The 72,089-nt window shown below is 44.2% G+C and overlaps 1 protein-coding gene and 1 non-coding gene across 2 annotated transcripts; one reads left to right on the forward strand and one right to left on the reverse strand.

The window, feature by feature from the left end:
* Positions 1-6,273: 6,273 nt before the first annotated feature.
* Positions 6,274-39,004, forward strand: ONECUT1 (one cut homeobox 1). The gene is made up of 2 exons (NM_001191161.3): positions 6,274-7,648; positions 38,602-39,004. Exons 1-2 carry the CDS (start codon positions 6,544-6,546, stop codon positions 38,892-38,894), a joined length of 1,398 nt encoding a protein of 465 aa, NP_001178090.1. The 5' UTR covers positions 6,274-6,543; the 3' UTR covers positions 38,895-39,004.
* Positions 39,005-47,922: 8,918 nt separating this feature from the next.
* Positions 47,923-47,994, reverse strand: TRNAC-GCA (transfer RNA cysteine (anticodon GCA)). The gene has a single exon. It is a non-coding gene; the product is annotated as a tRNA-Cys (tRNA).
* Positions 47,995-72,089: the final 24,095 nt, after the last annotated feature.

The raw sequence follows: 72,089 nt of genomic DNA on the forward strand, positions 1-72,089 counted from the left end.
GCTCTTCCTCCCGCTCCTTTAGAATTACAGGCTTATTTAACCAATCTACTACCCAGGTATGTCAGGTTCAATCTCTAGCTGCGTAGGTGACTACAGAAATGTACAAGCTAAGTCACTTCAGTTGCGTCTGACTCTTTGCAACCTCATGAACTGCCAGGTTCCTCTGTCCATGGGATTTTCCAGGCAAGAGTATTAGAGTGGGTTATCTGGAGAAGTGGAGGCATTCTTGACACCAAAAATTTTTCACCGGCCCCAGGCATTTTCCCACACCCTCCTAGCCCGGCTTCCAGGTCTATTGGCCCTGGTGACCATCCCTACAACCCGCTTGGGACCTAAGGCTGGGAACTCCCACATCCCAGTCGGTGGTCTGAGGCCTGGCAGGGAGCACATTGGTGTGCCTACACAAGTACATCCACATGCATCCACACCAGTTAGACCTGAAAAAAAAGAGACGAACTGGGGAGAGAGACACCTGGAGACCCTCCCAGTCCTGGCTCAGCCTGGGTGCTGGCCCAGCCCTGGGAAGTGTGCCTCTGAGACAACAGACATCCCCCACATAACGGTCCCCAGTCATCCCCTCACCCCAACCCAACCACAGGCCCACTCCCCACAGGCCCTGGCGCCTTGCCCCCCCCTCCCCCACAGTTGAGGGGGAGGGGTTCTAAGACCACACACTCTGCTTTTTTTTTCTCATCCCCTCTCCTGCACCCTGGGTCACTGCATTTATGGAGCAAGACCCTGCGACATGAAGTTCCCAGCAAGTGAAGGTGAAGGTCTTTTACAAGCTCCACTCATGTTAAAGGGCTTGCACAGGACCCCTTGGGCCTTGGATGGTTCAGAAGGGGGCAAAAGGGTTAGAGGGTAAGGATTGTAGGGGAAAAGACTTCTGGGCACCATTGCCCAGATGGTGCTGGGGCAGAAGCTTGCCCAGAGCCCAAGAGTCACGCAGCCAAGGCTGGTTCTCTTGTCAGCCGCAGGGACGAAGGAATGAGAAGGCCAAGACTTGCAAGATGAACAGGGCCGGATGGGCAAAGAAAGAAGGGAATGTGTAGAAACTGTGAAGGGGAAAGGAAAGATGAAGGTTGGGAGGGGAAAAGGCGGCCCAGCCTCAAGAAAACACATGGCCAGGCGCAACCCCGGGCGGGAGGCACAGGCAAGGAATGGGGAGCCCAGAACACCAACACCGGCGTTTCATTTTTAAATCTTCTAGGTGTCTGCAGGTCAAATAAAGACAAGGGCAGTAACGATTATTCTGTTAAATCTATGGTACTTGACTTCGCAAACACTAATTGATTAGACACCAAAATGATTTGTTTAAAGAGTTTTCCTTCCCAAGTGCAGCTGCTCTCCAGTGGGTCGGTGTGATACTGCAAGGCTGCGGAGGAGCTCACCAAATGGGCCATGCTCCTGGCTGCAGAGACTGCAATCAGCCCAGGGCTCTGGGGGCTAGTCCACACCCATCCACCTCAGATTCCGGGCTGGACTGCCACCCTTGACTTCCATCCTTCCTGTCCACCAGGTCTGAAGCTTGGTGTACCTGGAGATCATTGTGAGCCAACTTTGCCCTCTCTCCAACCCTTTTGCTCGGAGTTGTCCTCACTTTGGGTCGCTTTGATCTGCTCCAGTGAAAGGACCCCTTCTCCCTGTCCTCCCCAGTCTCCAGCCCTGTAGTTCTCTACATCAGGGGCTCACCGGCTAACCTGGAATAGAGCCCCACAAAGGAAGCACTGCAAGAGCATTTACCACTGCCCCAAATCTGGTAAATTCATTGCTCCACTGCACCTGCAGCCCAGATAGGTCTCCTTTGTAATATACTTCAACAATACAAAGACTAGGAAAGAAAATCCACTGAAGGATTGGCCAGAGAAGGTCACCTGCCCCGGAATCTAGCTGGCTGCATCCATAGCGGGGTCTTGAAAACAGTATGTTCCACCTGGGAGCCTTGGACCCCATCCAAAGCCCCAGGGTATCAGGAAGCCCCTCTCCCTTTAGGGCTCTTAGCCAGAGATCTTGAAAAGCCCTAGCCAAAATTGGCAGCCATTGGGATGAATTTAAGTCCAGGAAAAGCCGCCTCTAGCTTATTTTCGGTGGCCCAATTGCCCAAGAATGGGGAAAGGAATGTTGGACCACCTGGGCATCTCCTATAACCCAGAGTCTGCTGAACTAACAGGAACTGTCAAAGAGCTCTGCACCAGAGCATCTTCTCTTTCGGATTTGGAAAGTGTAGGTAGGAAATGTCACAAAGGAGAGAGTGAACTCACACTATATATAGTGTGCAAAACATAATTTACATTAAAAAGGAAAAAACTAACAACAGATGAATAAGAAGTATATGAAGGTCAAAGATTGATGCAGAGGGCTAGAATAATAGATTAGCACTTCCTTGGCCCTCATAAAATGGAGAGAAGCCACTGACTAATTTTTTTTAATGGTTGTCAGTAGGGAATTACAGGCCACCCTCTTCTGAATTTTTCCTATTCTAAGCCAATAGCAGTTTTCTGGATTAAAAAAAAAAAAAAATCTGCAGAGGTGGGAGGAAGACAGGAGAACCTGGCTAGAAGCACCCAGGATCAAATCCTTCACCCACAGTTATCAAGTGCCTAACTCTACCCGACACCAAAGAAATGGTTCCTCACCAAGAGTTTAATTCTAGACTTGCTACAGGCATCAGAAAGGCTGGTGAGTTACCAGCCTTGCCATGAAGCCCTGGATGAGGGAATCCACCCTGACACTCAGCTTTGCTGTTTGTGCTGTCTACAAACAGGAAGTAAACATTTAATGACTCAGAGGGGCTGGAAACAGTTCTTTGGAAAGGTACTGAAAACTGGGACTGAGTCATATGCCACATCTCTGTTACTTACAAAGCACACTAAAGTAGCAACTCTGAAACTGATAGAAGGTTCTCAAAGAACCTTGTGTGGCCAGCATTTGGAGGAAAGACTTTATTCTCATTCTCTCTTCTAAGCCTTCTGGGGTCATCGGGCAAGCTCGAGCCCACCTAGCATAGGAAGGATTGGACCTGCCTGACCACCACCAAGCAGCACTCCAACTACAAAATAAGTAGTCTGAAATCCTTGTTTCCACACTGAAAATATTGCCAGCAACAAGCATCCAGTCCATAGTCTTGTTTCCTTTTTTCTTAAATATATAAGTGTATGAAACAGAGTAGTGACTGACTTTTTTTTTTAAAGTTCCCTGCAGCTACTCAAAATCTAACCAGCTAACAATGAGCCCTCCCCTCAAGCTTCTTGGCTATTATATAGAACTGTACACATCCTGTAATCACATACATTAAACCCATCAGGTAATTTCAAGAGACCCATCCTTGGGCTCTTTAATCGTCCATAGTGCACCGGATGGGTGCCAGGCTAGGCAATGGCAGGTGGAAGGGCAGAGAGAGACAAAATGACAAGAATCTATCCCAGTCCTCTGGTTCCCCCCATACACACGAATGCACACTCACTCACATAGATATGCATTCACCCTAATTAGGCCTAAGAGCGCCCATCCCACCCAACATACATTCTTAGTAACAGGAAAGTTTTCCAAGACATTGAGTAAGAATAAAAATGTTTCTGAGAAATCACTGTAATTCAGTCAACTCCAGGAAAATGAAGGTTAAATAAAAGGCATAAATGACCAAGAAAAATTAAGATTTCCTCCCCAAGCAAGTCCTGTACACACTTTAGTCCACCATATAAATACTTACCCAGATTTTTACTTTGGCTCCTCCTTTAGGGACCAGCACTGAACCAGGCCCCCTTTCATAAGGTGGGGGGAGGGAGAGTTAAGCTCACCTGATCCCAGCCCTCTTCAGGTAGACTCCAGAGGTTCAACCAGGAGCCTCAAAGGAGGAAAGGTTTCTAGGATCAAGTCCCTAATTAGTTACACAAAGAGAAAACCATGAACAATTTGTGCATTTGGTGGTATTTACTTCTTTCTTTTAACAAACTGCCTTTTGGGAACAGAGTTGTCATAAGGGCAAATCAATCACTTCAAGAGGATTAGAATGAAGGGGGAGAGGCAAAGGGGAGGCAAACGGTTTAGCTCAAAGTCTGCCTTCTATGTTAACCCATTGTTTGGTCTCATACGAGAGCTACATGCTCTGTGTTGTAAGAAACGAGATCAGAAACATTAAGGAACCAATAATTCAGCTTGCCACCAACATATTGTGATCCACTAGGCAGAAAATATGTTTTATGCTTGTATGTATGTATGTATAAATAGATGTAGATACATGTAGATACAAGTAATTTTAAAATTAATTTTTGTTTTCTGAGTTCCTTTTTGTCAGTCTATGTTTCCCAAAGACCTTTTACCCTCAGGAGGTTTTAAATCCTAAATATTCATTGTTCAAGTTGATGCTAAGTCCACGGAGATAGACCCCCCATAGGCATTGTTTGGACAAAATAGGAGTGTCTGTGGTGATGAAACCAACCAGGTTAACCCATGTCTGAACAGGATAGCTTTCAAAGAAGTCAGCTAGAGTGAACCCACAGGTCTTGACCTACCTTGATCTTCATGTTTCCTGGGCTGTGGTAGAGACCTGGGCAAAGAGGTTGGCCTGCTTATGCCTTCGCTGGTGGGAAGTCTCCCCACCTCCTCCCCCTCCCCAAGGATAGGCCAGCCCAAGCTTTTGCCTAAGGGACTCAGCTACCACCATTACTAGCACCGAACCAACCTGAGCTTTCCTAGGGTCTGGGAACAGTCCCAGGAGAGACACCAGTGGTGGGCTCTGATCGGAAAATACAGTTGGAGTTCGGCTCTGCTCAGGTCACAAACACTTTATTTCATATCCCAGCCCGGATAGACACCCAGGCTCTGGAGGAGTTGTTCCCCCATTGTGACCACCACTCGCCCGGGGCTGAGGCTCGGCACTGACCGGGTCGTAACTGCCAAGGGCCTGACAATGGACACATCTGTCCTTTCTCTGAGGGATGAAAGCACCTAAGCGGACACGCTCTGCCTTTTGTTACGGACTTTTTTTTCTTTCTTTTGTAAATGAAAGAAAGCCGGCATGTGGCAGCCGGGAATACGTCCCATACTGGGGGCTTCCCCACGCGTCCCCAGCCAGGCCCAAGGACCAGGTTCGATTCCGGATTGGAGCGTGATTGTGGAAAGCGAACAATTACTCCCGAAGCTGAATTGATTTTCAAATCTGGAGGCCTCTCGCAGGGACGCCGGGAAGAGGGCGTCCCTACGGGCCAAACAGAGACCGGCGCGCCTGGTCCACCCTGCGGGCGTCAGTCCTTCCGCAAGCAGCGGCCTCTGGGTGCTTTACCAGGAGGGCCATGAAGAAGCCGCAGGAACAGCACGAACCTCTGCGGCCCCATACGAGTTAACATAGGAACCCACCCACACACCCACACACCCACACACCCACACACACACACACGCCGAGTCATTCACGAAGCGGCGCACCGCTTAATTATCAGCTGAACCGGAGAAGGACCCAGGCGGCTGAGGATAGAGAGGTATGGCCCGGCCGGGACTCTTGGCACTAAGCGCGCCTCTTCGCAGAGCATGGAAGAGGAAGGGTGGGCAAAGTATTAGGGAGCACAGAGATTGTCGGCTGAACAGCCACTGGGTTGACCAAGGCCTTTAAAATATTTGTTCCCCTCCCCGGCAAAAGGTCAAACACCTGAAGCTTGGGAGAGTGTGGACTCTCAAAGGCCCTCCCGGGAAACAGGCCAGGGTGGAAGAAGTGATGACACCAGCTGAGGCTCCTGGGTAACCTTCACCGGGAGGCAGCAACTGGAGAGAGGGGCGATGGCTCTCTAGGCATCGTGCGCCACTCGGGATGCGAGCCCAGCAAGTGCGGCCGGGGGCTAGGAGAAGAGCCCACCCAAGCCAGGGAGCCAAGGGGGACGCAAGTTTCCCGGCGCGGGTTAGCAACCCTAGGTCGCGCTCTACGTTAGACACTCGCACGCGCCCGCCGCTTCCCCGCCACCCGGCGCTGCTGGTAAGGCGTGGAGGCCCCCCACCTTCATTTGTACGGGGACGTCACCGACCGAGAGCGCGGGGACGAGGGGGCGGGGCCGATTGGCGCGCCTGCGCGCTGCGCCCGGCTAGCGGGAGGGTGGGCCGCGGCGGCGGCGGCGGCGGAACAGCGGCCACAGAGTCTGCAACAGTAACCGAGCCATGGCTGGAGCTGGCCAGCGGCACGGACAGGCAGCAGCCGCGGAAGGCGCGCGGGCTGCGTCAGGGGAGCCGGGGGCCTCACAATTCTAAGAAGGAGAGGGGCGACAGGGGGCCAGGGGCGGGAGGGCTGGGGGAACCGCGCTCGCCCAACGGCGCGAATCCTTTTTGGAAATTAATATTAAAAAAAAAAAAAGAGAGAGAGAGAGAGAGGACGCAGAGGGGAAGGTGGGGGCAAGAGGGAAGGCGAGACACACTGAGAGGGAGACAGAGCCCCACAGTGAGAGGAAGGAAGGAAGGCAACAGTCGCCAGCAGCCGATGTGAAAACCGGACTGCGTGCGCCCTTCGCCGCCTCTGCCCGGCCTCATCGATGTTGTGTCCGCCGCCCGCTCGCCCAGATCACGATGAACGCGCAGCTGACCATGGAGGCAATCGGGGAACTGCACGGGGTGAGCCATGAGCCGGTGCCGGCCCCTGCCGACTTGCTGGGCGGCAGCCCCCACGCGCGAAGCTCGGTGGCGCACCGCGGCAGCCACCTGCCCCCGGCGCACCCGCGCTCCATGGGCATGGCGTCCTTGCTGGACGGCGGCGGCGGGAGCGGCGATTACCACCACCACCACCGGGCCCCCGAGCACAGCCTGGCCGGCCCCCTGCACCCCACCATGACCATGGCCTGCGAGACTCCCCCAGGTATGAGCATGCCCACCACCTACACCACCTTAACCCCTCTGCAGCCGCTGCCGCCCATCTCCACCGTCTCGGACAAGTTCCCCCACCATCACCATCACCACCACCACCACCACCACCCGCACCACCACCAGCGCCTGGCAGGCAACGTGAGCGGTAGCTTCACGCTCATGCGGGACGAGCGCGGGCTGGCCTCGATGAATAACCTCTATACCCCCTACCACAAGGACGTGGCCGGCATGGGCCAGAGCCTCTCGCCCCTTTCCGGCTCCGGTCTGGGCGGCATCCACAACTCCCAGCAAGGGCTCCCACACTATGCCCACCCGGGTGCCGCCATGCCCACCGACAAAATGCTCACCCCCAACGGCTTCGAAGCCCACCACCCGGCCATGCTCGGTCGTCACGGGGAGCAGCACCTCACGCCCACTTCGGCAGGCATGGTTCCCATCAATGGCCTTCCTCCACACCACCCCCACGCCCACCTGAACGCCCAGGGCCACGGGCAACTCCTGGGCACGGCCCGGGAGCCCAACCCTTCGGTAACCGGTGCGCAGGTCAGCAATGGAAGTAATTCAGGGCAGATGGAAGAGATCAATACCAAAGAGGTGGCGCAGCGTATCACCACCGAGCTCAAGCGCTACAGCATCCCACAGGCCATCTTCGCGCAGAGGGTGCTCTGCCGTTCCCAAGGGACCCTCTCGGACCTGCTACGCAACCCCAAACCCTGGAGCAAACTCAAGTCCGGCCGGGAGACCTTCAGGAGAATGTGGAAGTGGCTGCAGGAGCCGGAATTCCAGCGTATGTCTGCGCTCCGCTTAGCAGGTGAGCCGCCAATTTGTTGGGCGCGAGAGCAGATAAGGTATTGGGGAAGCTAAAGGGACCCAAGGAGGCAGGGAAGGATAGCCTTCTGTGCACGCTTCATCCCGTCCTTCTTTCACCTAGAGGGGGGTTCCTAGGCCTGGAAGAGCCAGAGCGTGGCTCTCGGGAGCAGGCAGCCTCTTCCAGGACTTAGTGCATTGGTCTGTGGAAGGTTCCGGGAGCTGAGCGGCGCGGCCTGGGTGATCGCGGGGGCGCATTTGTGCTGGGAGACAGCGCAGGAAGCTCGCACAACCATAGGAGGAGAGAAATCCCCACACCTGGATGGATACGATTTGTGCGTCGCTTCTGGGTTTCGCACTCGGGTTTGGGGAAAGAGAGGCGAAGCATACGTGAAACTGCGCGCAGATGCTGCCAACCAGTATCCCTGGCACATACCTGGGCGCTGCGCTGGAGCGTGCAGGAGCTGCCTGCCAATGTTTATCTGAACTCGCTGCGTTGACTCCCCCCTCCGGCGCTCACTCTAGTGGCACGGAGAAGGGCAGGGGTCTGAGGAGTGGGGAGCGCACTCTGGGAGTTTCAGCAAAAGGTTATGGAACCGCGGCGGTGGGTGTGTGGCGCAGATGCTTCCTAAGATTTAGCACGCACTTTGCGCGGGTGACCGACTGTTGAGACGGAGGCAGACCGTGCCAAGGTCCAGGTGAGGGCGGCCAAGGAACAAGGGAGCTTCTAGCTGAGCCCAGAGACCGCTGTCGTTGCCGATTCGCTTAGTACTTCTCATTTTGTTTTATTCTTCCGCATGAATTTTCGTCTGAATCCCCATGCAGGGGGTGGGAGTGTGAGAGGAAAAAAAAACAAGTCTTCGAGAAGAGGTCTCCTGGCCCCAAACCCCGAGGCACTAGTGTTTCTGAGTTGGGCGGGAAGGTCTCGGTGATACTGCATACACACAGCGCCCAGGTCCCCCAGCCTCTCTAGGCCAAGGATACCGGGAAGGCTCTGGCCGGCCGACTGGCGGAGGGAACAAGTGACGCCAGCCTGAATCACACGGGGGACTTCAAGCAGATTCAGCCACCCCCTAGGGCGAAGGACAAGCGGAGAGGTAGAGCCAAGGGGAGCCGAGGGTGGACTCGGTTTGATGAGACCGGGGCTGAGTTGATTGACTCTTGGGTACATGCTGCCGCTCCCCACCCCATCTTAGCCTGGCGCCCTCGCCTGAGTCCTGGCGAAGAAAAAGGTAAAAGCCGGAATGAGGGTTTGTTAATTAACTGATCGTTCTCCATTAATTTGTCCCTGGAGTACGAGAGACAGTCAATCCGCTCAGAGCCGGGGGCACTGAGCCGTTTCACAGTCTAAAATCAAAGCCAGAGGCCAGGGCCCCCTCCCCCACATCGTGCGGGCCAATGAGAAGCTAGAGGGGAGCAGGTGCCGGTGTCCCCGCGAGCCTGCGACTGGAGCCGGAGAGGACTCAAAGCACTCCTGGCGTGTGAGCTCTTGTGGCCTGGCTAAAGCGCCTCGCCGCCTGAGCCTCTGCCCCCGCCAGGTTTTCCAGCCCAACCCCGCGCTCGTAGGCTCCAAGCAAAGTCCCCAGGAGGACTCGTGCAGCCTTCGCCCAGAAGTTTGGAGAGGCTGGGGTAAGGGGACGGGAGGGGCAAAAAAAAAAGGTTGACCGGGTACCCTCTGGGGCTCCCGCAATTCCATTCTGTAGTTGTGTGTGCAGCCACCAGATCGCCCCCCTATCTTATGGGTTGACCGAGACCCCAGGACAGTTGAAGTCCTAGAAGGAACGGCCGAAAAGGCTATTCCTCTCCCTGACTGCTTCGCCTCTATGGGCGCCCAAGTAGTGCCTTTTCACACGCGCGCACGCCAGGCCACCCTCGAGTCGGGCTTCAGGACCTTTTACCCAGGCAGTGTACACACAAGCCTCAGTTAGTGGGGTTAGGAGAATTCAAGGAGGGGGTGCAGCTGGAAAGCAAGTCCCCTCAGGAAAACTCGCTCCACACCCCCTACCTCGTGAAGGCGCTTCTTCAGGACTTCAAGGACTCTCTTTCCCCAGGGCCTCCTATCTCCCCCTCGAAAGACTGACTGAGAAGTTAGGTTCAGAGACGACCCTGGAGCCCTGGCAACCCGCCCTGGCGCTCTGTCCTGCAGGAGCGTCCTCTGACCTCCTTGCGTGGGCAGGCCTGGGGAGGTGCGGGCGGCGTACCCACCAGGGCTCTCGGGGACCCGAGTTATCAAAGGGGCCGCTGCCTGGCACCCAGCAGCCAGTAGAGAGTCGTGCTCAGCCCTTGCGCCGGGGCGCGTGGCCTTTTCCTCCGTGAGGTGGGGGTGGTGAAGGCAAGTCGGAGACTTCGGCGGAACAGGCGTTTGGCGCCAAACCCCCAGCGAACTCTGCATCCTAAGACCCGGATGGAGAGTCGTCTCTTCCATTTTCCTTTCTTTAACTTCATTAAAGGGGTGGGGCAGGCTGGGATGAGCGTGCTTGCGGAGCCAGCCGGGATCAATCCCATTATGCAGGAAGAACCAGGACTTGTTTTTAAGACACCAACTAACAGCGAGCCGTCCTGTTAACATTTCTTTTACGGAAAATAAAAGGGGGGGGGGGGCAGATTCCTGGGCCGTTCAAATGATCTCTTGTCGGTTCTGACTGCAGGTGACTTAAAACAGATTGCAGGGCATGTTGGCCCCAGCTATGGGACATCGCCGACCCCCACCCCCCAGCTCCGTCCGATGCACAGAGGAAGGTGCCACTTGCAGTTCTGCTCCCCTTTACATTCATTCAAAGACAACCCCACCCCCACCCCCCGCCACCTCACACTCGTTTCTGCCCCATTCCAGGCAAGGCCCATCGAGGTCGGTTCCTTGGCTGGGTGGCGGGAGAGTCGCTTCTTCGTGCCCTTCCTGGTACCCCAGGTTCCGGGCAGGTGGCAGCCTGTTTGGAGAGAAGCTTTCTCTTCACGAAATTACATCGGCTGGTGGAAGACAAGAGACAGGAGGAAATTTTCACCAAATTAACTACCTTTAAAAAATCAATATATGTTCCCTCAATGTAGTACTTGCTGCTACCCCATTTAAGTGCAGTGCAACTAGGCTCACGTTGCGTCTTCTCCCAGGTGGGGAGAGTGGGCTGGGCTGTGCGGGTGGGTGGTCGCCCGCCTCTGACGTGGTCGCCTATTAAGACGCAAGGAGATTAGTTTCCAATTAAAGATTCCAGAAGACTCTGGCCACATTAGGGGAGCTGCCAGTGCAATAAGTGGCTGCAAGTGCACACCCACCAGCGGGCAAGGCCGGGAGTCTGGTGCCTGACTCCTGCCTTGAGGAACCTGTGAAGGTGGAGGTGAAGAAACCTCCAAACTGCAGCGCCGGGGAGCCACACGGGTTTGCAGCACCCAGGACTGCTCCTATTTCCAGGCTGGCACTTGCCTCAGGGCCACCTGGACAAGGGCAGGGGTGGGGGTGAGGGGGTGGCAGTCTGGCCAGAAGGTGGCCATGAGAAAAGTCTCCCATAGGCCAACCTGGGCCATGTTTGCCATAAGTGGCCTTGCGGTCTGGTTGATTGATAACTGGCCCCCGCACAAGTCCATTTGCTTTTTGTTAATATTTATCCCAGCGGGTGACACTTCAACTGTCCCCTCATTTCCCTGGACCAAGGGAGCCAAGCAGAAGGAGTGCGATGCTGGGCCCGGGGAACCCCACTTCCCGAATCCTCGAAGGCCGGGAGAAAAGCCAGGACTGGGGCTGCGGAATGCAGGAACAGAAGGGTTCCTGGGCCCAAGAGTAGGAGGAGAAGGTGCCAAATGGACTAGTTCCCCCCACGCCCGGGCCGGCGTCTCTGCGCCGCGGGTCTCCGGCAGTGCAGCTGCTCCCAGCCGGCTGTGGCGCGAACAAAGGGCCCGTGGGGCGCGGCGGACCGAATCAGCCTCGCAGCCTGGGGGCGAGGGGGGCTGGCTGCCGGGGAGGAGGGCCTCTTCCGAAGCTTTCTTATAGCCTCCTCCCAGCGTGGCCTGGGGGCAGCCAGTTGTCAGGCAGAGGCAGAGTCCCCTCACCAACTCAGGCCCAGTGGTCACCTTGCTCCCGGGGAGTTGGTTTGGGACCCCGGACACACCAGCCGAACAGGTCTGGCTCTGGAGTCCGATCACCAGACGGCTTTTCGTGCACCTTTCTCCCAGCCCATGTCTGAGTCCTAGAGGCCTTGTGATAATAGTTCTCCCTTGCAGTCCCCACTAGGGAGCACAAACTCCAGGGAGGAGAAGAGGGAATGTATGGAGTTAAGGGTGCATGTGGTGAAGATCACAGCAGATAGTTTGACTAGAGTAGAGGAGACCTGCTGGTCGTTGTGTGGTGACCTGGTGTCGGGGCATTGAGCACGGCCGCCAGAGACAATAAACCCTGCGGCTTGTTCCTAGGGCGGTTGGCTCTCCCACCAGCGGGCGCAGCCCCAAGTCAGAGGGCAATCAGGGTCAATAGAAACCCAATCCTGCCATAGCTGTTTTGTACTTGACACTTGGGACAGTCTGTGCCAACAACAGCAAGGTTGTGTTGTAGCAGCAGAGCGACTCAAATCCCAGGCTGCATCTTTATCTTCAAGCTTCCAGCGCTCAGTGCCAGGTGGGGAGCTAAACTCCTGCCCTTGCTGATGCCCTCGATCTGGACTCACCTTCCCCCGGTAGCTTAGGGGATCGTACTGTGCTCCAGACTGTGCTCCAGTAACTGCGCGCGCCCCCTGCGGGCCGCAGGGCCAGGCACCCAGTAAACCTCCGTGCCTCAATCCAATGCGAAGAGAAGAGGCTTTGTTTTAGAACACTGATGTCCTAGTGATTTTCAACGGATAACTGTTTTGATTGGTAGAGTGTAGTGGAGGGAGGAAAGGATACTTAGTGGATCTGTCTTGGTCCTACCCACTTCCTGGGTATGACCCCACTGGTGAGACAAAATCACCATTCCCCCAAATTATACCCCAACTCTAACCTCTCCAAACAAGATAGCATGTTTGGAATTTATATCCAAATTCTACTTTTGCTGGAATGTTGAGAATATCAGGGTCACAGTAGAGAAGGTGACCCTGGCAGTCTGAAATCGGAGATTGCGGCTCAGGGTGTAGGGAGGGTGGATTAGCGGTCCCTTTGTTTTCTTGTTTCGCCTTCCAGCTAACTGACCAGAGTTGGAAGGCTGCCCTGAGGCTTTGAGCTTGAAGCTCTTTGTTTGCTGTCTGGTGGGGTGTGTGAAGGAACGCTTGGAGGCCTGGCAGCCTTGAAGCCCCAGTGTGGCGTCAGGACCCTGGACAGGGCCCAGTCAGTCCTGTCTTCTGGGTTTCTCTTGCCCTTGAAAAGTGGCTAAGATGGCTTTGAAGAGTTGTGGTGAGGAAACAAAAATTAACAGCTAATATTTCAAAGTTTATGAGAAGTCATGAGGCCCTGACAGTAGTATCCACGAGCACAATCAAGTAATAATGGAAAAGATCAAACCTATCCTCGTCAATCAGGTGGTTGATCTTTTCTTCCCTCCCCAGCAGCTTTCTGCGTGCATCTGAGTGCACATGCACACCTGCTTATACAATCGGAATTTGAGTCCCTATGGGTGTGACAGGGGTTGGATCATTAAGCTAAAACGTTCAATTCAGTCCCTTTGATCCGTGCTGGGGAAAATCTATAGTCATCTCTAATCTATGAGGTCTTTAAGGAGGTTGTTACATGAGCTGTTTTGATGTCATCATTTCCACATTCATGGCAAATTCAGCTAATCAAACAGATGCTGCTACCCAAAGTTCTCAGAAGAAAGAGTTCTTGCAGAGTATATCGGTAAAATTTATTCTTTATTTCCTTTTAAGAAAGAAAATCCTCAAGTCTAGTGAAAGTGGGTAATTAAAAAGGAGGTTCTCATGTGTCTTGCTCCTCAAAATACATAGTTAGAAGCCTTTCCCTTCAAGTAACAGTGCTCAGTGCTCTTTGTAAACTTCATATATTGGAATAGTTGAACACCAGTTTAATATTTTAAGTCAGCCAAGGAGCTTAGATGGACAGGATGAGAAATTTCTAATTTCATTTCAGCCCCCATAAAAACAGAAGTTTCCACACTCTTGGCAAATTTGAATGGTCCCCAATCTAAGATACCAACAGAAGGAGGGTCTTATTGAAGTCATAATAGTTAAAGTATAGATTTCCTATAACTTGGGATAAAGGATTCAACAAGTATTAATTAAATACCGTTTTCATTTTGTTTGTATTTAAATAAGATGGCTAAGCACCTTTGAGAGAAGTCATTTCCTGAAAAGTGTCAGCCTTATAGAGTTTAGTAAAAAGGAAAAACCTGATTTCTAATGTGAATTAATTTAATGCATAATCATACATTCCTGTCTTCTATCAATAGATTTGCATAGATTTTTATTTTAACACAAGTATGCTAATATGAATGAAGCTTAATTTTATTCTGAAATTGTAGAATTGGCTTAGATGACCAGGACAATCTGATTATTTTGATACAATCGTATAAATTTGTTTTACCACAGGGTCTGGCTGTAGAAACATCCACATTGTATTCCTCCCCAAAGATGTAACATGATCATAAAGGTGAAACAAATTAACTTCCAGAAATTTTCCTCTCCTTTAGGTGAGATAGTTTGATAACAGCTGAACAGAACAAGACCCTGAAGTTCAACCCACAGATTTGTCTTAGCAAGTGATAAGGAAGTCAGTTGATAAGGAAGGAGCTTCTGTCCATTGTGTACCTATTATTGGTCAGGAACTCTACGGGGCACATATGTGTTGTGCTTAGTTGCTCAGTTGTGTCCGACTCTTTGTGACCCCCATGGACTATAGCCCGCCAGGCTCTTCTGTCCATGGGGATTCTCCAGGCAAGAATACTGGAGGGGGTTGCCATGGGGATCTCCAGGGGATCTTCCCAGCCCAGGGATCAAACCCAGTTCTCCTGCATTATAGACAGATTCTTTACCGTCTGAGCCACCATTTAATTCTCCCTGTACCAGTGCTCCCAAATCTTGCTATACTTTGAACTTATTTAGGGATCTTTTTAAAAATTATTCCTGGCTAAAATCTCAGATATTCTGGGCATTAGTAGTATTAAGGCATGACCTGGGCACTGTGATTTTTAAGAGCTCCGATGTGATTTTAATGTGCGGCAAAGTTTAGAAGCCACTAGTTTATGGGGTAGTTACCATTATTTTCCGGCTTCTCTGTTCAATGAGGTTGAATTACTTAACTGTGGTAACAGAGCTGGAAATCACTTGAGACCCTGTGCTCAACTTTCTCAGCTCAAAGCCCAGAACCCCCTTACCCTTCACCCTGTGCCTCAGTTACGGGCTCAAGTTCACCAGGTCAGTGGACCAAGAATGTGGAAATGTCTGATCCCCTGTCATAAACACCAACCTGGAAAGTCTCTGCATAATAAAGGTCTTGAAAGTAGAGAATGTGTGTCTTCCCTCTGGGATGCTCAAAGAGAAATACTTGTGGAAACTTCTTTCTTTTTTTTATTAAGACTTATAAGAGAGATCTTTTATTGCTCCTTTGAAGAAAGAGGGAATGTGAGGCAGTAACAGAGCTAGCCATGGAACTCAAGTCTCCCATCCATTTGTTCACTTAAACAATTATTGATGGGCAAGACCCATCTCATTAGATGTGTTCTGTGGGTAGGACTGGTCCACTGGGACCCAGCCTGGAGGAGGGCCCAAAGGCCCAAACCTCCCATACTTTCTGGCATTGGTGTTCTAATCCGCACTTGCACAACAATTATTTTTCTTGGCTTCACATCAGTTCCTGTCTTGCTATTCCAAAGCTTGCCTGTTACTCATGTTTTAGGACTCTGCACTAAAAAATAATAAATTGACTTAAACTCTGTATATATGTTGGCAGTCGTCCAGAGGGTAACTTACAGTTTCCCTCAACCACTGCAAGCTTCCAGTTATCCGTGTGTTTCTTATCTCCCTTTGCATTCGCCAGAGTCCTCAGAATCGACAGTTTCTGAAATCGCTACTTTTGTTTTTGCATCTGGTGATGACCTCATAGTCCCAAAGAGAGGTTATCAAAGGAACATAATAAACTCTGTTCTTTTCACTTTCTTTCCTGTTGTCTTCTAAAACAGATCAATGGGGAAATTAAATAAATAAATGAGCGAAACGCGCCACCTAGTGACTCCTGTGCTCACTGCAGGTGAAGTGCGTGAGAGGAGTGGCTAGCGCGATTCAAGTATTGATGGAGTCACAAAAATCGTTCATTAAGGCAATTTAATCTTTGCTATTAAATGTCCTTTCAATTCATTTGGGGTAATTAAGATGCAGTTAAAGTGATTAAATTCTAATTACTTATGCTAGACAAAGACATATTTGTCACACTAATGCGGTTAACTAAGGACTCAGAAAGAAAGTTAACATTTACTTCAAATGATGCAACTGGAAAAATCAGTTCCTCTTTTCATCATTAATCCAGTGAGCTGGGTGATTATGTAATGGCACTACAAGCTCATTAAACAGGGGAAGTGCTGATTAAAATGATTGCTGGGAGGAAAACCTGATCCAGGAGTACCAAAGTACCCTTTGGTCAGCATTCTTAGCAAAATTACTTGAAGGCCTCTCCCTTCAAGCCTCCCCCCCCCCACCCCACCTCCAAAGTAATAAGCAGCTCCTGAGTTTTATCCTGACATTAAAAGAGGGATGCTTCTTGGAAAGCTTTTATTGCCAGCCTGCAGACACTGTTAAACCAAAAGATATTTTCAAATGGTAAATGGATTCTTGGGGTAGAGAAGATCAAGGCAGGGGAGGTGGGGGAGGGGGGATCTCTGAAGTAAACAACTCCAGAATGAAAATTTCCACTTCAGGTTTTCGAAGCCACTACACAAACACCTTTCCTACCAAGTAGTCCTTCTCCCTCCCCAGTTGCTTTTGACTACCTCTTATGTGAGGACAGATTCCTTTACACACACCATGCTTGTTATGCACACTCTGAAGAGCGTAACAGCTGCATAACAGCTTCAGCTGCAAATTAATCTCTTTTCAGTTTTTCTACATTCGCATGTAAAGGCATCTAAGATTATACACCATCAGCTTACTGGGACTACATTGTATGGATATGTGTAATATCCATAAATAGGTCCTAGCCTCCTACAACAGCTTAATTCTGAGTACTCAGAAGAGGAGGATGAATTGAAATTTCACAGCATTTGAAGTTTGGGGCTTCCCTGGTGGCTCAGATGATAAACAATCTGCCTACAATTCAGGAGACCTGGGTTCTATCCTTGGGTCAGGAAGATTGCCTGGAGAAGGGAATGGCTACCCACTCCAGTATTCTTGCCTGGAGACTTCCATCAACAGAGGATCCTGGTGGACTACAGTCCATGAGGTCATGAAGAGTCAGACATGACTGAGCAACTAACACTTTTTCACTCTTTTTCACTTCCTCACAAAATGGCTTCTTAAGCCCAAACCTATATTTTGCCTGGGGGGATGATCCAAGGATGAGAGTGACAAGTCAAAAAATTGGAGATTAATTTCCCTGGGAGATTGGTGTCTTTATGCTATGCTAAGTCACTTCAATCATGTCTGACTCTGTGCGACCCCATAGATGGCAGCCCATCAGGCTCCCCCATCCCTGGGATTCTCCAGGCAAGAACACTGGAGTGGGTTGCCATTTCCTTCTCCAAAGCATGAAAGTGAAAAGTGAAAGTGAAGCCTCTCAGTCGTGTCTGACTCTTTGCGACCCCATGGACTGCAGCCTACCAGGCTCCTCTATCCATGGGATTTTCCAGGCAAGAGTACTGGAGTGGGGTGCCATTGCCTTCTCCGATTGGTGTCTTTAAAAACTGTTAAATTTGTCTATTGAAAACCATTATTATGGAGATTGCATCTTTCCTCTATTTATCCCATTGAAATTCAGTATTATTTCTGTTTAGTTCACAAGGAAAGGACCTGAAGATATCAAATTCATCAGTCACTTACATCAAAAAACTACCTTTAAAAGTAAATTGGCAGTTATTTAAGTATTTACAGTCATTTTTAATTTAATAGATTTCTACACCATTTTAAATTACTAAACCAAACACATTTAAAAACCAAAAAAAAAATAGGCCTAAATTAAGAATTGAGAGCCCCAGAGACAGGTTCTTATACTAATTAGCTCTGAGAGCTTGTCAAGTCATTTAACCTTTCTGGGCCTCAGTCTCCTTAAATATAGAATGAAGTATTTGGCCTTAGGGTCCTTCAAGATCCATGTTCTATGATTCATTGACTTCTGTGATGACTGTGTCTCTTATCTCAATTTAGTGCTGTGTCCCAAAGTCAGGATTCAACAAGGTGTAAGTCCCTGGCACTCATCTCTTGGGCAGAGTCTCAGATCAGGCCCTTCTATTAGATGGCCAAGAGGAAACACCTGTCCAGTCAGGACACTGCATTCTGGTGCAAAAATGCTGCCACTTAAGGATACAATTCCTGGGTCCTAACAATACAAGTGGTTGGTGAGGATACAGATCACCAGGAATTCATGCCCTGCTGGTGGGGATGTAAACTGGCACCGTTGCTTCAAAACATCATTTGGATTATAAACCTGAACCCATGCCTGGATCAAGTCTACTCCTTGGTGTATACCCTAGATAAGCTGACAGATGCTCTTGAAGACGAGTACAAGGATGGTTTGTAACAGCACTGTCTCTAAGAGCAAACAACCAGAAACATCCCAAAAGTCCACTGATGAGGAACACAGGAATAAACTGTGATATATTCATATTAATGCAGGAGTATTTTGTGATGAAAATGAATGAGCCACAGGTATACACCACAGCATAGTTGAGTCTTAGGAACAATGTAAATTAAAAAAAAAAGAAAAAGCTACAAAAGGTCACACCAGAACAATACTGTTTTTACAAGGCTCAAAAGCAAGCAATGCTAAACAACTTACGGTTTAGAGATATATAAGTATGTGGTGAAAACTAATAATAAATTCAAGTTCCTGAGTGGTTACCTCCAATAGGAGAAGGTCAAAGATGGAAGGAGAGGACACCGTTGTAGCTTCCCAAACACCAGTTGTTCTGGTTCTTTCGTCATGTCTGCCTTCACCTGTGTTCATTTTGTTCCTGGGCTTCCTATCTTAAATATATATGATTTGTAAGAGGTAAATATTATGTAATTTTAACTTTTAGGAGGAAAAATATTGTTTCTGTCTGGTTCCCCAACCCAAACAACTTGAACCAAACCAACCCCAGGACATTTGAGTTTTTATTTACACAGTTCTTAGCCCTGTACTAAATGTCAGCCCTCTTAAGAATTAGGTTTGGCCGGTTATGGACAGGGCATAAGATGTGGAAGAGGAAACTTCACTAGGTCTGGGGAGAGTGGTTCTTTCTTTATTCGTTTGAGCACCAGCATAACAACACTGTGCTCAATACTGGGGATGGTGTGCACAGCAGACGTTTTTGGAACTCATAGTCGAGTGGGGAAGAGAGACAAATGGCTGTTTCCTGGTTGCATTTTTGTGCCAAAACAAAAGGTTTGGAATGTGATGAAAGGATAGTTTTGAAGATCTAGGGAAAAAAATTGGACTTGGTCAGAAATAGAGAAAGAGGTTTTCAGGCAGAGGGAACAACAGCATCTGTGCACAGCCTGGCTGCAACCCTTTTGCAGAAGATTTAGCGGATGTGAGTTATTATATAACTGGAAGCTTGTTTCTCCCCCAGCACAACTGAGAGACACAGTACCTTTCTATCAATAACAAAAGTGTTCTCCAAGGCTGTAGTTTTTTGTAGTGGGGAGGGGTGGATGGAGGGTTTCATATTCCTCAAATCAGGTTGGCGGCTGGCAGAGAAGTGGGAAGAAAATACATGCCGATTAAAAAGTTTTTCAGGTGATTCTAATATAACTCCAAGTTGAGCATTAGAACATTGATATTGAGCATTGCTATATATAAAATAAACAAGGATCTAACGTATATAGCACAGGGAACTATATTCAATATCTTCTAATAACCTATAGTGGAAAAGAATCTGAAAAAGAATATATATATATGTGTATGTATGTGTGTGTATATATATATTTAACTGATTCACTTTGGTGTACATTAGAAACTAACACAACATTGTAAATCAACTATAGTTTAAAAAAAGAGTATTGATATTGAGACTTTAAGAGTAAATGACTTTATTTTTGCCCCTTTTATTATTTATTTTACCCTTTTTCTGGAATGACCTATATAATTCTATAGTTATATATATTTTAATGACACATAATATTATTACATAATGTATTATATTAGTATCATTTTATGATATTTTATCTCTTTTGAGATCAAAAGTTCACTCAAAAATTCAATATTCCTATTGGAATGTTGTGTCCATACTTTCCTCTATCTGAAAAACTCTTACTGTTCACTGGGTCCTTACTACTCAGTGTGGTTCTTAGCACAACAGCAGAACTTGTAAGAAATGCAGACTCTCAGGTTCCCCCCCCGGACCTACTGAATCTGAACCTGCATCTTGACAAGATCCCCAGAAGATTCATGTGCACATTCAAGTCACCAAGGGTCACATCACATCATTCAGAAGGTCCATTCTCCTTCATTAGCCCTCATGCTATTGGAGCGCCTCCTATGTGCAAGTTCAGTTCAGTTGCTCAGTCATGTCCGACTCTTTGCAACCCCGTGGATTGCAGCAGTCTTTCCTGTCCATCACCAACTCCCCGGAGGTTGCTCAAACTCACATCCGTTGAGTTGGTGATGCCATCCAGCTATCTCATCATCTGTCGTCCCCTTCTCCCCCTGCCTTCAATCTTTCCCAGCATCAGGGTCTTTTCCTATGTGCAAGATGCTGGGCTAAGCGCTGGGGCCCAAAAGTCATATCCTGTAGGAGCTCACAGGAGGATGAGTATGGGTAAAGAATTACTTACAGTGTCCCTGATGATTGCTGGGATAGGTAGGAATACAGTTATGTGGGAGCAGGGAGGACACTGGAAAGAAGACTGGAAAGGGAGTACATAGTGGTATGTCTGTCCAGTCCAAGGGACTGGACTTTGTGACAGCAGGAGCTGAAGGAAGTTGTGGCCTCTATTGGCGTGAAGTTGTCAGGCTTGTGCTTTTGAAAGTCATCCCAGTGTGAACCAATAGGAGAAGCAGCAGCAGCAAGGGACTAACTAGGAGGGGTGGCAATAGATGATGAGGGTCAGATTGTATGCCACTGTCAGCAGAGGTAGAGAAAATATGTGTTTCTTTTCAGGTTTTTTTTCCATTATAGGTTACTATAAGACATTGACTATAGATCCCCATGTTATACAGCATGTCTTTACTGTTTATCTATTTTATATATAGTATTGTGTATCTATTAACCCCAAACTCCTAATTCCCCCCCCCATACTGTTATTCCCTTTGGTAACCATAAATTTGTTTGCCATGTCTGTGAGTCGATTTCTGTTTTGTAAACAAGTTCATTGGTATCATTTTTTTTAGATTCTACATATAAGCAATATTATATATTTGTCTTTCTCTGACTTATTTCACTTACTATGATATCTCTAGGTCCATCCAAATGGCATTATCTCCTTCTTTATGGCTGAGTAATGTTCCATTGTATATATGTACTACATGTTTTTAGACACTTAGGCAGCTTCTGTGTCTTAGCTCTTGTGAATAGTACTGCAGTGAACATAGGGGTGCATGTATCTTTTCAAAACAGAGTTTCCTCTGCATATATGCCTAGGAGTGGGACTGCAGGATTACATGGTAACTGTATTTTTAGTTTTTTAAGGAACTCCCATACTGTTCTCTATAGTGGCTGCACCCACCTTCCAACCGACGGTATAGGAGGATTCCTTTTCCTGCACACCCTCTCCAGCAATAGTATTTATAGGCTTCTTAATGATCATCTAATGCTTTTAAAACATAACTTCTTTGTACAAGTATTACTACTAGTCAAGAAAAAAGGTGACAAGAATCACCCATAAGCATAGGTAATCCTCATTTTTGTGAATATCCTTCCAATCTTTTCTCAATGGGATGATCCATACATACTATGTTACAATTTTTTAAATTAAAATCCCTTGTTACCAAATTTATGATAGAACATTTGAAAATACATGGAAGAATAATGGGTTGCAAAGAGTTGGACACGACTGAGCAACTGAACTGAACTGAACTGAGCACTTACTCATTTAGCAGATTTGTATAGCTAGGATGTTTGCAAGACGGCAAAGAGTCAAAGCCCTCCCCCTACTCCTGGAGCAGTTTGGGTCAGAAAACATTCTGCACATTGTGTTTTACAGCTATGCTATAATTTAACCAACCCCCTATTTGTGGATACTTAGGTGGTTCCATAAATTGATTGGGCAAACATAAATTTTATGACTAATATTTTAGAAGTATCATAATTTATACAACCTCTCCAACAACCTTTCCTGTCATTGGACATTTCAGTGATTTCAGGTTTTTTATTTTATTTTGTGTGTGCTATTAGAAATCAATGACATAACAGTCAGCAATATTATATATAATATTTTGTGAATATTTTCCTTTTTCAAAAATAAGTTTTCTCTAATAGCTTTGAAAAATATGAAACACTATAAACAATACAACAGAATCAAGTCATCCATAATTCTGTAACCCAGAAATGATACCCGTCTATGTCTTGGTTTGTTTTCTTCTAGGTTTTAAAAGTACATAAATTAAATACACTTTTAACTTTAATTTTTCACAAAATTAAGCTCATAAAGAGTTAACAATAGAACTTATCTCAGTGTAAATATTAATCAAAAGCATGATTTAAGATTTTATTTGAAAATTTCCAATTTTTCAAATGATACAAAAATAGAATAGTGCAAAGAGCATATACCATTTACCCACCAGTTGACTAATTGTTAACATTTTATCCCATTTGTGTTATCATTTGTGCACCTATGCTCTCTCTCTGCCAATTTCTCTCAGTCTGTCTTTCTCTCACTCTCTTATATGCACAGAAATGTTTTCATGAGCCATTTCAGAGTATATTACATACATCATGGCCCCTCACTCCTATGTACTTAGGAATGTATTTCCAAGAGTACAGATCTTTCCTCTGTAGCCACAGTTCACTTTTTTGTCCATTGATAAGATTATGCAAATATCCTACTACTTATCAAAATTCCCCCCAGATTTAGCAACTGTTGATTCTTGCCTGACCTACTCTTCATCGCTACGGCTTCAAAATGATTTTCCATCTCTGGTTTCCTGCCTTGTTTGACAGTCAGCTCTCGGCTTTCTTCTGTGAGCAAGAGCCCCTTCTCTCTCATCTACTTACCCATTTGTTATTGGTGTGGATTCACACATTCCTTCTTTCCCAGTGGCTTCTAATTCAGTTCTGTACATACCTGTTTTGGTACTCTCAAGCTTTCTCAGATTTGACAGTGCTGCTGCTGCTGCTAAGTCACTTCAGTCGTGTCCGACTCTGTGCGACCCCATAGACGGCAGCCCACCAGGCCCCATCGTCCCTGGGATTCTCCAGGCAAGAACACTAGAGTGAGAACCCCTTTAATTTGGCTCATGTGTTCTTGTGACATGCTTCTGTCTTTTCCTTCTCCTTCTCGTCCTCCTTCTCCCTATCTTTTTTTTTTTTTTTCCCCCTTTAAACTTTATGGCATTCCTTATAAGATGTTCCAAGTCCTGGAGTCTACCTCTTCTTTGGTGAGCCATGGTTTATTGTGGTGAGGAATGGTGTTAGAGACCAAGAAGGCCTGGGTACTAAGTGTGCTCATGGCTACCAGGGTGATTTTGTTTTCCAGCCCTCACAGAAAAATCCAGGGAAAAAAATGTATGGATATTTATGCACACACACCACACAAACATACATATGCACTCATACATAAATAATATACATGTGCACCTGAACTCAAATGGCACAGTGGTAAAGAATCCACCTGCTAGTACAGGAGATGCAAGAGTCGTGGGTTCGATCCCTGGGTCAGGAAGATCCCTTGGATGAGGAAATGGCAACCAACTCCAGTATTCTTGCCTGGGAAATCCCATGGTCAGAGGAGCCTGGCAGGCTACAGTCCTTGGGTCGCACAGAGTCGGACACAACTGAGTGAGCATGAACGCATACACATAAACATGCTTACATACATATTTTTAAAATCATGAATTTGCACAAGTACCTCCCCATCTAACTGTAACATATCCCCATAGGATTTTTTCTTGCCTACCCACATTCCATAATTGTATGTCCCTTCCTCTACAGTGAGAACCCTATTACCCAATAATTTATCCACCACACCAACCCACATGCACAGTTACTCATTTGCTCAATTCTGTAATACATCCGAAATCATTTCAAACTTGCTTCACCCATACCCATAAAATAAATAAACCCGCTAAAATTTTTTTCTGTAGTATTCATTTGCAGTTCTTCTCCCATACATATGCCCCAACATCACTGGGAACTTGTTAGAAATCCTACTGGGAAAGAGCTCAGTAATCTGAGTTCTTACAAGCTCTCCAAGTGATTCTAAAACATGTTAAAGTCTGAGAAGCCCTGCCTGAAATATGTGGAACAGGTTTATAATATGTTTATGTGTATGTACCTTTGTACCAACATGTTATTGTGTGCAATAATACTTTAAAAATACCCTAAATGTAAAAAACATAAAACAGGTCCAGTGAAAATTCATCAGGGTCCTTTTGTCAGCGTGGGTGTGGAAGTGTGATATAAAAGAAGATAAGCCCCCAGTTCTTTGTTTCTGCTCCTTTGCCAGCCTGGTGTATAATCAGGAGGAAGAGGAAGGGATGGGTGTGAAGTACCCTCATTTTCCAGAGGGGGTGCTCTTCAGCTCCACAGTTGCCACCCTGCTGCCCTTCAGCATTAGGAAGTTCTATCAGTTAATGACAGAATCTCCTCCAACTTTATTCCAAATTCCCTGGGAAACCTGGGAAGATGTATGTTTGTGAATCAGTTCTCTCAGAGAATCTAATTCAGTAGGGTTAGGATAGGGTTCTGGAATGTGCACTTTGAACAAGCCTCCCCTTCATGCTCCCAGGTGATGTTGATATATTTGACCCACACCTTACAGTTTCTGCTCTGGACTCTAGACCCTGGTCACTCAGAGGACCATCCTGGACCAGTGACTGAGTAGTGAGCAACTGGGAACGTGTTAAATGTGCAGAATCTCAGACTCTGCCCTGACCAGCCAGATCAGAATTTTCTTTTTTGTTTGTTTGTTTTGTTTTTAAACAAATATTTATTTATTTACTTGGCTGTGCTGGGTCTTAGTTTCATCACACAGGGGTCGTTTTTTGTTTTTTTTTAAACAGTGAGCATCTCACTTTATTTTTTTTTTCTGATCTCAATTTTATTTTTATTTTTTTTAATTTAATTTAATTTTTTAACTTTACAATAATGTATTGGTTTTGCCATATATCGAAATGAATCTGCCACAGGTATACATGTGTTCCCCATCCTGAACCCTCCTCCCTCCTCCCCCCTCCATACCATCCCTCTGGGTCATCCCAGTACACCAGCCCCAAGCATCCAGTATCCTGCAGAACCTGGACTGGCGACTCGTTTCCTATATGATATTATACATATTTCAATGCCATTCTCCCAAATCACCTTAATAAGATGTCCAAATGACTCAAGTTTATGCACTCAAGTTTGAGAAGCACTGATTTAGAGTAGTGGTTCTCAGCCTTGGCTACGTGTTAGAATCACCTGGGAATTTAAAAGGATTGTGTCTTGGATGGCTCCCCATTTTCTATGGAGCCACATCCAACTTATTTATCCAACAAGGATGCTGAGTATGCCAAATTAATAATCTGAAGTCTACTTGGCCCGAACTCATTGTTTCCTAGTGAGAGAGATGGGTAGGTAAAGTAATTTTCTGGGGAGCTCTGTGGGCACAGGAGACCACAGTTCTCCCTATATGAGACAGGGGATGGAGAAGTCTTGATAGAAAGTGAGATGCTTGAGCTAAGCCTTGAGTTAGGGAAAAGAAAGAGAAGGACATTCTGAGTGAGGAAACAGCTTGAGCAAAGGAATAGAAGTGTGAACATTCATAGTAGATTTAGGACTGACTTCTGAGTAATGTGATTTAGTATGGATGGTGGGTGGGCAGCTGTGGGAAGTGAGGTGGGAACAGTGGTCGGGATCAGAATGTCAAGGTCCTTGAATCTCATGATGAAGCAGCCACCAAGGGCTTTCTCTCAGGCTTTCTGGAGACCCTTGTGAGGCCAATTGTATGATACATCTGTCATTGGAAGAATAGCATTTTCAACTGACTCTGCAGATGACTTTCCAGTAATGAAAACAAGGAAAACCACTAATTTAAAATTAAGAAATGTCTGATGACCAAGTGAAAAGTCAAAATTGTAGGCTATTTTTGAAGGAGTTCCATTTTATAATTTTCAATTGCTGTGAATATTGTGAAGTGTTATATATGGCTATTAATTAAAGAAATGGGATCAATAAGCTAAGACTTACAATTCACAATGGGCCTGCATGAGATAATAATGCATAATAAGCATGTAATTCATCAGGTCTGCCATTTGTTGTGACTGTTTTGCAGAATCAACATCATAACTAGGGCATCGATATCACATATTTCCAATTATCAGGGCCCAAACTATTGAGGAGCTCCACCAGTTACTGTCAGCAGCTGTACATTTCAGTCAATTCTGTTCCATCCCTCCCAGGTTCAGCCAGCCTCTGCCCTCCTTTGGTCACAAAGTCCAACCTCTTGGGCTACAGCTCTGGAGCCTTCTTTAGAGAAGAGAAATTGATGGAAGTATTTTGGAGCACTCCAGGCAGCAGATGGGTGGGAAGGCAGGTCTGTGTCCTGAAAAGCTCAGTTATAGAAGCAAACAGGGTGGAGAGGTGAGGGGGTTGAGCAACTTTTCCAACCTGAGTTTGGTGCAGCAGACCTCTCCTGACTTTAGCTGCTACCCATCTTTCCTTTGCTTTGGATCAGCTCAGGTTTCTTGTGCTTCCTCTCAGAGCCAATATCCACACAGAGACAGCCTCTAGTGTTCTTCTGTGCCCTTACTGAGACTACACTCACTCTGGCCCCTCTCCCAGGCCAGCGTGGGTCTTGCATCCCCTTCATTGCCTGGGCTTCCTCCATCTCAATTTGTATGCAACCCACTTTCTTGGGTGGGCCAATGCAGTCCTTTCCGCCAGACCAGTCTGGCTGATAATAGGCCTACTGCCTGGCTAGCCACCTGCTTCTGCTCCACTCACCATGGCTCTGGGTTCCCTAGGCTCCCCTCACCAGCTGCTCCTTCCCTATTTAACCATCCTGGGGAAAGATTTCATGATGTGTCCCCTGTGTTGCATCTGCTTCTGGGGCACAGTGGAGTTGGAGGTCCCCAGCTTAACCAGCTGTGTGCCCATAGGTAAGTTACCTCACCTCTTTAACAGCGTTTCTTCACTTACAGAAAAAGACATACTATCCATTTCTACCTCCCCTGAGTTTTGTGGGATCACATGGGAAGGTTTAATGGAGGTGTTTTAAGCACTGTAAAGCATGGTACAGGGGTAAGATACAGCAATCATCCTTGACCAGGAACATCTGCTCTTTCCATGTCTGTATTAGGTGTTTCATAAGCATGCCCAGAAGAGCTTCCATAGGTACTTAAGCTACCCACAAAGTCATAGACACCAGCAAAGCTCACCTGTGTCCAGCAGGTTGTACTGGCCCCACCTCCCTCTCCTGGGCATCATCGTTACCAAATAGTCCATGCAGGTGTTCCCTTCCCGTGTAAAGGCTGTCTTTGGCTGTATCAGTTAGAACTCACTGGAGTTGCTTTTCAAATTGTACTTTATACTGTGGGAAGGGTAAATTTGCTGCTTAAGAGCTGTCCCATCCCCAGAACAGCGAGGGGCCTGGCTTATAAAAAATATGCGCCGGACAGTAACATAACACAAAGCAAAGCAGATAACATGATGACCCAGCACTCCTGCAGTCTGAGCTCTAATCCTAAAGTTGTGTGGCCCACCCACTGACTCTCTGATCTCCACAAGGTGGATGCCATCCTGTTAAATGGGCTCAAGAACCTCCCATATTCACCTCCATAGTTCCCCCATTCTTGTCTTTTTGAAGAATGTTTATTGGAATATAGTTGATTTACCATGTGTGTTACCCATTCTTGTCTTACTGAAATTTGTTCTATTTGCATGCTTCCTCCTCGAACATGTATTGTCTTATAGAGTTTACTTTGAAAAGCAGCTTCAGCTGTCAAGAGACAGTGTTTGGGGGCTCAGTAGACATGAACAGCAATGCCACCATCCCTGTTAGTCCAGGAGAGGTTTCCTGGGCAGTGAGAGCAGAGGGCTCACTCTGTATGTGTGCCCAGCTACTTCTTTCTTAAATAGTTTTACTAAGAAATAAGGGCTTCCCAGGTGGCGCTAGTGGTAAAGAACCCACCTGCCAATGCAGGAGACATAAAAGACGTGGGTTCGATCCCTGGGTCAGGAAGATCCCCTGGAGGAGGATATGGAAACCCACTCCAGTATTCTTGCCTGGAGAATCCCATGGACAGAGGAGCCTGGAGGACTGCAGTCCACAGGGCTGCAAAGAATCAGGCACGACTGAAGTGACTGAGCATGCACGCACTAAAAAATAATTTACATGCTCTACAATTTACCCATTTAAAGGGTGTAAGTCAGTGGTTTTTAGTATATTCACAGAGCTGTGCAACCTTCACCACAATTTTAGAACCTTTTTATCTCCTCTCCAAAAAGAAAGCCTGTACCCATTAGCAGACCCTTGCATTCCACACCCCTCACTACCTACTCAGCCACAGGCAACCACCTACTACTTCAGTCCCTATGGATTTGCCTATTCTGGTCCCACTGCTTTTTTATCCCTTTTCCTACCCATGAAGTCTCAAGCCCCCCTGAGCAGGATGTGCAAGGAAATCCCTGCTGACTCCATCAGGAATCTGGGTGGAATTTCAGTGTGTGTTTTTGCCCTCCCCATATACCCTACTGGTCCTGGAGACCCTGGAGCAGGAGAGGAGCAGCTGCCCGGACCCTCCTCCAGCTCCAGGCCAGGCCTTCCCTGAGTGATGTGGGACATGGCAGGCTCACCTGTTCAAGAGCACTTGGCTCTGCAGGTTGCAGTTTTCAGTTCTGTCAGCAGCCTTCAGGCGAAAGACATTGTGTTTCTAACAGGCCCCTGATAAAGTGCACCACACTGTCTTGAGATGACAGTGCATTTTCATGGTGCCCTGGAATCCCAGGCCTTCCCCTTTCTGCTCCCTGGCCCACCTCTCCTCAATCACAATAGGACAGCAGACTCTTGAGCAGTTGTATGGAGGCGGAAAGTACATGGCTATAGTATAAGGACGCTCAGGGTAAAACCCAGGTGTGATTGGGGAAGCTGTAGGCATACAGTCTCCTTCCTCAGTCCCATGGAGTCAGATCACCAAATAAGTCTGATTTGAATCAGCCAAGCCTGGTTCTGTCTTGGCACCCCTCAAGTCCTTTCATCCTGTCTGTCTAGAGGTCTCTATCCAAACATTGAGGCCAAAACTGTTCTCTCCTCAAGTTGAGTCCCAAATTTCCTATTAAATGTCATACCTCACCGAGCTATTGCTAAAATTAAATAACGTCTCTAAAGTGAGAGACACACAGCTTATCCTTCATCTGACTCCATTCTCATCTTATTCTAGCAGATACTGTGGCTTCTTGGTCACTTGTCCGTTTGTACATCTACAACCCCCACCAAACACACACAGTTCTCCATATTCCTCCTTAGGGTAGCTAAGATAAGTGAAAATTTTCCAGAAGACCTTTTCAAATTGTCATTACAACTTATGAAGTTCAGCTTTCTGGTCCCACCTAGTGATACTGTTCACTGGGCACACACGTCTCAGTCCCTTTTCTACTCCATCTGCAGGTGCTCTGCCCAGAGGTCTTCCCTCCCCACCGCCTGCCAGGAGGGAGAAGATGGTGCTGGCATGGGGATATTCTGAGAATAGAGGGGAGGAGGGCAGGGAGGGGGGCAGCTAGAGTGAACAGTTCAACCCTCTCACTTCTCCAAGTGCCCACTTAGGACATAGAAATCTGAACTGTATGTCTTTTCCCTGGAGTGATATTGAAAGCTCTTTACACACGTCAAGTCATAGGGCTGCACCCAGGAGGAACTGTAAAGTTTTTAGTCAAATTCTTTCATTATTATACAGTTAAGGAACGTGGACTAGCCTCGTTAAGGGATTTAACCCAGCCATTCAACTAATTAATGACAGAGCCAGAACCTAAAACTTTCAACAACTAGAGCGGTGCTCCTTTCAGAACCTTCCTCCCTTATAGACTGAGAATATAATGGACACCCTCAGTCTACTTGGATCCTTGGTGTACTTTCCATAAGTTCACACTGAAACACCCACTAGTGCCCCCAAGAAGACAGCCTCTTCTATCTATTGATAAATAAATGAATTTATTAAATAAATAAATATGTATTTGGCTGCACCGGGTCTTAGTCGCAGCGTATGAACTCTTAGTTGTGGCATGCAGGATCTAGTTCCCTGACCACAATCGAACCTGGGCCACTTGCCTCGGGAGCCCAGAGTCTTAGCCACTGGACCACCAAGGAAGTGGTCGTCCTCTTTATCCACAATTCTGTGCTATGTGAAGCAGCCAACTCTGGGACAGATATACCAAGAACCTCAAGCAGCAAGTTCAGACAATTTTCCTATAATGTTAATGAAAAATAGAAAGTGGCAAAAATATAAAGTACCTATTGTTCAAGGGCTCAGAATGCTTAACTGTTCACAGGGTCTGTGGTTGTTGCTGTTGTTATCATTTTCATCTCTAAAGCTCATAAGTCTGAAGCCACTGTGAAGAATATGAGTTTGTATTAGATCACCTGCATTCAAATAAACATGGATCCGGACTATTTGCAAAACTGGATGGTGTCCCTGCAGAGCCATTACCTTCTCTTTTTGAGAAGCCAAAAGGATGGAGAAGATAAAATGGAAGAGTCACCATAGTGGCTATATATTCTAAAAGACAGAGTAAGGTTACCTTGGAAATTTTTTAACAGATAATATAAGACTTTGGACACCAGGAGAGATACTGCATGGGTTTATTCATTGACTCACAGGGCTCTAAAGCCTGCAGGGGCCTTAGAACACTGCATACTCATTGAAAGGATGCAGAAAAAGAGATCAAGTGATGTGCCCAAGTTTATACCATAGGCTAGAGACAGAGCGAAGACCCAAACTTGCTGTGTAAATTCAGTGTTTATACCTGCATCTTGATCAGAGAAGAAAAGATCAGAGAATTAATTTGTAAACATCTAGAATATCTCCTAAGCACTTGTCATTTTAACAGTCATTTCAACAATCAGATCTTGTGTGCATGCTAAGTTGCTTCAGTCATGTCCTACTCTCCGAGGCCTCATGGACTGTAGCCTGTTAGGCTTCTCTGTCCATGGGATTCTCCAGGCAAGAATACTGGAGCAAGTTGCCATGCCCTCCTCCAAGGGATCTTCCTGACCCAGGGATCAAACCCTTGACCCACATCTCTTACGTCTCATGCATTGGCTGCTGCTGCTGCTGCTGCATCGCTTCAGTAGTGTCCGGCAGCCCACCAGGCTTCCTGTCCCTGGGATTCTCCAGGCAAGAACACTGGAGTGGGTTGCCATTTCCTTCTCCAATGCATGAAAGTGAAAAGTGAAAGTGAAGTCGCTCAGTCGTGTCCGACTCTAGCCTATGGACTAGAGCATGGACTGCAGCCTACCAGGCTCCTCCGTCCATGGGATTTTCTAGGCAAAAGTACTGGAGTGGGGTGCCATGCATTGGCAGGTGGGTTCTTTACCACTAGTGCCACCTAGGAAGCCCATAGCTTATCTTATCTCATGCTTATTCTAATCCTGAGAGGAAAGAAAGCCACTGTTCTCTACCTTACAGCTGGGTATACTAAGGCTCTAGAAGACAAGTAACTTGCCCAAGATCACACATCTATCAGTGGCCACAGAGCTGGGACTTGAGCTTGTGTCCTGTGAGCTCAGGTTCATTTAAGAAGTTGTATTATGATTCTGTCTGGCTTTATAAATGTCTCTCAAGCCCACATGTCTGTACCTATGTATTTTTTTTAATATGGCACAGCAGATCTTTTTTTGTTGTAATTGTTAAATTAAACTATAGTTGATTTACAATGTTGTGTTATTTTCAGGTGTACAGCAATGTGCCTACTTATTCCCAAACAAATTCTTGGCAGACTTTTGCACAGCTCAGTTAGCAGTTTAGATGTTGTAAAGTCCTTTGTGTCATTATATCAGGAAAATGGATATGTTGACACACAAATGCTTGGGTGACAGCTGATTCTAGGATGTTACTGTATACCATGTTTTATAAAGTATATTCTAAGACAAGGCTTCTTCAACTCTGTGTAGTGAAGTTTGTCTCTGATTTCCATATGTTCTGGACCAATAGTTTTGATAATACAATAAAAAATATATTACTAGAACAATAATCACAGAATGCTGGAGCAATGTCAAACTGCCATAAAACTTTCTAATTGTTTATTCTCAAATTTCTGATCTTGCTACAGGTCAGTAACAGTTTACAGACCAGCATGGGTCTGGCAACCAGATTTTGAGAGACATGGTTCTAAGCAACACCATTCCTGAGAGAATCTCTGAGTAAAGAGTTGCTTAATCAAATAAGTTTGAGAGACCCCATAAGCTAGAAAGTATCAGTGCATATTAGCATGTTAAAGGCTCTGAGAAGTCCTGCATTAAAGAAGATTGCTTAATCATTAACTCAGCATTTCCCAAACTGCCTGACTTCAAAACTCATTGTTCATTGAATGCCTTTCAACATCTTTCAGAATTCAGATTTCTTGAAATACCCTTGGTTCTCTCCTGCCAACTCTGGGCAAAGCACAGGCCCCAGGCATGCCTGAGGTGAAAGCTTGTCCTTTGCCCACATCCTCGTGCATTGCCTTTTAAAAAAACAATTCTTTATCATCTTTATTCTTGTGATACACAAAATCATTCTCTGCCTTTTGCTATCTTCCACACCTGGTTCTTTCTCCCATACAGTACTGCCTGTAGGTGACCTGGCTCCCAGAGATCAAAGTCACCTGAGACAGCCCTATTACACTTGGCCACTGCATCCTGCAAACATATCTACTTGCCCACCTTCATGGAGGTGACTTGGGATGAGTCATCTTCCTCTTCAGTATTGCCTTTTTCACGTAATAGAAATCTTCTTCCCTTTAGTCCGGTTCTGTGATAACTACTCTATTTTTAGTGAAAACTATACACCCACACAAAAATATAGTTTTCCCATAAAACACATGCAATACTGTTCCCTAAGCAGTGGTTCCTGTTGTCAGACTTTATTCCCACTTTCTTATTCTCTCTCTTTGTCCACTGCACACTTTTATAGACCAGTTGCTGGTTTTCAACTTTATATTAGGTAATCTCTGGGGCTTCCCTGCTGGCTCAGTGGTAAAGAATCCAACTGCCAATGCAGGAGATGAGGATTTGATCCCTGGGTCAGAAAGATACCCTAGAGAAGAAAACTGCAACCCACTCCAGTATTCTTGCCTGGGAAATCCCATAGACAAAGGAGCCAGGCAGGCTACAGTCCATAGGGTCGCAAAAGAGTCAGACACAACTGAGCTGCTAAACAACAATGTGTACCCTGACATGAGTTCCATGGAAATGCCAGAACATTGCTTTCATTTATATTCTCTTAACAGGTCTCACAACTATAATTCTATACACGCTTCTAGAAGCATGATTTTGTTTCTGTGGGCTGCTTCTCCTGGGCACCTCATTGAAGTTACACACTGACCTTCAACAAGCTTTAGTCCACTCTTCACTCTATAGACATCTCTACTTTCTTATTTGGCCACTCCAACTTCTGTACAAAGCTCTTTCCAGATATAACCACACACATTTAATCACAGTCACCCCATCCAGTACCCATATGAGTACTGGGCTCCCCTTACATCCAAGCACTATGGCAGCCTGCCCTGGAGAGACAGAATGAGTTGGCCAGGCTCCTTGCCCCAGGAGAATCTCACTTCCCAGGTTCTGACATAGTGACATTTGCAATGCTTGAAAGCTCATTGCAGGAACTTCCAAACTGCATTTCCCCATAATTAGTATTGTATAAGACATAGACAGTTTCTACCAAACAAAGTTCTGGAATTAAATAAATTTGAGAAACATAATTATATGTGCTAAACACATACAACGCATTTTGAGGAAGAGGCTATGTATAGTAGGTTTTTCTGAAAGTACTTGGCCTGCAAACCATCTTTTCAAGTAACTCGTGTTTGAGACAATATCATGCCTCTGATGCCATTTGGGAAAGGGTGCTCTGGAGTAGCTTCAGCCAAGTCCTGCAAGTGCTAAGGACCACACTGAAGTCACTCAGGTACCCTGTGTACGTGCATGCTAAGTCGCTTTAGTCGTGTCCGACTCTATGTGACCCTATGGACCTAGCCCGCCAGGCTCCTCTGCCCATGGGAATTCTGCAGGCAAAAATTCTGGAGTGGGTTGCCATGCCCTCCTGCAGGGGATCTTCCAGACCCAGGGATCAAACCCAGGTCTCTTATGTCTCCTGCATTGGCAGGTGTGTTCTCTACCACTAGCACCACCTGGAAAGCCCTCAGTTACCCTAGTTGGGTTGAAAATAGATATCTCTGTGATTTCCCTTAGTTCTGCCTTTTGAATGATAAATAAGTAGAGTCTGCACCCAATGCTCAGTTATTTATTTTTACATAGGTATGTGTTCTGTGTAATTTAGTCCACTCTTCACTGTACAGAGCTCTCTACTTTCTTACTCAGCCACTCCAGCTTCTGCACAGGGAAGTGTCTAGAGTTATCTAGATCTAACGCCTCCCAGTCTATATTCCTAACACAGATCTCTCCCCCTGAGCTCCAGGCCCCATGTATTCTGCCATCTGCTGGACACCCACCTATTGGAGATATTTAACAGGATGTCCAACATGCACTTCAGATGGATTTGTCCCTCATAGAAGTGACAACTGTTCTCATAAAACTCATTCCTCCATCTGCATTCCTCATGGCCCCCTTACTACCATCCAATCAGAAGCCTGGGAGATGTTCTGAACTCCATCCTCCCAGCAGGGTTGTTGTTACTAATTCCTCTTGGTTCTCCCTTCCAAGAAGCTCTTAAATTTGCTTCCTCTTTTCCATCTTCAACTGCCATTGTCTATCTTGGGGTCCTCATTACACTGGTTTTCTAATTGGCTTCTGTCTTAGGCCAGGTTTTCTGAGAAACAGACTCTGAGACTTGCATGCAGAAAGAGGGCTATGGAGATTAACCCTTTTCGAGTGGGGAAGGGTGTGGAGGAAGTAAGACCAGGCAGATGGAGCTGAACTTTAACGAAGTTGCAAAAATAGCCTCAACCCATCCTACAGGGTACTCTGGAGCTGGATAATGCTTCAAAGTTGTCCCTATTAGATGCAAGGGTTTGGTGTGGGGGAGCCTTAAACCAATTCATTCCACTGTCTTCAACCTCTACCCTCATACTCCCATCCCCTACTCCCCCAATCCCCCACTGGATGTGTCTAGCCCTCCAGCTTCTCTCTGGGATGGCATAACCTTTGGCCAAGGGCAGTTCCCAGCATGGATCTCAGCTGAGAGTCACCAGCGTCTTCCAACAGGTGCAAGAATGAGTGTCCTAAAGGAGGTCAAAGTAGCACATGTCAGCATACATGTCCTGAATTGCTGCTTTCCACCTCGCCCCCCACAACACTGCCAGAGGGGTTTTTCTAAACTAAAATTCAATCACACAGCACACTTACTCAAAACCTTACCTACAAGGTAATTCATTTCTGATCTCGGTCTACCTGTGAAGCCTTGTCCCCCACAGCTTTCTTCCTTGCGTGCACTCTTGCTCCGCCACCAATCTACTAACACTTATCAGTCCTTCACGAGTGCTGCTCCCCCTGCTGGGAATGAGTTTTTCCTGCTTTTCTCACTAGCAAACTCCTATTCATCCTTTAGGGCCTAGCATAAGTATCCTTCTTGTGTGATGCCTTCTTTAATATCCTCAAGCAGAGATAATATCCTGTAGGCTCTTGTCATACTCCTGCAGTTATTAGGTTACATAACCATTAGATTGACTTCCTTAAGAGAAAGGCTTGTGTTATATTCGTTTTTGAATGTAAGTGAATGAATCAACCAGCCATGTGCATCAGTATTATGTAAAGCTGTGTCTACTTGGGTTGACACAAACTAACTAGGCTTGACTTTAGTCTAGTCAGCTTATTTTTTCAGGGACTTAATCTGGTTGTCCAGTGAAGGCTGTGGGTTCCCTGGGGGCAGGGACTCTCTCACTTAGTTCAGGATATACAGCTCAATGCTCTGAGGGAGTTGGATATTTAATAAATCTTTCCCATTATGTAGATGCTTCCTGTCATGGTGGGCAAAGGACAGAGCCAGTGATCTATAGAATGTGTTATAAAAGGTACCAGAAGACCTGGCTGCTCTAAAATCTCTCTTTCATAACTGAGGACATAAAAGAGAGGCCTCCCATCATGTCCAGGCTTCCCAGGTGGCTCAGTGGTAAAGATTCTGCCTGCCAATGCAGGAGGCATGGGTTCAGTCCCTGGGTATGGAAGATCTCCTGGAGTAAGAAATGGCAACCCGCCCTAGTATTCTTGCCTGGGAAATCCCATGGACAGAGGAGCTTGGTGGGCTACAGTCCATGGGGTCGCAAAAGAGTCAGACATGACTTAGCAACTAAACAACAATCCCTCATGTCCATTCTGAAATTCTTGTTCTTATATTTCCTAATATAATGGACCTGTGAGCGCTGGAGTGAGGCAAATGCACTCTGAGGCCTGAGTAAGCTGATGCAACTGTAGAAAAGAATTTCTATATCTATTTATGTTATTTTACCCTTTTAAAATTTTCTATATTTTGTGTTTGCTTTATAATGTCTGTAACACAGTTGTATAGTAACACATGCATATCATGTATAAAGAAATAACACAAGGGAATGTAATACTCAAAGCATTCTTTACTAAATAGCACATAATTAAAAAAAAAACAAAACTTGGAGACTCCTAGATTGCACTCTGAAGACTGGAGGCTTTTTCAACCTGTACCCAATAGCTTTTTAGCTGCTCTGATTGCTCAACTGATTTGTGCTAAATGGACACCTAAAGCTTTAAGGGAATCCACCTTGTGGAACAGCAGGGTACAAAAGGTAGGGGCAGGCTGAAGGGCAGGGCTAACTGGGGAGAGCACAGAGGCTGCACGTAGCCAGAAGTGGTGAACCACCTAGTAGGGAATTAGGAACCTGGAATACAGAAAGATGGGAGAGGGAGCAAGAGACAGCAGTAGGTAGGGCAGCCGGCTACAGCGACATGAAAGAGAGGCAGGCCCCATCTCCACCGGGAAGATGCCCTGTCTGCCTTTTGCTGTGGTGGGAGTGTACACCTTACAGTGTGTACTAGCCAGCTGTGAAGATAACTGAGGCTGCTCCGGAACCTCTACACTGGGTGGGCAGCATGGGGTTGGGGGGTGGGAGTGGGGGAGGTTGCAGGAAGTGGGAGGAGGTGCAGCAAGGGGCCGGAAACTGACTGGGAGTACAGCACTGGAGCCTTGTCTTAAAGGTGAATTAGCAGAGCCAGAGAGCGCTGTTGTTACTTCAGTTGCCTGGTTATGTGGGGATGGCTGCGGGGATTCATTGATGGGGGAGGTGGGCGGATGAGGGAGGGGAGGGCATCGTTAGCAATTCAGTGCCCCTTTGGCAGGTGGAAGCCACTGAGCCAAGTTAGTTGAGAAACAGGAGTATGGCATCTGAGGTGAGGAGACCCTGATCCACCACCAAACCCTGGGGACCTGAGGACCACATTGGGATGATGCACCAGAATAGCTCTAGCAGCCATGAGGCAGCTTCATGAAATAGGAACTGCCTGTATGGGCATGGGCAGGAAATGGGCCTTCTCAGCGGGACATGAGGTGAGGGAAGAGGGCAACTCCAACAGCAAGACTCACGTGAAGAACAAAAAGGAGGCACAGGGACACCCCAAAGGTGAACATGGCTAATGTCACAGTTTAGCCCCAGTGGTGACGAAGTGCACTTCATCCCTGCTCCCCAAGTCCTGATTCCACCAAAGAATCGGTGGAAAACTGTTTGATGGGCATGGTAGGACACTCTTTACGGAGTTTTCTTACATACTAACTCTTCCTAGTTTGTTTCCTAGGAAACAAAAACAATCAGAAGGGGAACAAATGCAATTCCTTTTTTATTTGGCTTTTAGACCCTCAATTAGGTTCTTAGTATTCCACTAGCAGCAGACCGTAAATCCTTTGAGGGCAACACCCACTTCTAGGGGATAAGACTTTGTGTTTGTGAAGCCCTCTAGTTAATGTTACTGACTTCCCTGGTGGATCAGATGGTAAAACATCTGCCTACAATGCGGGAGACTCGGGTTCAATCCCTGGGTCAGGAAGATCTCCTGGAGAAGGAAATGGCAACCCATTCCAGTGTTCTTGCCTGGAGAATCCCATGGATGGAGGAGCCTGGCAGGCTACAGTCCATGGGGTCGCAAAGAGTCAGACACAACTGAGCGACTTCACTCACTTCACTAGTTAACGTTAACTTTTACATACTATTTCATATATTCTTACCACAACCCAGTAAGGTAGATGTTCTTACATCTACTTTACAGATAGTGATTAAAAAAAAGGTTCCAATAGTCAGTTCATTTATCTAAAACCCAACATTCCACAGATGAGTAATCAAGGTCCACACTCCGTTAATTGATTTACTACCAACAAAACACAGATACTTGTCAAAGCCAGGACTCATGCCCACTACTCACAAAACTCTATCTCCTCCTCATTCTCTATGCCTTTGTTACACTTCCCTCCCAGCCCACGATGGTGCTAAAACTAGAAGTCAGCAGATAGAAGGTGGCCATGAGGAATGCCTAACAGATTGAATGGGCTGGGCCTTTCTACTCTCAAGTCTCCCAGCCGGTCTGTTCTAACAGCCTCTGTGTCTCTTTGCAGCATGCAAAAGGAAAGAGCAAGAACACGGGAAGGATAGAGGCAACACACCCAAAAAGCCCAGGTTGGTCTTCACAGATGTCCAGCGTCGAACTCTACATGCAATATTCAAGGAAAATAAGCGTCCATCCAAAGAATTGCAAATCACCATTTCCCAGCAGCTGGGGTTGGAGCTGAGCACCGTCAGCAACTTCTTCATGAATGCGAGGAGGAGGAGTCTGGACAAGTGGCAGGACGAGGGCGGCTCCAATTCAGGCAACTCATCTTCTTCATCAAGCACTTGTACCAAAGCATGAAGGAATAACCACGAACTGAAACCTCGGTGGAAAAGCTTTAAATAAAAAGAAAAAATTTTTAAAGACCAGGACCTCAAGATAGCAGGTTTATACTTAGAAATATTTGAAGAAAAAAAAAAGTGTTATTTATAGTCCAAAGAAACCAAAGACATAGCTCACCTGCATTCTGACTTTGTTCGGAGACACACACTTCAGCCGGGTGACAACTTGGCAAGAAAAATTATGAGCAGGAAGGCACCACTGGATCTCACAGCTTCGGTCCGTGATCATCCTCGCTGTGCTTGGCTGTCCTGTGGTTTGGAGCATAGTGATTTTGAGCCATCGAGTGGACACCTTTAAGATCAGACTTCCTCATCCACTCCACCGCACCATGAAGGTGTATGGTGTCTCAGTACTGTGTGTGGGTGTGTGCTTGAATACACCCACACGTACACATGCACACCACCACCACCACTACCACCACCAGTGGTTAGGGACTTAGGCAGGGCTGGTCTTCAGGAAGGGTTGTGCTGTAGGAGTGCAACCAACATAGTGTGGGGTTGTCTGAGTTCATGGGATTAGGAGCTTGATTTTGCTCAACTAGCCTAGCGTTTGAACCTGCCAGGCCCACAACCTAAATGCAGATTCAAACCCAGCAAAGAAATTTGAATGACACCTAAACCAGTGCATTCTCTTTGTTTGTTAAGGAATGTTCAGATATTTTTTAAGAAATGAAACAAGAGTCCATCCATTAAAGAAAGAAAATCACCTAGGTACCAAAGAACACACTTAATATTATAGTGCAGGTATTTTATTGCAATGATTTTAATAACCAAAGCTATTTTTACACAAGATACTATGTAAAGTTATACGTATGAACTGATCTAGCTGTAATACACATACCACGTAGAATCATGACTATTATTTATGACTCTTGAAGCATTTGAAATATTAGTTTTCAGAACTGGCAAGAAAGAATGTAGCTTCAGGGAAGCAATTTATATCATAACAGAGAGGTCAGTGCAGTATACACGAACATCCATATGGCACATTCCCTTTCGGGAACTATAAATGTCACTTAAGTAAACATATAGACATGACTCCATGCTCTGTTCACAGCTGAGAAAACCTGGTGATTCTTCCGAAGTAGGACCCATTTGTAAACTTAGAAAACTAAGTTTAACAGGACAGGTAGCTAAACTAGAAAATTTGTTCAAAGTCATTCTTTTTGGTAAAATGCCACTGAATGAAGCACCCCATACGTAGGTAAATTTGACTAAAATTTTCCTTATCCATTTTACACAGAATACCTATTTAAAATACTTTACAAACACACAAAATAAGCAGACTAACATTATTATTAAAATGAACTATCTAGTTCATTATATCCTGAGAATATAATCAAGCTGATTTGATTGCCAATCCCAATTTTGTGACTTGGACACCAATAAAAATAACATGTGCAACCAAGAAATTGTGGAACTGCATAGAGAAAGCAAGAATTATAGTGGAAGGTAAGACCTTGGGTTCCATAGGTATTAAGCTATCTATTTCACTAAGCATAGCCTCCAAAACATACTACATTCTTTCTTGCTACCGCATTAAGCTGGAAATTTTATAACATAGATTCCACCCTCTTAACAGGGACAGGTTAAAAACTAGACCTGAAAATTTTCCAGATACAAAATTTTAAATTTCTATTTTTCCAAATCACTTAAACCAGGGCTATAGAAATCAAGGCAAAAAAAAAAAAACAAAAAACCCACCCAAGGTAATACAGTTGTTCTAGTAGTACCCAAGTGAATCACTTGGTTCCCAGAAAAACCCTCTTGGGATCAGTTGAACTGTAAGCATGTAAGTGGATACCTTTTGTACTAGTAGGTTAAAGAATTGGGTACTCTTAATCACCACACCTAACTAGAAATATAAAATTAAATATTATCTCAATAATAAGCTATTTATTGAGACTCATTGAAATGCCAAATTAAACATTGAACCATTTTGACACAAAACCTAACTCCTTAGGATCAAATATGAGCATCTTGTCCAGGTCTAGAAGAGGCAGGCACCTGGAGAGATGAACCCACAAGCCATCAGTGTCTCCTTCATGTCTGCTGTGGGATGAGAAAAGGAAACCAAGACATACTCTTCCTTGGATGAAACTGTGCATTTGCCTTGACGCATTTTGTCTTTGACTTTTTTTTCAATCTCACCCCAAATTCCATCTTTAAATTTCCCCTTCTAAATATGGCACAATTATAGTTCAGCTATTAAAAGAAACCATTTAAATGGCCATCCTCTCAGATTTGCTAAAAATATAATCTTGTCAATGACGTAAGTGAAAAAGAAAAAAACTGATGAACATTTTTTTCTCTCTCCAGAAAAAGAGGGGGGCAAAATAATACAATACAATATATTTATCACTTAGGAGGGAAGAAAGCCTTTTTTATTTAAAACATGAGAGTTTTAAATGCAGGGAAATTCAAGCTGTGTCTACACACAACCTTACCAAATTCAATACCCCAGGAAAAACGAAAGTTGAATTCAGACAACTGTGTCTTTTGCTTTATTTTCCCTATGTTACCCACTCAGATTAGTTGGTTACATTTTTGACCAATGCGATTTACATTTTCAACCAATTATTTTGGTACAGTATAGACACAGTCTCAAGGAATATTGCTACACTTTTAATATTCCCACCACAATATTTTGTTTTGTTTGGCCAAGCCCTGTGGCATTCGGGATCTTAGTTCCTCAGCTAGGGATCGAGCCCATGCCCCCAGCAGTGAAAGCATGAAGTCCTAACCACTGGATGGCCATGGATTTCCCCATAATTTTCTTTTTAATAACCAGTGATCCTATTTGCTAACACCAAAGATAATTTTCATACCAGCATTGAATTTGCACCCATTATGCAATTTCAGGGCCTAGAGATATATTTTCTCATAAACAGATGCACAAATCAGAGCCTGAAAAGCAGTTTTTTTACTTGACTATTTAGGCATACTCACAACCTTTGCTTTTTAGAAATCTTAATGGACAAACTCAGCTTCTCACAAGCAATACATGTATTACATCATGTATGACTGATTCCTTCTTGCTTCTGACTTGGCACATAGAAAATGCTTCCATTCCTGTTTAGTCTGGCGTTAATTTACGTCTCAAATGTCTTCACCTACCACACTCAGCAGTGCTGTTTGTTCACCCATCATTTCTCAGTCCTTTAGTGAAATCACCTAAAAAGATACCGCACTCTTTTCTTTGTATGCATGTTTATTCCAAAACTGTATTTCAAATAGCATGTTTTGGGTTGTTTTTGGTGTTTTTTTTTTGGTGGAATGGAAGTTAGACTGTTTTTGGCCATAAATCATTCGGGTCTTCTCATGACTAGAAGCTTCCCTGAAAAGGGGCCAAGAGAAAGAGTGGGAATTACGATGTCTGGACACCCCAAGAGCCCAGACATCAGTAAATGTTCAGGTAAAAGAATTCTTTTTGTCAAGCACTGAGTATTCTAGTTCCTGGATACACCTGGAATAGACGACCCCCACACCCCAAAAGAAAAAAACCAAAGAAAATGTGTGGGGAAATTTAGAAGTTCCAACTGAACATGTCACTCACTCTACCCCCCAAAAGCATAATTAATTTTCCAGGAAAAAAAAAAGATGAAGCTCTATATTACTTTCAGATTCATGCCACTCCTATTGCTACCCCAGGTGAACAACCGGTCTTTGCAGGTTAAATGCAGACTTTGCTATACCAAAGAGTCCTAGGACATTTTCACACGAGCTATAAAGACATTTTCCCTAAGAAAGGGCCTCCCTTCTTTGTACATAAAGGATGAAAACTATGCATTTAGCAAACAAAGAGAAAGCACTTCTCCCTTTCCTATCTAGTTTAGGGTGCATTCAAACACCAGAGGCCGTTTTGAGACTCGATTGGCCTTCTGGATTATTCTTGTGGTGTGGTTAGCTTTACAGTACATTTGGTAACTATTTACTAAATAGTAAGGACAAAGAAGCAGAAGGTAAGAAATAGCTACTTCCACGTGTAAAAAAAAAAAAGAAATGTGTAAAGATCTACTATTTATAGTGTGAACCAAAGACGCTACCTCACTCGATTTCCATTGGTGATTTTAATCACATTGATGATACCAAAGAATACCAAAGATATTTTCGTGCACGGCCTTGGTCTGCAGAGGGAACTCCGCCCCTCCCCCCCCACCTCCTCTCCCCGCCTCACTCTTCACTCAGTGTGTAAACTTGTCTTCATTCTTAATAATAATGATACGATAATGACAACAACAACATTAGGAAATACTACTCTTACTACTGCTAGTTCTACTTGTAAATCTCTAGGCAAACATGTTGCAAACTTTGTAAACTCCTAGGACGAGTGCCTTGCTTGAACCAAAGTGTTAAACCGCTGTTGACCTCTCTCACCTTATACTCTTTGAATACCTCAGCCTCTTAGAAAGGCCACTAATGAAAAAAAAAAAAAAAAAAAGGAATAATTAATCACCGTGGTGCTTTTTCCGTGCAACCATGCAATGAAACTTTCTTTGATACCAAAGGATGACTTTTTCCCCCCAATTTCTTGCTGATAAACCAAAGCTCCTCCTCCTGGTTCCCTCTCAAAGCTCCCCCCAACTTCACCGAGTCCCTTCCCCAGGCAGGCCGTGCATCACTTTTACCAATTCCTCCAAATACCTCATAGTAATAAAATTTTAGGGTTATGTTGTATAGAGAGTCTATGTGATAAGGCAGAACTTACTAGTTTGATAATTGTTAAGGTTACTTTTAAAAAAAAAACTTTATAATTCTTATTTATTTTGTAGTTTGTATGTTTGGGATGTCCCCCACCCCACCCCCACTTTGGTTCGGGGTTTATTTTCTCAGAAGAACTGCTCTGTTGCTCAAGGAAGACTTAATTTCTGGAAATGTTCCCCAGGTGGGTGAAGGGTTGTGTAAAAATGCAAGAATGGAATAAGAAATGATTTTCATTCTGACGGTTACTTATGAAGTTTTTGTGTTTTCGTAGTAAATTTGTTTCCACAGGGTAAAGAAGTATATATAATCTTTTTTTGTGAAACTGGTTCCTATTTTTCTCTATAATGTGCTGTGATTTTTTTTAATTTAAATTACATTTTATATGAGCTTATTTAATCACTGTGTTAATTTATGACTGTGTAGTTTTTAAAATGTATATAGTAGAATGGAAACGGCCAAAGCTTTATGTTACAATCTTTTTGTTCTCTATGCTAAGATTAGCTGAAGGCAAGAACTTCTCTTAACTGCAGGGTGTATCTTCAGCTTTTCTTAGCAGGCACTTCAATGTGTGTTGTGAACACTGCCAGGCTCCCCCCTCAAAAAATCTGTACATGCCAAAATGGGTGTTTCAAGGTAGTCTTTTCTGTCACTTAGAAGAAAGGCATTGTTTATGTTCTTCCTTTAATTTATCAATATTTTATTTTTTTTCTTTAAGAAAAGGTTGCTTTGCAGGTTAGACCTGAAATTCCGAAGACTTTAAGACTTATTTAATGTTTCAAAGCACCGGCATTTGTGAGATATTTTGCCACTTTAAAAAAAAAAAAGAAAAACATTTGCCCAGGTATGAGAAGTAAAAAGTGTAAAAACTCAAAGAGACAAGCTAACTTGAATTTGGAAATCCTCTTAAGTGTCACCAAGTTTCTGAAGTGCTTCAAGGCAGCGGGCAGGGCTTGGAGACAGTTCCTTTCGCAGACCTAAGAGATCATCACAGGTCCGTGACCTTAGAGAGAAAGTCAGGCTAGGTAGCAGCAGACCTGGCCCCTGCCTGTCCAGCCAACCTGCAGAAGAAGCAAAACACAATTGCTGAACCCCAGTCAGAAATCAAATTTAAGAAAAATGTTTCAAAGATACAGATTCCACCTCATGTTTTTTTGTTTTGTTTTGTTTTTTTAATTCTTGGCATCTACTACCCACAATTACCCTTTTCCCTCCCCAAACCACCACCCCCAACAAAAATTAGAAGAATTCTCAAATGCCACAGCCCCAGGGGAGAATGAACTTCAGACTTGTCTGTCTCTTCTCACTGGTCATATTCCCACTAGTTTTCTTGCCCACACTAAAGAGGGTCCCTGCCCCAAACCCCCTTAATCAAGGCTGTTCATACCCTTGGCCCTGCTTCAGATCAGCACACACACAGAATTCTCAGCTGACCAGAGCGTCCTCAGAAGACCCGGTGCCCACTATTTTGTTTAATTTTGCTAAGTAAGTTGCTTCAACTACATGACATAAATCCATAGATGTAAATACTTTTTCTCCTAATATAAGAATTTTACCTTATTTTCTTTTGCAGGGGTGTTTGGGGGAGGGGGAAGGAAGGGGAGGGTTTAGACTTTTGGTCAAATGTTACATTTTCTTAGAAACATTTTATACTTGTTATGTATTTTAATAGGGCAATAAATCTGCTCTGAGTTGCAGGATCATTCAGTGCTCTATTGGTAAGCATTGATTAATTACTTGTTTTTAATACAAATGCTGTGTAGTGAGTTACAGAAAGCCCAGGAAAATGGTTGAGGGAGTTGACTTTCACCATCACCAATGAAACGCTGAACAGAGTTGTATTCATAAGGTCGTATTTTCTGTTTCTGTGTTAGTCTCAATTTTTTGTGGTATGTTCTGCATTTATTACATAATCATTGTGGGCTCATTTGACATTTGCCGTCTGAACCAAGTGACAAGTATTTTTTAACAAAATAAACTTTAAAACATTGTCTTCCACTTGCTTCGGTAGTTGTCTTCATATCTCCCTGAGTTTCTCGTCCCTTCTAAAGTCAGCCCAACTGTCACTCATGTAGACCTGTCCCTTCTCCCTCTTCTATTTTCAGTAACTTTGACCTTAGCTCATGTTTGAGTGTGACTCAGTTTCCCTGTTCAAGTTAGCTTGATGGTTTATTATGTAAGGAGGGTGCCTAAGACAATCATCAGGTAAAAAAAAAAAAATTAAATTAAAAAAAAAAAAAAAAGATCAGTAGAGTAGAATATCTTCCAAGAGCAGAGGGAGTTCTTCCTTAGTAATGAAAAAAAAAAAAAAAAGGTAAATACATAATTAATTTTAAAACCTAACCATGAGGGGCTTAGAAGATTTTTGATAAAAGACAAACGTTGCTGTCATTTTCTTCGTCAATTAGAAAGCAGTGGTAGTTTCTACGTTGCATCTACATTTCAGACTAAATGATTATTGTACCCAGTTATGGTTGTTTGCTAATATTTTGTCTCTTTCTCTTTCTCTCTGTCCAATGCTTCTTCTGTATTTTTGTGTGTAGCAACAAAAAGTGTGATGCATTAGGCATTTCCTGGTTTGTTTATGAGTATCTCCTGTACTGCATTAAGGTTTCTTTCATTTTTTTTTTAAGCTTCGCTACTGTTCTCACTTTATGCCGTGCAATATCATCTGCTGTGTTTGCTAAGCAAAAAAGAAAAAAAGAAAAAAAAGCAAGTGATGATGCCATCATGCTTTTCAGTGTTAAAATGTTTCAGCATTTATGTAGTCACCAAAATGTAGTAAATAAAATGTTGGATTTTCCAGCACTTTAAATTTAGACAATTCTTGCCTTCTTTTGTTTTTATTCTCTCTGCAATCCTCAGTGAGTAGCTTGCGGGTTTTCTTTGGAGGAAGGGTGAAGTTAAGGGGACAACATGCTTGAAAACTCAAGCCAGTGCCATGACCTAAAGGAAAATTAAGGGAAAAAAAAGAAAGAAAGAAAGAGGTGTTCTCTACTGGAGCAGAAGAATTTTTTAAATGGAAGCTGGACAATTTATTTGTAGATGTTAGCCATTTATATTAACCTAATTGACCCTCAGAAGAAATGAAAATTATTATTAGAGAGCATAGCCTTTAAAAGTCCTCTCCGATAAAATAACGTGTGTGTGTGTGTGTGTGTGTGTGTGTGTGTGCGTGTGTCATATATGTGTGGAGCTAGGGCAGGGCTGAGAAATTAAGATACTTATATTTTATGACAGAATATACTGATATATGATATGATAGAATCATAGAATATGCTGATCGATTAAGAGGCCTGGCTCCGGAAAAACAGAAACTGAGTGTGAATTCCTGCTATACTGATTACTAGCTATGTGACTTTGAACAGACAATTTAATTATTTAACTTCCCTAAATCTCAGCTTCCTCATCTGTAAAATGGGAATAAATATCTATATTACAATGTTGCTGTGAGGACTAGAAATTTGAAGTAAGTAAAGCTTAGCATAGTGTCTGGCATATGACAAATCTTCAGTAAATCTTACCTATTTTCATTATTATTAGTAAATTTATCTTAAAATGCAGATTTTTTTTCCAGTTTAAGGAAAACACTAATTTCTAACTCAGTTTAAAAAAAAATTTTAATATAATTCAGTTCAGTTGCTCAGTTGTGTTCAACTCTTTGCGACCCCATGAACCACAGCACGCCAGGCCTCCCTGTCCATCACCAACTCCTGGAGTCCACCCAAACCCACGTACATCAAGTCGATGATGCCATCCAACCATCTCATCCTCTGTTGTCCCCTTCTCCTCCTGCCCTCAATCTTTCCCAGCATCAGGGTCTTTTCAGATGAGTCAGCTCTTCATATCAGGTGGCCAAAGTACTGGAGTTTCAGCCTCAATATCAGACCTTCCAATGAACACCCAGGACTGATCTCCTTTAGGATGGACTGGTTGGATTTCTTTGCAGTCTGAGGGACTCTCAAGAGTCTTCTCCAACACCACATTTCAAAAGCATCAATTCTTCGGCGCTCAGCTTTCTTCACAGTCCAACTCTCACTCCATACATGACCACTGGAAAAACCATAGCCTTGACTAGACGGACCTTTGTTGACAAAGTAATGTCTCTGCTTTTTAATATGCTATCTAGGTTGGTCATAACTTTCCTTCCAAGGAGTAAGTGAAGTCGCTCAGTCATGTCCGACTCTTTGCAACCCCATGGACTGTAGCCTATCAGGCTCCTCCATCCATGGGATTTTCCAGGCAAGAGTGCTGGAGTGGATTGCCATTTCCTTCTCCAGGGGATCTTCCCTACCCAGGAATCGAACCTGGGTCTCCTGCATTGCAGGCAGAGGCTTTACCGTCTGAGCCACCAGGGAAGCTTACTCCAAGGAGTAAGTGTCTTTTAATTTCATGGCTGCAATCGCCATCTACAGTGATTTTGGAGCCCAGAAAAATAAAGTCAGCCACTGTTTCCACTGTTTCCCCATCTATCTGCCATGAAGTGATAGGACCGGATGCCATGATCTTAGTTTTCTGAATGTTGAGCTGTAAGCCAACTTTTTCACTTTCCTCTTTCACTTTCATCAAGAGGCTCTTTAGTTCTTCTTCACTTTCTGCCATAAGGGTGGTGTCATCTACATATCTGAGGTTATTGATATTTATCCCAGCAATCTTGATTCCAGCTTGTGCTTCCTCAGTTTCTCATGATACACTCTGCATATAAGTTAAATAAGCAGGGTGACAATATACAGCCTTGACGTACTCCTTTTCCTATTTGGAACCAGTCTGTTGTATTTCTTGACATGATCCCAGTAATTACATTACATTCTCCAAAGGTGGGGGTGGGAAGAAGCTGTAGAATAAAATGTGAATGGGGGGGGGGGGGGCCTCTCAAGTGGTCCAGTGGGTTGACCTTGGAGAGGTTTCTATTAGTTTAGTTCAGTTCAGTCGCTCAGTTGTGTCCAACTCTTTGCAACCCCATGGACTGCAGCACGCCAGGCCTCCCTGTCCATTACTAACTCCTGGAGTTTACTCAAACTTATGTCCATTGAGTCAGTGATGCCAACCAACCATCTCATCCTCTGTCATCCCCTTCTCCTCCTGCCTTCAATCTTTTCCAGCATCAGGTCTTTTCAGATGAGTCAGTTCTTTGCATCAAGTGGCCAAAGTAGTGGAGTTTCAGTTTCAGTATCAATCCTTCCAATGAATATTCAGTACTGATTTCCTTTAAGATGGACTGGTTGGATCTCCTTGCAGACCAAGTGACTCTCAAAAGTCTTCTCCAACACCACAGTTAAAAAGCATCAATTCTTTGGTACTCAGCTTTCTTTATGGTCCAACTCTCACATCCATACATGACTACTGGAAAAACCATGGCTTTGACTAGACAGACCTTTGCTGGCAAAGTAATGTCTCTGCTTTTTAATATGCTGTCTAGGCTGGTCATAAATTTTCTTCCAAAGAGCAAGCATCTTTTAATTTCATGGCTGCAGTCACCATCTGCAGTGATTTTGGAGCCCCCAAAAATAAAGTCTCTCACTGTTTCCACTGTTTTCCCATCTATTTGCCATGAAGTGATGGGACCAGATGTCCTGATCTTCGTTTTCTGAATGTTGAGTTTTAAACCAACTTTTTCACTTTCCTCTTTCACTTTCATCAAGAGGCTCATTAGTTCTTCTTCACTTTCTGCCATAAAGGTGGTGTCATCTGCATATCTGAAGTTATTGGTATTTCTCCCGGCCTTAAGAACCCCATGAACAGTATAAAAAGGCAAAAAGATAGGACACTGAAATATGAACTCCCCAGGTCAGTAGGTGCCCAATATGCTACTGGAGATCAGTGGAGAAATAATTTCAGAAAGAATGAAGAGACGGAGCCAAAACAACAACAACACCCAGTTGTGGATGTGACTGGTGATAGAAGCAAGGTCTGATGCTGTAAAGAACAATATTGCATAGGAACCTGGAATGTTAGGTCCATGAGTCAAGGCAAATTGGAAGTGGTCAAACAGGAGATGGCAAGAGTGAACATCGACATTTTAGGAATCAGCGAACTAAAATGGACTGGAATGGGTGAATTTAACTCAGATGACCATTATATCTACTACTGTGGGCAAGAATCCCTTAGAAGAAATGGAGTAGCCATCATAGTTAATGAAAAAGTCTGAAATGGCAGTACTTGGATGCAATCTCAAAAATGACAGAATGATCTCTGTTCATTTCCAAGGCACACCATTCAATATCCCAGTAATCCAAGTCTATGCCCTGACCAGTAATGCTGAAGAAGCTGAAGTTGAACGGTTCTATGAAGACCTACAAGACCTTCTAGAACTAACACCAAAAAAAAGATGTCCTTTTCATTACAGGGACTGGAATGCAAAGGTAGAAAGTCAAGAAACACCTGGAGTAACAGGCAAATTTGGCCTTGGAATACAGAATGGAGGAGGGCAAAGTCTAACAGAGTTTTGCCAAGAGAACACACTGGTCACAGCAAACACCCTCTTCCAACAACACAAGAGAAGACTACACATGGACATCACTGGATGGCCAACACCGAAATCAGATTGATTATAGTCTTTGCAGCGAAAGATGAAGAAACTCTATACAGTCAGGAAAAAAAAAAGACCAGGAGCTGACTGTATGGCTCAGATCCTGAACTCCTTATTGCCAAATTCAGACTTAAATTGAAGAAAGTAGGAAAAACCACTAGACCATTCAGATATGACCTAAATCATATCCCTTACGATTATACAGTAGAAGTGAGAAATAAATTCAAGGGATTAGATCTGATAGAGTAACTGAAGAACTATGGATGAAGGTTCATGACATCGTATAGGAAGAGGGATCAAGACCATCCCCAAGAAAATAGGTCTCTATCTTAATATCTAAGTACCAAGATACCAGAAAGGAAAGAAGAATTATCCATTGGGTAGCAGTTTTTGAGGTGTAAGTTGACTTTGAGCCTTACAGAGGATGGGGAGACTCCTGGAAGCATCTCAAACACCATTCCGTAAAGGCTTCAACTGTAGATTCTGTAAGAGACTGGAGTTAATTTGGGGAGATTTGGAAAGCTCCACAGAGAGGACCTGGGAGGATTAAGATCCCCTTGGGACTTCCTGGGTGGTTAGTGATAAAGAATCCATCTACAATGCAGGAGATGCAAGAGACATGGATTTGATCCCTGGGTTGGGAAGATCCCTTGGAGGAGGAAATGGCAACGCAATCCAGTATTCTTACCTAGGGAATTCCATGGACAGAGGAGCCTTGCAAGCTACAGTCCATGAGGTCGCTGAGTCGGACACGACTGAGCAACTGAGCATGCACTCATGAGGAAGGGTTACAAATAAAGCCCAGGGGAAGGAAGCCAGAAGAAATATGGAAGCCTCCAGATGGGGTCAGTATTTCTCTTCTATTTCATTAAAGTGCTGAAAACAATGTGTGTACATACTCCTCACTGATGGCAAACATAATTTATAAATTTTAATTGGTTTCAATTCCTTCTAAAGCAGTTTTTCCTATTTCTCCCCTCCTGGGCAGGTCCTCACTTCCAGTGATTACACTTGTGCAGAGTGTGATGCCCTCAGTATGTATGCATGGGCACAAAGGAGGTGATGGGAGAGAATGCACCTTGCTCTTTTCCCAGCTGTTTAGATATCCAAGTTCATGAAGCTCATGCTGCTGCTGCTGCTAAGTCGCTTCAGTCGTGTCCGACTCTGTGCGACCCCATAGACGGCAGCCCAGCAGGCTACCCCATCACTGGGATTCTCCAGGCAAGAACACTGGAGTAGGTTGCCATTTCCTTCTCCAATGCATGAAAGTGAAAAGTGAAAGTGAAGTCGCTCAGTCATGTCCGACTCCTCAGCGACCCCATGGACTGAAGCCCACCAGGCTCCTCTGTCCATGGGATTTTCCAAGCAAGAGTACTGGAGTGGGGTGCCATTGCCTTCTCCTAGGTACCCTCAAAAACTCAAAGAGATCTATCTTCTCTAGACACACTATAATAAAACTGTCAAAAATCAAAGACAAAGAGAACATCTTAAAATAGGAAGAGAAAAGCTTGTAACTTACAAGGGAGACTTCATAAGGCTATCAGCAGATTTTTCCACAGAAACCTCACAGATCAGGAGAGAATAGGGTGATATATTCCAAAGTGCTGGAAGAAAAAATGTCAATCAAAAATATACTATCCACCAAAAACATTCCTTCATAAGTAGAGAGATAAAGAGACTTTCCCAGACATACAAAAGCTAAAGGAATTCATTACCTCTACACCTGCCTTATAAGAAATGCTGAAAGGCATTTTTTAAGCTGAAATTAAAAGATGCTGTTGTTATTCAGTCGCCCAGTCATGCCCAACTCTTTGTGACCTCATGGACTGCAGCATGCCTCTCTGTCCCTCACTGTCTCCTGAAGTTTGCCCAAGTTCATGTCCATTGCATTGGTGATACCATCCAGCCACCTCATTCTCTGACACCCTCTTCTCCTTCTGCCCTCAATCTTTCCCAGCATCAGGGATTTTTCCAATGAGTCAGCTGTTCACATCAGATGACCAAAATACTGGAATTTCAGCTTCAGCATCAGTACTTCCAACAAGTATTCAGGGTTGATTTCCTTTGAGATTGATTGGTTTCATCTCCTTGGTGTCCAAGGGACTCTCAGGAGTCTTCTCCAGCACCACAGTTCAAAGGCATCAGTTCTTCCACTCTCTGCCTTCTTTATGGTGCAGCTCTCAAAATTGTACATGACCACTGGGAAGACTATAGTCTTGACTATATGGACCTTTGTCAGCAGAGTAATGTCTCTGTTTTTCAACACACTGTCGAGGTTTGTCATATCTTTCCTGCCAAGAAGAAAACATCTGATTTCATGGCTGCAGTCACCATCCACAGTGATTTTAGAGCCCTAAGAGGAAATCTGTCACTACTTCCACCTTTCCCCCTTCTATTTTCCATGGAATAATAGCACCAGATGCCATGATCTTAGTTTTTGGTTTTTTTTTTTTTTTGATATTTAGTTTTAAACTGGCTCTTTCACCCTCCTCCTTCACCCTCATCAAGAGGCTCTTTTCGCTTTCTGCCATTAGAGTGATATCATCCACATATCTGAGGTTGTTGATGTGTCTTCCTCCTATCTTGATTCTAGCTTGTAACTTATCTAGCCCGGCATCTCTCATGATGTGCTCAGCGTACAAATTAAACAAACAGGGTGACAGCAGACAGCTCTGTTGTACTCCTTTCTCTCTCTTAAACCAATCAGTTGTTCCATACAGGGTTCTAACTGCTGCTTCTTGACCTGCATACAGGTTTCTCAGGAGACAGGTAAGATGGTCTGGTATTTCCATCTCTTTCCATAGTTCTTTCCATAGTTTATTATGATCAACACAGAGGCTTTGACGTAGTCGATGAAACAAAGGTAGATGTTTTTCTGGAATTCTCTAGCTTTCTCTATGATTCAGCAGATGTTGACAATTTGATCTCTGATTCCTCTCCCTTTTCTAAACCCAGCTTGGACATCTAGCAGTTCTCGGTTTGCATAATGCTAGTTAATGTGAAAACATATGAAAATACAACACACCAGTAAAGGTAAGTATATATTCAAGTTTAGAATACTATAATATATAATATGGTGGCAGGTTAACCAGTTACCTCTAAGACAGAGGTTAAAAGACAAAAGTATTAGAAATAACTAGGGACTTCCCTAGTGTTCCAGCGGGTAGGACTACATGCTCCCAATGCAGGGGGCCCAGGTTCAGTTAGAGAACCCGATCCCACATGCTACATCATTAATCACTGGGGAAGTGCAAATCCAACCCACCAAGGAACTATTACTTCCTGCCCACTCGAGTGGCTATACTAAAAAAGATAATACCGAGTGTTGGCAAGGATGTAGAGAAATTGAAATGGTCATACATTACCAAAGGGGATTTACGGTACAGCTACTTCAGAAAACAAATTGGCAGTTCTACAAACTGTTAAGTCATAGAGCTACCATTTGATCCAGAAATTTTACTAGTAGGTGTATAACCAGAAGAACTGAAAACATATGTTCACCCAAAAGGCTGTACACAAATGCTCATAACATCATTAATCATAACAGCAAAAAAGTAGAAGCAACCCAAATGTTCATTACCTGGCTAAGTGAATGAACAGCTTGTATTATGTTCATATATTGAGCTGTTATTCAGCTATAAAAAAGAATTGATGCATGCTATGACATGGACGGATTTCAAAAATGCTACGCTAAGTGAAAGAAAACAGACATAAAAGGCCAAATACTGTACAATCCCATTTATACGAAATGTCCAGAATAGACAAGTCCACAGAAGGAAAAAGTGGATCAGTGGTTGCCAGGGCCTGAGGGAAGGAGAAATGTGAAATGACTGATGATGGCTGTGGGCTTTCTTTTGGGGGGGTGATTAAAACGTTCTAGACTTAGACAGTGGTGATAGCTTCACAATCTTGTTAAAATGCAAAAAGCCACTGAACTGTACACTATAAAAGGATAAATTTTATGTGAATTACATCTTAATTATGTTGCTGCTGCTGCTGCTAAGTCACTTCAGTCGTGTCCAACTCTGTGCGACCCCATAGACAGCAGCCCATGAGGCTCCCCCGTCCCTGGGATTCTCCAGGCAAGAACACTGGAGTGGGTTGCCATTAATTATGCTATTACTTATTAAACAATAAGACCTGTTGAAGGATATAGGAGAAGACTTTAAAAGAACTCCCAAAGGCTTCAGTTTGAACAATTTGAACTGCAAAATAAAATAATGAGTATTGGATTATAACCCATACAATAAAATAAATATTTACCAGTTCATACTAACATAAATATATAAGTGAATAAATAAATGGGAAGGAGGGACAGCCTTACTACAGTAGAATTTCAATTTAAAAAATGTAAAAGGAGAGACTGAATTAGTTAATCACCACTAAGCAAACATCATCATAATAAGTGCTGCTGCTGCTGCTGCTGCTGCTAAGTCGCTTCAGTCGTGTCCAACTCTGTGTGACACCACAGACAGCAGCCCACCAGGCTCCCCTGTCCCTGGGATTCTCCAGGCAAGAGTAACAACTATTGATGAAAGCTAAAATCGGTAAAAGATAAGAAATCGGATACGTGCAAAATCTCAAAGCATCTCCATAGAAGATGCTTACTAATTACAGAGGGGAAAGATAGTAACTTTAGTGCAGAGAAACCTGATAGCTCCTTAACCAAGAGATCAAAGTTAGCATTAGTGAAAAGTGAAAAAGTGGAAACATTAGTTGCTCAATCGTGTCAGACTCTTTTGCGAACCCATGGACCCCGCCAGGTTCCTCTGTCCATGGAAATCTCCAGGCAAGAAAACTGGAATGTGTTGTCATTTCCTTCTCCAGGGGATCTTCCTGACGTAGGGATTGAACCCAGATTTCTGATAGATTCTTTACCATCTGAGTCACCTATAAATAACACATATCAACATCAGTATACTATCCAAGATAAATTTCTTCAATCTAATCATGAGAAAGTATCAGACAAACTGAGGAAAATTAACTGATAGTACTCTTCAAAAGTGTTAAGGTCAAGAAAGACTGAAGAATGTCACTGTTGGAGGAGACAGGACTGAGCGACTTCACTTTCACTTTTCACTTTCATGCACTGGAGAAGGAAATGGCAACCCACTCCAGTGTTCTTGCCTGGAGAATCCCAGGGATGGCGGAGCCTGGTGGGCTGCCATCCATGGGGTCGCACAGAGTCAGACACGACTGAAGTGACTTAGCAGCAGGAGACATGACAATGTGAGCTCTTGCCCTGAATTCTGGACAAGAAAAAGGATATTAGTGGGGAAACAGTCAAAATTCAAATTAAGTCTTTAGAGTAGCTAAAAGTATTGTGTCTACATTAATTTCCTGGATTCAATCATTGTACTATGGTTGTATAAAATGTGAATATTAGGCATAGCTGGATAAAGGGTAAACAGGACTCCCTGTACTATTTGTGCAACTTTTCTATGTGTCTAAAATTATTTCAATGTAACAAGTTGAAACTATTTGATTTAAACAACTATGTCCAAATTCGTTTTTCTCTTAAAGTCCAGTTGTGGGTTCCTTCTTTGCTTTATAGGTTGCTAACAGAATAGTGTGAAAAGCAGTAGCCCAGTCACTTACAGCGAAGCACCTTGACGTGGAAACTTTGTTGTTTTGTTCAATTGCTCAGTCGTGTCTGACACTTGCAACCGCATGGACTATAGCACACCAGGCTTCGTGGTCCTTCACCATCTCTCAGAGTCTGCTCAAACTCATATCCATTGAGTTGATGATGCCATCCAACAATTTCATCCTCTGTAACCCCTTTTCCTCCTGCCTTCAATCTTTCCCGGCATCAGGGTCTTTTCCAATGAGTCAGCTCTTCTTATCAGGTGGCCAGAATATTGGAGCTTCCGCTTCAACATCAGTCCTTCCAAAGAGTAATCAGAGTTGATTTCCTTTAGCATTGACTGATTTGACCTCCTTACTGTTCAAGGGACTCTCAAAAGTCTTCTACAGCACCACAATTTGAAAGCATCAATTCTTCAGTGCTCAGCCTTCTTTATGGTTCAACTCTCATACGACTACAGGAAAAACCACAGCTTTGACTAGAGGGACCTTTGTTGGCAACGTGATGTCTCCTGCTTTTGAATACACTGTCTAGGTTTGTCATAGCTTTTCTTCCAAGGAGCAAGTGTCTCTTAATTTCATGGCTGTAGTCACCATCTACAGTGATTTTGAAACCCAAGAAAATAAAGTTTGTCACTGCTTCCATTTTTTTCCCAATCTATTTGCCATGCAGTGATGGGACCAGATGCTATGATCTTAGTTTTTTTGAATGTTGAATTTTAAGCCAGATTTTTCACTCTCTTCTTTCACCTTTATCAAGAGGCTCTTTAGTTCCTCTTCACTTTTTGCCATTAGTGTGGTGTCATCTGCATACCTGAGGTTGCTGATATTTCTCCTGGCAATCTTGATTCCAGCTTGTGTTTATTCCAGCCCAGCATTCCTCATGATATACTCTTCATATAAGTTAAATAAGCAGGGTGACAATATACAGCCTTGATGTACTCCTTTCCCAATTTGGAACCAGTCTGTTGTTCAATGTCCAGTTCTAACTGTTGCTTCCTGACCTGCATATAGGTTTCTCAGGAGGCAGGTAAGGTGGTCTGGTATTCCCATCTCTTTAAGAATTTGCACAATTTGTTGTGATCCACACAGTCAAAGGCTATAGTGTACTCAATGAAGCAGAAGTAGATGTTTTCCTGGAATTCCCTTGCTTTTTCTTTGATCCAACAGATACTGGCAATTCGATCTCTGGTTTTGCTGCCTTTTCGAAATCCAGCTTGTACATTTGGAAATTCTCATTCAACCTACTTTTGAAGCCTAACTTGAAGGATTTTGAGCATTACATTACTAGCATGTGAAATGAGTGCAACTGTGCAGTAGTTTGAACATTCTTTGGCATTGCCTTCTGAGATTGGAATGAAAACTGACCTTTCCCAGTCCTGTGGCCACTGCTAAGTTTTCCAAATTTGCTGGCATATTGAGTGCAGCACTTTCAGTATCATCTTTTAGGATTTGAAATTGCTCAGCTGGAATTCCATCACCTCCACTAGCTTTATTTGTAATAATGCTTCCTAAGGCCCCACTTGAGTTCACACTAGGATGTCTGGCTCTAGGTGAGTGATCACACCATTTTGATTATCTGGGTCATGAAGATCTTTTTTGTACAGTTCTTCTGTGTATTCTTGCCACCTCTTCTTAGTATCTTCTGCTTCTGTTAGGTCCATACCATTTCTGTCCTTTATCGAGCCCATCTTTGCATGAAATGTTCCCTTAGTATCTCTAATTTTCTTGAAGAGACCTCTAGTCTTTCCCATTCTGTTGTTTTCCTCTTTCTTTGCATTGATCGCTGAGGAAGGCTTTCTTATCTCTCCTTGCTATTCTTTGGAACTCTTCATTCAGATAAGTATATCTTTCCTTTTCTCCTTTGCCTTTCACTTCTTTTTTCAGCTATTTTTAAGGCCTCCTCAGACAACCAATTTGCCTTTTTTAAATTTCTTTTTCTTGGAAATGGTTTTGATCACTGCCTCTTGTACAATGTTATGAACCTATCAGACCTAATCCCTTGAATCTATTTCTCACTACCACTGTATAATCATAAGGGATTTGATTTAGGTCATGCCTGAATGGCCTGGTGGTTGAGAATCCAAGGTTTTAACATTTTCCAGGCTGCAACTCCTTAGTTATATACCATTTCGCCAGCAGGTGGCAGCACTTGATTAGTTTCTCATCAGTGAAACCCAAGAGGAGAGATGAGCTTAAGGAGGTAGGTGAAGCAGTGAGATGTCCTGGTTCAGTTCAGTTCAGTTCAGTTTAGTCCCTCAGTCGTGTCCAAGTCTTTGTGACCCCATGAATTGCAGCACGCCAGGCCTCCCTGTCCATCACCAACTCCCGGAGTTCACTCAAACTCACATCCATCGAGTAGGTGATGCCATCCAGCCATTTCATCCTCTGTCGTCCCCTTCTCCTCCTGCCCCCAATCCTTCACAGCATCAGAGTCCTTTCCAATGAGTCAACTCTTCGCATGAGGTGGCCAAAATACTGGAGTTTCAGCTTTAACATCAGTCCTTCCCAAGAAATCCCAGGACTGATCTCCTTCAGAATGGACTGGTTGAATCTCCTTGCAGTCCAAGGGACTCTCAAGAGTCTTCTCCAACACCACAGTTCAAAAGCATCAATTCTTCGGTGCTCAGCTTTCTTCACAGTCCAACTCTCACATCCATACATGACCACTGGAAAAACCATAGCCTTGACTCGACGGACCTTTGTTGGCAAAGTAATGTCTCTGCTTTTGAATACGCTATCTAGGTTGGTCATAACTTTCCTTCCAAGGAGTAAGCGTCTTTTAATTTCATGGCTGCAATCACCATGTGCAGTGATTTTGGAGCCCCAAAAAAATAGTCTGACACTGTTTCCACTGTTTCCCCATCTATTTCCCATGAAGTGATGGGACCAGATGCCATGATCTTTGTTTTCTGAATGTTGAGCTTTAAGCCAACTTTTTCACTCTCCTCTTTCATTTTCATCAAGAGGCTCTTTAGCTCCTCTTCACTTTCTGCCATAAGGGTGGTGTCATCTGCATATCTGAGGTTATTGATATTTCTCCTGCAATCTTGATTCCAGCTTGTGCTTCTTCCAGCCCAGCATTTCTCATGATGTACTCTGCATATCAGTTAAATAAGCAGGGTGACAATATACAGCCTTGATGTACTTCTTTTACTATTTGGAACCAGTCTGTTGTTCCATGTCCAGTTCTAACTGTTGCTTCCTGACCTGCATATAGGTTTCTCAAGAGGCCAGTCAAGTGGTCTGGTATTCCCATCTCTTTCAGAATTTTCCACAGTTTATTGTGATCCACACAGTCTAAGGCTTTGGCATGGTCAATAAAGCAGAAATAGATGTTTTTCTGGAACTCTCTTGCTTTTTTGATGATTCAGCGGATGTTGGCAATTTGATCTCTGGTTCCTCTGCCTTTTCTAAAACCAGCTTGAACATCAGGAAGTTCACGGTTCACATATTACTGAAGCCTGGCTTGGAGAATTTTGAGCATTACTTTACTAGCATGTGAGATGAAATTGTGCGGTAGTTTGAGCATTCTTTGGCATTGCCTTTCTTTGCGACTGGAATGAAAACTGACCTTTTCCAGTCCTGTGGCCACTGCTGAGTTTTCCAAATTTGCTGGCATATTGAGTGCACCACTTTCACAGCGTCGTCTTTCAGAATTTGAAAGAGCTCAACTGGAATTCCATCACCTCCACTAGCTTTGTTCGTAGTGATGCTTTCTAAGGCCCACTTGACTTCACATTCCAGGATGTCTGGCTCTAGGTGAGTGATCACACCATTGTGATTATCTGGGTCATGAAGATCTTTTTTGTACAGTTCTTCTGTGTATTCTTGCCACCTCTTCTTAATATCTTCTGCTTCTGTTAGGTCCATACCATTTCTGTCCTTTATCGAGCCCATCTTTGCATGAAATGGTCCCTTAGTATCTCTAATTTTCTTGAAGAGATCTCTAGTCTTTCCCATTCTGTTGTTTTTCTCTATTTATTTGCATTGATTGCTGAGGAAGGCTTTCTTATCTCTTCTTGCTATTCTTTGGAACTCTGCACTCAGATGCTTATATCTTTCCTTTTCTCCTTTGCTTTTTGATTCCCTTCTTTTCACAGCTATTTGTTAGGCCTCCTCAGACAGCCCTTTTGCTTTTTTGCATTTCTTTTCCATGGGGATGGTGTTGATCCCTATCTCCTGTACAATGTCACGAACCTCCGTCCATAGTTTATCAGGCACTCTATCAGATCTAGTCGCTTAAATCTATTTCTCACTTCCACTGTATAATCATGAGGGATTTCATTTAGGTCATACCTGAATGGTCTAGTGGTTTTCCCTACTTTCTTTAAGTCTGAATTTGGCAATAAGGAGTTCATGATTTGAGCCACAGTCAGCTCCTGGTCTTGTTTTTGCTGACTGTATAGAGCTTCTCCATCTTTGGCTGCAAGAATATAATCAATCTGATTTCGGTGTTGACCATCTGGTGATGTCCACGTGTAGAGTCTTCTCTTGTGTTGTTGGAAGAGGGTGTTTGCTGTGACCAGTGCGTTCTCTTGGCAAAACTCTATTAGCCTTTGCCCTGCTTCATTCCGTATTCCAAGGCCAAATTTGCCTGTTACTCCAGGTGTTTCTTGACTTCCTACTTTTGTATTCCAGTCCCCTATAATGAAAAGGACATCTTTTTTGGGTGTTAGTTCTAAAAGGTCTTGTAGGTCTTCATAGAACCGTTCAACTTCAGCTTCTTCAGCATTATTGGTTGGGGCACAGATTTGGATTACTGTGATATTGAATGGTTTGCCTTGGAAACGAACAGAGATCATTCTGTCGTTTTTGAGATTGCATCCAGGTACTGCATTTTGGACTCTTTTGTTGACCATCATGGCTACTCCATTTCTTCTAAGGGATTCTTGCCCGCAATAGTAGATATAATGGTCATCTGAGTTAAATTCACCCATTCCAGTCCACTTTAGTTCGCTGATTCCTAGAATGTCAATATCTTGCCATCTCCTGTTTGACCACTTCCAATTTGCCTTGATTCATGGACCTAACGTTCCAGGTTCCTATGCAATATTGCTCTTTGCAGATGTCCTGGAGATAGGGGATAAAGGTGACATTGTCATTATTTGATATACGTCACTCTAGGGTGATGCCATTATTTATGAACACTTAAGTGATGAGGCGTAGAGGAAAGAACTTGTAAACAGTGATCTAAGGCTTGGAGGCAAATTTATCCACTCCACCCTATCCCCACACTGCTCCCACCCCAGCCTGGGGCATCAGGTAGGAGCCCTGGGCACTGCCTCCACCAGGTGCTAGTGCCACATTTGAGAGACTTTTAAAGAAACTATAAATCAGTAATAGTATAAAAGTTTAATAATTTTTAAATAAGACTGTTACCAAATGTCTTGCTGGTTTTTCTGAGAACAGTGGGCCTGGGAGGAACTCCACTTATTTCTCTTTTTCTTTCTGCTGTCTTCTCTCCCAAACCCCAGAACCACTCCCATCATCAAAAACCTGACCTCATTGTCTCAGCCATCTTTGGTGGCTGTGAACCCCAAGCGAGCAGGAGAGACCACAGCCAGCAAGTGCTAGAACTAGAACTTCAAGCCAAGACTTTGATGAGTCCAGTCCCCCTTCCATGGGGCAGAGGAAACCCATCCTAAGTTCCTGCCTTTCATCAGTGCTGGTGTGGGCTCCCAGGAGACAGGGGTGGGATGATTTCTGGTACTGGGCACCAAGGAGTCCCTGATGAAGTTCAGGTACGCTAACTAAGATGAACCTCCCCATAATGGTTAAGACATATAAGATACAGTTATTTCAGATTTGGGTTTGGGGTTTTTTTTAATTTTGTTTTTCGTTTGGTTGTTTGGTTTTCAGTGTTTTTGGCCGAGCCACACAGCTTGCAGAATTTTAGTTCCCCAATCAGGAATTGAACCCATGCCCCCTGCAGTGGAGGGCTTCCCAAGTGGTGCTTGTGGTAAAGAATCCACCTGCCAATGCAGGAGACTTGGGTTCGATCCCTGGGTCAAGACGATCCTCTGGAGGAGGGCACAGCAACCCACTCCAGTATTCTTGCCTGGAGAACCCCATGGATAGAGGAGCCTGGTGGGCTACAGTCCATGGGGTCACGAAGAGTCAGACACAACTGAAGCAACCTGGCACACCCCCGCGGTGGACGCTCAGAGTCTTAATCACTGGACCGCCAGGGAATTCCCTAAAATATGTATTTTAATGATGCGTTGTATTCTGATTTTCCGAACCCGGGAACGTTTGTTCCTTGTTCCACTACTGAACTTAACTTTTCTTTACCCCACTGCAGTGGGAGGATAATTGTTGTGAAACATAGAGCCCAAAACTTGTGACCAGACCTTCTTGGTACTTCTGAAGCTTCTCCCAGAGAGATTTCAGTCACTAGGCCCAAAACCAAACAAACAAAACAGAAGTCTATTTAAAGATGCCCTTTCTGCCACTCCTAATCCATAACCTCCTGCCAATGAACAGATGAGCATTGTGCTGCCTGCCCAGTGAACGCGTACCACCTGGCGTCCTAACTGCCCCCCAGCCCCTCAAAAAGCAGCAGGTTAGAAGGATGTGTGGAAGGACACGGCCTTCAGAGCCAGCAGGGATCCTGGCTTGAGAGGTGTTAGGACTGACAGGGAGGAACTTCAGGAATCAGCCGCAGCAGGAGAGGCTCCTGAGTGTCTCGTCCAGTCCAGGTTGGGAGCCACCACAGGCAGCCATCGCTGCGAGTGTCTCAAGGTCTAGTCCAAGCCAGTCATCAGGAAACTGGAGGGCGAAGATCACAGGTGGTCCTTCTCATTGGCTCCTCCCAAGAAAGGATTCCTTACTTAGAATGTCAAGGCACAGACACGATCCTGAGGTCTGTCTGCTTGGGGGACACTGAAGAGCGAAAATGTTAGTCACTAAATGGTGTCAAACTCTTTGCAACCCCATGGAGTATAGCCCTCCAGGCTCCTCTATCCATGGGATTCTCCGGGCAAGAATACTGGAGTGGGTAGCCATTCCCTTCTCCAGGGCATCTTCCCAACCCAGGGATGGAAGCTGCGTCTTCTGCATTGCAGGCAGATTCTTCACTGTCTGAGCCACCAGGGAAGCCCTGAAATCCCACACACCCCTTTTCTGCCTTCCCTCCCACCCAGAGTCCCTGCAGCTCACTCTGACCCACAGTAGACTGAGGCCCAGACACCAGTCGCCTGCTGCCCAGGCCTTCTGTGCTGCCTCTGAGGCTCTTGCCACATCTGCAGCTGAATGAAACAGGATGTGGGTAAGAGGGCTTGAGGAGTGTGATGCCAGAACCCTTGGTTTTACATAACACATGTCCGCTCTGCTGAGTGTGCAAAACTTAATACAAGAACTCAACTCCTTCAAAGAGGCAACTCAAGAAAGACAGCCAGGCAAGGCTGCAAACACACCCCACCCGAGACTGCCCACAGTGATACTTGTTTTCACCAGAATGAAAGTGAAAATGTAGCCCTGTCCCATCACCCCATCCTGATCTGGTAACCTTCATTTTAAGAACACCAAGGTCTTGGGGTGGGAGGTGGGGGAAACCCACAGTTTGTTTTTTAGCTTCAGTGGACATCTTTTTTAAATAACATTTTTTAGAGTCAAAAGAACATTTTCACATTTAGCCAAGTTAAATTATATAATTATATTCCTTAATATATAATTTCCAGTTAAAATTAAAATTTCTCAAACTGTCCTTAAAAATAGCCTTTATAGCTGGTTTGTATAAACTAGGACCCAATAACAAGATCCTTCATTGCACATTCTCTTAAGCCCCTATTGTCTTTTTTTTTTTTTAAGATTATTATTGGCTGCGCTGGGTCTTCATTGCTAAGCACAGGCTTTCTCTAGTTGTGGCGAGCAGGGGCTTCTCTTTGTGCCAGAGCACAGGCTCTAGAGGTATGGGCTCAATAGTTGTGGCACATGGGCTTGGTTGTCCTGCAGCACTTGGGATCTTCTGGAACCTGGTATCGAACTTGTGTCCCCTGCATTGACAGGCAGTTCTTAACTACTGGACCATGAGGGAAGTCCCCTATTGTCTTAATCTACAACATTCCCTTTTCTCATGCTGCTGCTGCTGCTATGTCGATTCAGTCGTGTCCGACTCTGTGCGACCCCATAGACGGCAGCCCACCAGGCTCCCCCGTCCCTGGGATTCTCACTGACTATTTGGAGACATGGGGTCAGTTGACTGCAGAATGCCTGCCTCCTGAGTGTTTCTAAAGACTTATAGATGAGGTTTGGCTTGTCTCTCTATCCCTTGACTTTCCTGTAACCTGGAAGTTATATCTGAAAGTTAGAGTTTCAGGTGAAACCTGAATCTAAATGTATTTTGTAAAATTAAGAAAGTGTCCCACAGAAAAGCCGAATGGCATAAATGACAATCATATTAATATATAAAGTATCACAGATGCATGAACTGCTACCACTCAGGCTACACTTATCTTAATCTGAAACACAAAACCTAGTTCCTTATCCATTGTATGGACGGAGTTTACTTTTAATTCTACCTTTAAAATCTTGTAAGTCACAAACTTGTAGTCTCATATGGCTTAGAAGAAATTGCCATAAAAGAAATCAGGAAACATGCCTGTTTTCACTTAGGAAATGGATCTGTCTCCAGTTTTTGACTCACAGCCCTAGCCCGACCCAACTCCTGGTTCTGGCCCCCATCTAGCCCATCCACTTCACGCCTTCTCTGCCCAGTCTCCATCTCACCCTGACCCCATAGGGGACAGATGAAGAGAAGCAAACACAAATCCAGATTGAAATTCTACCTTGTTCTCACAGTTTTCAAGAGTCCTCATTTCAAAATTTCATTTACCCCAAGTTCTAAATAATATCCTGTGTTTTGTGGCATGAATAATTCGTTCTATGAGCTTGTGTCTTACAGGAACAAGCCAGTTCCAAGTGATCTCGGCCATTTCTTCTGTTCAGAGAAAGAAGGAGCCTCTGGACCTTCCTTAAGCAGGGTCCGCTTTGCTTTCTGTGATGGTAATCATGGAATACTGGTGAGCAGCTGGGAAGGAAGGATATGCTCCTTCTTCAACTGCTTAGTTACACTCAGAGTAAATTAGTCAGTTAAAAAAAAAGTCAGGGGCCAAACAAAAAGGGGAAGAGGGGAATGGGGCAAGGAGCCACACCTGTGTGTTCACAAGCAGGTAAAAAATGGAGGGTGGTGTGCTATAAAGGAACACTGATTTTACATATGCCTGCATATACATGGTCTATTTCTGGAAGGATATGTAAGAGCCTGATGGGTATAATTGCAGGGGGATTGAGGATGAGAATTCCATGAACAGAGGAGCCTGGTGGGCTACAGTCCATGGGGTCAGGAAGAGTTGGACACGACTAAGTGACTAACTTTTGAGGATATGGGGTGGAAGATTAATTTTACTGTATAATCTTTTGTACTATTTGATTTCTTTTACCATGTGCACATTTGACTTTTTCAATAATCATGAGTTTGTTTGTTGGTTGTTTAATGCAACTGTTAAACAAACCATCCATAAGGCAACCACTCTCAAAAGGAGTTGCTTTTTCACGTCTTCAGCTAAAGGCATTTTTCAGTGATAGCATTTCAGGTGGCTGGCTATCAGGGAAGGAAAAGTATACTATTTTACCCAGAAGAATGTCTTTCCCAACTCTCCTCAACTTTTGATGACATCTCAGGACTGGACTAGTCCCACAACACTTCTGAGAGAGTATAGTGGGGGCTATGCTTGTATTAATATTTGGGCAGCCTTCCAGAAGGAGAATGCCCTGGTTAGGCAGGAGCAGTTTGGCCTTTGCCGCCCCTCAGCAGCAGTAAAGGCCTGCTTTCTCCCAGCCAGAGCGCAGAGTGGTATTTTTAACCTTGGTATTGGCTTACACAGAGGTTCAGGTATTCTCTGGGTGTACTCTGAGACAGGAAAGCTGAGATCTGACACTTAGACTCATTTGCATTACCTCAGTGTACTGCTTTTGTGCTCCTTGGAGAATTGGACTGTAAAAGCTGTAATAAGTGAAAACTATTTATTGTGCTTCCCACACCTCCAAAACACTTTGGATATCATCTTTCTTTTGTTTCTGACAAAAGAAAGTGCAGGGATGGGCAGCTAACCAGACCCCCCATCCCCGTCGGAAAAGGGAGAGAAAAATTACCTCCGTATCACCCGCCTTAACTACACCAGGAAGACAAACCAGATGTGGGTCTATTACAAAAGAACCAGAATTACAGGTAGGCTATTGAAGTCCTCTTGAGAAGGTGGTGTGCATTAGTCATAAGATATAATGGTACTTGCATGAGACAAATCAAGTCAACAGGAAATTGATCATGGTGTCTATGAGAGGAAGACAGAAGTTGAAGTATGTGCGCTACACAGATTCTTAGGAAACTGGGATCATGGATTTTTCTTCTCACCAAATGAGTGAAGGGATACTGATTTACAGGTTTATTAACAAAGGAGGGATGCAGACATATCACTTAAATCAAAATACATCTCTGTAAGCCACTAATGACACAAGAGTTAGGCTAGAAAGGAACTTGTCTGGGCCCGTTTAGAGATTATCACCCCTTTCCTTAGATGAAAGGAAGGTAAACTAAAGGAATTAGTGAGTTTGTTTTGAAAAAAAAAATACGAAGTTATACGCCTATAGAGATCATCAAAATTTTGACTAGACTGCTATGTGATCCTTTCATTCCACAGCCTTCTAGAAAATGGAGCCCACTGAAAAATCTAAATAAAATTCAGTCCAGGATTTTTGTGTTCACACTGGTCTAAGGATAAGCTTGCTTCTAGTAGTTTCTCAGATCATGGCAAACTAAACACTGGCTGCTCACCTGTCGCTGACATAGAATGCTCCCAGTTATGGGCCAGGGAAGGGTAATGTATATCGTCTAGCTATCTGCCTTAGCAATACTCATATCAGATAAAATAGACTTTAAAACAAAGGCTGTGAAAAGAGACAAAGATGGTCACTACATAATGATCAAAGGATCAATCCAAGAAGAAAATATAACAATTATAAATATATATGCACCCAACACGGGAGTACTGCAATATGTAAGACAAATGATAACAAGTATGAAAGGAGAAATTAACAATAACACAATAATAGTGGGAGACTTTAATACTCCACTCACACCTATGGATAGATCAACTAAACAGAAAATTAACAAGGAAACACAAACTTTAAACGATACAATAGACCAGTTAGACCTAATTGATATCTATAGGACATATCATCCCAAAACAATGAATTTCACCTTTTTCTCAAGCGCACATGGAACCTTCTCCAGGATAGATCACATCCTGGGCCATAAATCTAGCCTTGGTAAATTCAAAAAAATAGAAATCATTCCAAGCATCTTTTCTGACCACAATGCAGTAAGATTAGATCTCAATTACAGGAGAAAAACTATTAAAAATTCCAACATATGGAGGATGAACAACACACTGCTGAATAACCAACAAATCACAGAAGAAATCAAAAAAGAAATCAAAATTTGCCTAGAAACGAATGAAAATGAAAACACAACAACCCAAAACCTGTGGGACACTGTAAAAGCAGTCCTAAGGGGAAAGTTCATAGCAATACAGGCACACCTCAAGAAACAAGAAAAAAGTCAAATAAAAAACCTAACTCTACACCTAAAGCAACTAGAAAAGGAAGAAATGAAGAACCCCAGGGTTAGTAGAAGGAAAGAAATCTTAAAAATTAGAGCAGAAATAAATGCAAAAGAAACAAAAGAGACCATAGCAAAAATCAACAAAGCCAAAAGCTGGTTCTTTGAAAGGATAAATAAAATCGACAAACCATTAGCCAGACTCATCAAGAAACAAAGGGAGAAAAATCAAATCAATAAAATTAGAAATGAAAATGGAGAGATCACAACAGACAACACAGAAATACAAAGGATCATAAGAGACTACTATCAACAATTATATGCCAATAAAATGGACAACGTGGAAGAAATGGACAAATTCTTAGAAAAGTACAACTTTCCAAAACTCAACCAGGAAGAAATAGAAAATCTTAACAGACCCATCACAAGCATGGAAATTGAAACTGTAATCAAAAATCTTCCAGCAAACAAAAGCCCAGGTCCAGACAGCTTCACAGCTGAATTCTACCAAAAATTTAGAGAAGAGCCAACACCTATCCTGCTCAAACTCTTCCAGAAAATTGCAGAGGAAGGTAAACTTCCAAACTCATTCTGAGGCCACCATCACCCTAATACCAAAACCTGACAAAGATCCCACAAAAAAAGAAAACTACAGGCCAATATCACTGATGAACATAGATGCAAAAATCCTTAACAAAATTCTAGCAATCAGAATCCAACAACACATTAAAAAGATCATACACCATGACCAAGTGGGCTTTATCCCAGGGATGCAAGGATTCTTCAATATCCAGATTCCACATACCTTTTTGGAACCTCTCAAGGAGTCCTAAGGGCTGGGAGGGAGGGAGGTCACTTCCACATTTCTGAGTCACCTCCAAGAAGTAACCTTGGTATCCAAGGGTTCTCGGCTGAGGCCTCTCTCCATCTCTCACCTCCACTCCTGCTTCTCAATTGCTCATCTCTCTTCTTTATGTTGGATCTTATTGTTAACCTTTTAAAAATCAAGCTCTAAAATCATAAAATAATTTTGACCATGTGGCTCTATAACTATTACATTTTTACATTCCACCTAATTTTTTTTTTATTTCTTCAGCAATGTAAAATGACACAATTGCTAAAAGACATCTGAAATCTCAGTAACTTTAAAACTCAGAATTCATTTATGGACTACATCCCCATATGACAAAGGACTTCATGTGGTTAGAGTCTAATATCTATTGCCACACAAACTAAACAACTTTGGCTCGTCTGTCTTATTTCTTAATTGGAAGAAGAATCTGGAAATCATTGCCAAATAGGCTGCATGAGTCATGGCAGGTGAGTGTATTCTCCTTTCTAGTATGAGGCAGTGCAAGATAAATTTGGTTTCTATTACTTTTGTTATTTCTCAGTAAGAGCAGAACTTGCAAAATAGCTTAGGTTTACGGATCTGATTTACTTCAACATTCATGACCTTACAGAGTTGTTTCTAAGGAATAATGCAAGATCTTTTCATTAACTCCTCAAAGGCTCTGGGAATCAGATCTCAAATATGATCTTTTTGTTGTTAAAACATATTTGGACCACTTAATAGCCACCATCAGTTCTATGACTCAAGTATTCTGTTCAATGAATGTAGTTTTAACAGCCAACAGATTTTTTTTTTTTAAGTGTACATTTTTTAAGAAAATGTGCTTATTTATTTTTGGCTGTGCTAGGTCTTCATTGCTGCATGTGGGCTTTCTCTAGTTGTGGTGAGTGGTGGCTACTTTTTGACGGGGTGTTCAGGTTTCTTATTGCAGTGGCTTCTGTTGTTGCAGAGCACTGGCTCTAAGGGCATGGGTTTGACAGCAAACAGATTTTTGGTCCTCTGTTTCTCATTTTACATTTACTCATTTCATGAACATGAAATCAGTGCCTACAGTGTCTGGGATTACCTTATGAGCTGTGGGAGAGAGGAAGGTATAGAATTTGACCTCTGATTTCAAGGAAATAGTTGGGGACTAATTCTAGGGTAGCGTAAATGGCAATGAATAATGTATGTATAAATGCTGAGAGTTTAAAAAGGAGAGCAATTACCGTGGGAGATGACTCAAGCAGATGTAGAAGAAAGAACAGGGAATTTGGTACTTAAGAAAACAATAGCATTTGAGGCACTGCTGGCAGTATGTCAGACTAGATACTCTGAACAGATCCTCCAACAAAACAACTAGACTTACAATGAAATATACTCACCTTTGCATCAGTGAGCTTGTAGAAGTAAGGGAAATTTCCCTGGAGCAGAGATTAAAATGCTGGCTAAAACCAGAGTGGTGAATGAGGACACAGGAGAGAAACTGTGGTTACCCTGGGGGAAATACTGATGAAGGAGCTGTGGAGCCTGTATCAGTCTGCTCAGGCTGCTGTAAGAAAATACCATAGCCTGGGAGGGGGTTGAAACCCAGAAATATATGTTCTCACAGTTCTGGGGGTTAGATGTCCAAGATCTAGGTGCCAACCCCTAAGGTTGGGCTCCTCTGAGGTTTCTCTCTTTGGCCTGAAGATTGTCGCCCTCTTGCTGTCTCTTCACATGGTCATCCCTGTACTCAGGCCTCCCTAGCTCCTTTTCTTCTTATAAGAACACCAGTCATGTTGGATTAGGATCCCATCCTAACAGTCTCTTTTTAACTTTATCACCTCTTCAAAGACCTTATCTCTTAGCATGGTTACACTCTGTGGTATTGAGAGCTGGGACTTCAACAGAGAAATCGGGAGGTAGAGGGAGGCAGAGTCCAGCCCATAACAGAGTCTAAGCCCTGAGTCCTGGTTCCAGATTAAGCCAAAAACCCTGGAAGGGGCCAAAAGGTCCCAGTCAGTAGTGCTCCCTGTATGCAGAGGTAAATGAAAACATTCCCTGAAAGAAAGTAACCCAGTCTTAGGCCGTAAGTGTCCTTGTAGATTAATAGCAAATACATATGCACTCCTTACCAATGATCAAAAAGAAAAAAAGGCACCATGAGTAAGCATCTTCAAAAACAACAGACAACAGGGTTAGAACCACTCAAAATTTTAAATATTAATGTCAACAAACATTCAATTAATTATCAAGTTAAGAAAAAGGGGAAATTTTATTTAACTCAAACAGTGGAAACAGTGTCAGACTTTATTTTTTTGGGCTCCAAAATCACTGCACATGGTGACTGCAGCCATGAAATTAAAAGATGCTTACTCCTTGGAAGAAAAGTTATGACCAACCTAGATAGCATATTCAAAAGCAGAGACATTACTTTGCCAACAAAGGTCCGTCTAGTCAAGGCTATGGTTTTTCCTGTGGTCATGTATGGATGTGAGAGTTGGATTGTGAAGAAGGCTGAGCACCGAAGAATTGATGCTTTTGAACTGTGGTGTTGGAGAAGACTCTTGAGAGTCCCTTGGACTGCAAGGAGATCCAACCAGTCCATTCTGAAGGAGATCAGCCCTGGGATTTCTTCGGAAGGAATGAAGCTAAAGCTGAAACTCCAGTACTTTGGCCACCTCATGGGAAGAGTTGACTCATTGGAAAAGACTCTGCTGCTGGGAAGGATTGAGGGCAGGAGGAGAAGGGGACTACAGAGGACGAGATGGCTGGATGGCATCACTGACTCGATGGACGTGAGTCTCAGTGAACTCCGGGAGTTGGTGATGGACAGGGAGGCCTGGTGTGCTTCGATTCATGGGGTCGAGAGAGTTGGACACGACTGAGCGACTGAACTGAACTGAACTGAGGATTATAACCTAGGAAGCAGATTCTCAGAAAGCTCTGAGAACTATTCCATCTATTAGACGGTACAGTCATATACATTTTCAAGACAAAGGATCATATATCAATATGATATACTGACACTTTATGTAAAGTTCACCAAGGATTGGGCTTCCCTGGTGGCTCAGATGGTAAAGAATCTGCCTGTAATACAGGAGATGTGGGCTGTATCCGTGGATTGGGAAGTTCCCTTGGAGAAGGAAATGGCAACCCACTCCAGTATTCTTGCCTGGAGAATCCCATGGACGGAGGAGGCTGGCAGGCTACAATCCATGCGGTCGTGAAGAGTCAGACACAACTGAGCGACTAACACTTTCACTTTCACCAAGGATACATAGGCCAGGTAAGCATATACAAAGCCAGCAGGAAGTCACTATGATCCTCTGCTGCTGCTGCTGCTAAGTCGCTTCAGTCGTGTCCGACTCTGTGCGACCCCATACACGACAGCCCACCAGGCTCCCCCGTCCCTGGGATTCTCCAGGCAAGAACACTGGAGTGGGTTGCCATTTCCTTCTCCAATGCATGAAAGTGGAAAGTGAAAGTGAAGTCGCTCAGTCATGTCCGACTCCTAGCGACCCCATGGACTGCAGCCTACCAGGACCCTCCGTCCATGGGATTCTCCAGGCAAGAGTACTGGAGTGGGATGCCATCGCCTTCTCCACCATGACCCTCTACAAAGCCACAAAGAACTCTTTTCTTTTAAGAAATTGCCTTGCTAGCATCAGAAGAAAGAAAAAGAATTGCTCTTCAGGATTGAGCAGGCATTCCCTCCTTTGAGGAGCTCTGGTTCATGTGTAATGCACACTGCACTTTAGGGAGAGAGGAAGGGAGGGAGGCAGGAGGCCCAAACACACAGAGGGAATTTTGTGTTTAACTTTTTTCTTGACCTGCCTTAAAATATAAATTTTATTTCATTGCTAGAATTATCAAATAAACAATAAATAATAATATATGAAGT

Source organism: Bos taurus, chromosome 10, assembly GCF_002263795.3.
Source record: "Bos taurus isolate L1 Dominette 01449 registration number 42190680 breed Hereford chromosome 10, ARS-UCD2.0, whole genome shotgun sequence".
NCBI classification, from domain to species: Eukaryota; Metazoa; Chordata; class Mammalia; order Artiodactyla; family Bovidae; genus Bos; species Bos taurus.

What these genes read in the sequence shown, in the direction of transcription:
- ONECUT1 (NM_001191161.3), top strand. Translation starts at nt 6,544, where the DNA reads ATGAACGCGCAGCTGACCATGGAGGCAATCGGGGAACTGCACGGGGTG. An exon ending in GTCTGCGCTCCGCTTAGCAG is followed by an intron (nt 7,649 to 38,601) that starts GTGAGCCGCCAA and finishes GTCTCTTTGCAG; the next exon opens with CATGCAAAAGGAAAGAGCAA.